The 72,089-nt window shown below is 40.5% G+C and overlaps 1 protein-coding gene across 1 annotated transcript; it reads right to left on the bottom strand.

The window, feature by feature from the left end:
• Nucleotides 1–46,728: 46,728 nt before the first annotated feature.
• LOC147892585 (uncharacterized) lies at nt 46,729–47,535 on the bottom strand. Its single transcript, XM_087386752.1, has 2 exons — nt 47,312–47,535; nt 46,729–47,221 (listed from the first exon to the last, which is right to left on the bottom strand). Exons 1-2 carry the CDS (start codon nt 47,533–47,535, stop codon nt 46,729–46,731), a joined length of 717 nt encoding a protein of 238 aa, XP_087242878.1.
• Nucleotides 47,536–72,089: the final 24,554 nt, after the last annotated feature.

The following is a 72,089-nucleotide window of genomic DNA, read 5'->3' as shown; positions in this document are numbered from 1 at the left end:
GGGGAGAGTACCTCTCAAATGAGTTTGCAAGGTTCCTGCAAGAGCATGGCATAAAGTAGCAATATTCATGCAGTCATACCCCACAGCAAAATGGACTTGTAGAAAGGAAAAGCAGGCATATTGGAGAGGTATCTCGGTCCATGCTAAATGAAAAAGTCCTACCAGATTATTATTGGGCTGAAGCAGTTGCTACAACAATTTACATAATGAATAGGACTCCCACTGCAGCAATACATGGCATGATGCCAGAGGAGATGTATATTGGTAGGAAACCAGATATTTCTCATTTGAAAATTTTTTGTTGCATTGCCTATGTTTATGTGCCAGATGAGTTGAGGTCCAAGTTGGATCCAGAAGCTGAAAAGTGCATCTTTATTGGTTATTCTCTGCAACAGAAAGGGTATAGATGCTATAACCCTTCTACTAGTAAGTTTACATTGAGCAGAGATGTTTTTTATGAGATGAGCAGCTGGTATAAACCAGTAAATGTGATTGATGATGTAGATGCACAAAATGGTAATGCTGCACAAAATTCACAACAACAATCACAAAATATTAGTGGACCTGCAGTGTCCTCTAGTAGTGGTTCACATACTTCACCATGGACAGGCAGATTGAGATCAGGAGAATCTCCTCAAAGCAATGTAGATAGTGGTATGCAGGTATCATGAAAAGGAAAAGAGAAGGTAGATCAGCCCATGTTTGATGTGAATGCAGGTCATTCTTATGTGGATGGTGAATCTAGTGGCTCAGAACATAGCATTGATGATGAGTTGGGTTTTCCTTTTGTTCTTACCTTAGAGTAAGGAAGACCAGGGATGTTTTGAGAGCACCTAGAAGTAAGCCTATTTTGCGCAAGTCTACAGAGCTAGGTATCCTATGGATAGGCTGAAATATGATGGATTTACAGCCATTCACTATGCCTATATGGTCAAAGTGATACAGGAACTAGAACCCACTTCTTTTGAGCAAGCCATGGGAAAAGAAAAATGGGAGAAAGCCATGGATGAAGAAATGGATGCCTTGGAAGCAAATGCTACATGGGAATTGGTGCCTTTGCCTAAAGACAAGAATGCAATTAGCTGTAAGTGGGTTTATAAGGTGAAGCACAATGCAAATGGTTCTATGAATAGATGCAAGGCAAGATTAATTGTCAAGGGGTATGCACAAAAATATGGCATTGATTATGAAGAAACATTCAGTCCAGTTATCCTAGCAACTGTAAGAGCAGGCATACACTTATACTCACATCAATTTTCGATATTGTATTAGATGGACCCTTAGCATATATGTGTGCATAGAAGACCATTTCCTACATTGATCCCTGATTTCATAGTTAAATTATTCCCTTTCTCACATTCTAACATGTGAAGATTTAATGTACATGCATTATGGGCACATTATATTGCAGTTTATGACTAACTTTTTTTATGAATGCATGATACTTGTATATGGTCAAAGAAGGTATATTATCATTTTTGAATGACAACATTACTCTATGCTCCATTTTATCCTATATTAGAAACTATGATCACTAGATATTACATATATGTATTGCTCCATTATATCCTATACTAAAAACTATTTTGACCCAAATACATAATGCCAATTGAGGTTAGTACTTATGACAAGTGATGAAAACAATCTAATGGTATGAATGAGATCTTGTAAATTTTGGATATATAATATGGGTACTATGTTGATTGAGCTATTTTTCGAAGGGAATATTTTCAACTTAATTACTAAATACATACTTTTAATGGTGACCTGATTCCCATCTACATGTATAATCAAGTTTTACTTTGTGTTTAAAAAAAATCTTTTGCATAAGGTTAAAATTCAAATAGTATTTATATTTGTTTAAGACTACCCATTGAGCTGGCTCCTATTCTTATATTGAACATGATAATGTTCATAAAGATTTTATGAATACAAATAGATAGCATTGGCTCTCTTTTTAGTGGTTGGGAATGAACCCTAAAAGTACCCTAAAACGACTATGTATTCCCTTATTTGTAGCATGGAAGTGATCATGGTAGAGTGGCATAATCCCTATTTTGCTTTTCTCATAGGTTCTTTTGCTACTCATGGTTGGCGGATACACCACGGCATAGATCCGAATAGATATTTGGTTTTTTGCTTCAACTTGCTTGATTAGAATTTCCTTGATGAATTTTTGATTGTGCATGATGAGTAGTCATTGTCTTAATTGATGCATTAAGTGCAATGTTTTCCTTAAATTTTTTCATACTACATGATATGAGTTTGTTGCTTATAAGGGTGGAAATAGAAGCTTGTTAACGCCTAGTGCATATTTTCCGTTAGATGCAACAGGATACTAGTTACAGAGTGTCTTTGCCAATTATTTCACTTGAATCATGCTCCTCTTACGCTTGAATTTGTGGTCACGTATTGAGTTTAACATAATAGTCTACAGGATCCTGGATGAGCACTCAACATAGTGGTTAGATGCATTCATTTCTAGTTCCGATAGAACTATCATTCAAACATTGGTCATAATAGAGGTATGGAGGGCTAAAATCCTTTTTTGGCTCCCTAAGTTTTTTAAAGCATGGTATTGTCCATATTACATAGGTATTTTCACTAAGCAAAATTAATCCTTATGATGAAAATGTGTTTTTTTTCTTTTGACATAGTTAGTTCTGTTTCCATGTTTTTGGATCGAATGTATGGATGATCTTCTGCAAGCATGAAAGACATGATATGTATATGTAGCACATGATCATTTACATATTTTTAGTCATATATTCTACCTTGTGATCTATCATTATCTTGTTGTGTGGATGTTCAATCTGAGTAGTGTTTGCCTTTTTTATCGCAAATTTTATGTATTGTTGTGTCTCTACCTCTCCACAACGACTCAAATGTGATAGTATCGGGATGAAAGAGAAGTTAATTGTGAGTTTTAGGCATGCCTTCATTGTTGGAATATGTTTAATTTGCTTATGATCACATCAAATGAGGTTCTCGCTCGCTTGAAACCTATTTAATCTTGCTCACTTATTTGGGGCTGCTCGCTTTTCTCTGCTCGCTTTTTGGTAATCCTCATGAAATAGGTGTTCAAGAAGATTTGATGGCAAAGTCTGCAACCTCAGCAATGAGATCCCCTCTGAAATTCACAGCTGTCTACTGCTCCTTAAGAGGAGATAAGCTTGTTGACTACAGACCACAAATTTTATGGTGCAAAAGCATTACAGCAAGAACGACTGGATTATGCACATGGCATCCCAACTCTGAAATCAAAATAGGCCATAACCCGAGGACGGGTAATAAAATGGATCCGAGAGTATGTTGACTCTGTGCCAACATGAACTTATGTAGAAAGAGAATGTGTTACAACTTTGTGTTACAGCTTCTACATACGACTTCTACATGTAGAAAGAGAATGTGTTACAAATTTGTGTTATAACTTTGTGATACAACTTTGTGTTACAACTTCTACATACGACTTCTACATGTAGAAAGAGAATGTGTTACAACTTTGTGTTACAACTTCTACATACGACTTCTACATGTAGAAAGAGAATGTGTTACAACTTTGTGTTACAACTTCTACATGTAGAAAGAGAATGTGTTACAACTTTGTGTTACAACTTTGTGATACAACTTTGTGTTACAACTTTGTGTTATAACTTTGTGATACAACTGTGTTACAACTTTGTGATACAACTTTGTGTTACAAATTTATGTTACAATTCCTATATGCAGAGAGAGAAGCTCTCCAACTTGTATAAATACCCCATAATGGAATGAAGCCCACACTCTTTGGGGCATTGTGTTGAGTCTACTTTGGTATTCCAAGAATTTGTCTCAAGTGTCCATGCTTCCTTGCACTGCACGTCCAAAAGCATGTCCTAACCTTGCAACTCCTCCTCCCCTCTCCTCCAACCTTGCAACCCATCCTCTCCCTCTCCTCCTCCCTCCTCCTCCTCCCTCCTCCTCCTCCTCCTCCTCCTCCCTCCTCTCTCTTCTTTCCCCCATGCTCTTACACGTTCTTCCTCTCCCACTCATATGCTCCCCCTAAACCCTTTGTTCCTCATCCCTTAAACTCCATGATCTACGAGGGAGATGAGTTCTCCACCATGTATTCTACCCTAAACCTTGGATCCTCCTTCTAATCCTGGACTCCTTCTGAACCTTGGATCCTCCTTCTAACCTTGGACTCCTTCTAAACCCTGGAACCTCCTTCTAAACCTTGGAACTCCTTCTAAACCTTGGAATCTCCTTCCAACCCTGGAACCTCCTTTTGAACCCCAGAACCTCCTTCTAACCGTGGAACCTCCTTCTAACCCTTAAACTCCTCCTAAACCCTACAACCCCCAATGAAGGTAACATCCTTCATTACCTCAATCATGATGATACACGTTCCTTTTACACATGCATGCACTTTGTTTTCTTACCACACTTAAGCCTACATCTCTCACCAGAACACAACTCGAGGTCCTAAGCTACACGTATACTACAACCGACAACTCTAATATATCTATAGGTGACAAAAAGCCTTGGAACCCTGCAAATTGAGAAAAACCTGCTCTTCCTATGAAAGCAATAGGAAAGAGCCAACAGCTTCCAAGCTGCACAATCTGTGGGAATCCTCAAAGTGTCATCAGTGGACCGATGAGATGCATGCCATGTCATCAACTCTACTATGGATTTGCATCGGAGCATGTGATGTATTCTTACAATGATGGGAAAGTGTCTCAAGACCTTTACTGGTATCTGCTCACCCTACAAGTCATCTCTATATCATTGTTCCTCACACTTCGGACAACTAGCCAAATCTCCATGCTCACGACGAAAGAGAATACAGTCATTACAACAAGCATGGATGGTATCATAATCCATACCCACCATTGTTAGCATCTTCTTCGCTTCATCTCTTGATGCAGGCATGGTATTTGGTGTAGGCAACATCTTTTGGAGCAACCTATCGCAATTCAAACATACATAGGCTTTGAATAATGATGATTTGGTACACTAATCCTATAGCTTAGAATACCTGTAAGACATTGAACAAGCTTAGAATCCTACAACCTGACATTGAGCAAACATTTACAGACTCCTGCATTCTTTGAATTAGAGTGACAAAAGTCTGTATCTATTTGCTCAATAGTAGGCTATTGAAGCTTCACATGGGAGAAAAGAGAGGAGGAAAAAGAGGAAAAGAGAATAGGAAAGAGAGGAGAAAAGAGAGGAAAAGAGAGGAGGAAAGAGAGAAGAAAAGAGGAGAAAAAGGAGAAAAGAGAGGAGATAAGAGAGAAAAAGAGAGGAGATAAGAGAGAAAAAGAGAGAAAGTGAAAAGAGAAAAAGTGGGGATAAAAGAGAGAAAAAGTGGGGATACAAAGGCTTTGAATAATGATGATTCTCAAACATACATGATGATTCTCAAAACAAACAATATCCAAATAATGAGTCAAATTAATACAGGAGCTAACCTCATTAAGCCTAAGACACTTGTATTCGACCACCCATACTTTGCTTGCAGATTCAAGATTGAGAGACAAGCCCGTAGTTCAGACATCCTAGCACCCTCGTACAACAGTGTTGATTGCAACTCTCACATTTTGACCTCAAACTCTGACATCACGTGTACATGTGATATAGTGTCCCTAAAAATAGAATCCATCATGTCCACCATACCCTCGTCATCATCTCCTAGACTATAGTCTTGCTCAAAGTATGAAGGTAAATGTGCACCCTCATCACCCTCCTATTCAAGATTTCGTGTAAATATAAGATCTTGTCTCAAGGTTTTGTGTCATAATGGTATCCAATATTAACCACGAGCTCAAATAGCATTGACTTACCGATGATCCATCACCATGTGCAACACTAATGGTGGGTACTAGTTCGGGCTCCTCCCCATACATCCACAAGTGGCACATAATAATATGACGTTGATGTCATACTTCTCGCTTGCAATGAGTGTAATGACAATACAACCTTTCCCTAATCAACTCTGTGCTCCCGGGCATTGGCGCATCGTCTGATGAGCTTCCGCTCGTCCCTTCCATCTGGACACTTCTAAAATCACAACATGAGCTACAAGGAAATCTATTAAGGTCCAAAAAATAGCCACCCATGAGCTCCTTTTCTCTCTTCTCACAATAAGTGCCCTGAACCATCACTGTATAGTGACGTTTTGCTTTGTTCTGTCACTATATAGCGACGCTTTGCTCTGTTCTATCACTATATAGCGATGCTTTTTGGATATAAGCGTCACTATATAGCGATTGACCAGCATCGCTATATAGCGATGCTGGGGGCTTAAACCCGAAACCCGGCGCGATGCTTTCTTTAGCATCTCTATTGCGAGAAAAGCAAAAATCTATCCTTCCACCTTATATTCGACGACCTTGCTTTCCTCCTCTCTATTCTCTACTCCTCACCCCTACCTAGCCCCTCTCCTAACACTTGTGCTCCCTCTCCATCCTTCTCCCTCTTTGCTTGTGTGAAAAGAAGTTTTTCAAGAAGGCAAGTCTCTTCAAGCAATGTAGATTCATTTTTTGTGAGATTTTGTTTTGTAAGTGTTGAAGCATGTTTCTCCTTGTATTGCTAAGGCTATGTGCTAGTTTTCATGCTTGATTTTCAGAGGTTAAGGACAAAAAACGAGATTTTGTGAAAGAAAGAAGACTCACCTCTTCTCTTTTTGGTATTTCTCTTTCTTCTCTTTCTCCTTGTTTGTAGGCTTATGCTTTCTCCTTGTTTGTAGGCTTATGCTTGTATCCTCAATCCAATCCCTTTGAGAAGTTACTTCTCTAAACTCCTCCTTCCTTTAACTAGTTATTTGAAAAATGGTATGCTTCCTCTCTTTTGTAGGGCCAATCCACAAAACACCGAGTGGGACTATTCTAGGTAAGAAAGTGCTTCCTCTTTTTTCCTTTTGTTATTTTTGTTATTTGCATTGGCCTACAGCTAGCACCTTAAGCGCTAGCTACAGTGATAGGCATAGGAACCTTTAAGGTGCTAGCTAGAATGATGGGCGTAGGAACCTTCTCTTCCCCTCTCTTCCCCTAATCGCTCTTTTTTCCCTCTCTTCCCCTCTTCTTTCTCTTTTTTTCTCCCCTCTTTCAATCTCTTTTCCCCTCTTCTTTTTCCCCTCTTTCAATCTCTTTTCCCCTCTTCTTTTTTCCCCTCTTTCAATCTCTTTTTCTCTCCTTTTCTTCTCTTCTTTTTCCCCTCTTTCAATCTCTTTTCCCCTCTTCCTTCTCTTATGTTTATGCTCTTTTCCCCTCTCCTTTTCCCCTCTTTCATCCCCTCTTTCAATATTTTTTCCCCTCTTTCAATCTCTTTTCCCCTCTTTTCCCCACTTTGCCTATGCTTATTCTCCTTTCCTTCTCTTCTTTTTTCCCTCTTTCAGTCTCCTTTTCCCTGAGCTTCCTTCTCTTATGTTTATGCTCTTTTCCCCTCTTCTTTTTTCCCTCTTTCGTCCCCTCTTTCAATCTCTTTTTCCCTCTTCCAATCTCTTTTCCCCTCTTTGCCTATGCTTATGCTTATGCATGAGCATATACTCATATGCTCATGCATAAGCACAAGCTTATGCTTTCTCTTTTTCTTTTATGCTTACATGATCATGCATAAGCATAAGCATATGCTTTCTTTCCTTTTCTCTTATGCTTATGCTCTTTTTCCCTCTTCCTTCTCTTATGCTTATGCTTATGCATGAGCATATGTCTCCTTCTCCTTCTCCTTCTCCTCTTTTCCTCTTTTCCTCTCTTTCCCCCCCTCTTTCCCCTCTTTGAATCTATTTTCATAAGCATATGTATTTGCCTATGCTTAAGCTTTCTCTCTTTTTCTTTTATGCTCATATGCTCATGCATAAGCATAAGCATATGCTTTCTTTCCTTATTTCTTATGCTTATGCTCTGTTTCCCTCTTCCTTCTCTTATGCTTATGCTTATGCATGAGCATATGTCTCCTTCTCCTTCTCCCTCTCCTTCTCTTTCTCTTATGCTTATGCTTATGCTTATGCATGTCCTTCTCCTTCTCCTTCTCCTTCTCCTTTCCTTCTCTTCTTTTTCCCTCTCTTTTTCTCTTCTTTTCATAAGGATATGCCTATGCCTATGCCTATGCTTATGCTTATGCTTATGCATGAGCATATGCTCATATGCTTATGCATAAGCATAAGTATAAGCTTTCTCAATGTATTCTCTTATGCTTTGTCAATGTATTCTCATATGCTTTCTCAATGTATTCTCTTGTTTTTGTTTTTTGTTTTTGTGTTTGTGTCTATGTTAGACATGGGATCACGTCGCACATCCGACGAGTAGGAAAACCCTCATAGAAGGAGACATCATGATCTCTATTCTCCAAAGGACTTTGATTCCCCTCAAGTTACAACTCAGGGGCCTACCCCTGTGTAGTACTACCCTTGGCTTGACTCCTCTCGGATGTAGCATAGTGACTACCCCTCAGAGAACTCCTTTGCTAGCAGCCCATGGCTTTGTCGAGAGTCCCAATGAGTTTGTGGCACAGATGACCGATGAGGAGGCAACGAGATTCTTCTCTTTGCTATCCCAGAGGACCTCAACAATTCCCTCTCCTACACAGATGGCTAGACATACTACCCAGCCATCCCCTCTAGCCCCTTCAATTGAGGGTTCATCACCTGGGCGTGCCCATCATAAGGGAAGAAAGAGTAGGAGGGGTTGCTTATGTTGTGCTAACTCAAGAGATGTAGACAAGTCAGCACACTCACATCCCTACAGGTCTCCACTTGGACCCGAGACCCAACACCAGCTAGGTCCCTTGCCCTCTCCTACTCCCACTGCTACTCCTTGCTCTAGAAGTGCTCACACAAACACCACTTGCTCTGACTCTACCACTACCATGAGTCCTCACCTGGTCAAGCACCCATCCTATCAAATCATGACTGCTGGAGAGATAATAGAAGATAAAAAGAGCATAGAAGTGATGGCCACCATGAGGCGGTTGATGAGACACCACTTCAGGAGCGGCATAGCTACTAATTAGCAGTATCAAGATGACCAAAAGAAGCAGGCGGTCATCGACGAATTGAAAGGAAAATACCCTAACCCCCCAAATTGGGAGTTCAATGAAATTACATGAGAGAGTGCATGGGTTTGGTCTTGAAGCATCGTAGATCAACCTTGCGTACTTCCATCACAAAGGAGAGGGCTAAACTCAGCTAGGCAGATAAAGCTGATTGGAAGTTTTTCAAGAAGCAGCATCCCGAAATATTCGAGGGTCAGAGGAGGGCTGCGAGGAGACGGTTGGACGTCGTAGGTACTTCGCACATTGGTACAGGTAGACAGTTGGCATTCGAGGCAACTGTGGTAAGTCTACTTCTTCTCATTTAATGTATTGTTCTATTTGTTTTACTACATATTGCATGCACTTTATCTAACTTTCATAAATTGGGTCCACAACAAGCTAGGATGGGTCGCCTTCCTACAGACGAAAAGATGAGATGCACGTTTTGCATAGGAACAAAGCTGTGGTTTATTGAGCAGGAGGCAATGGGAGTGACGATCGATTGGGCTGAGGTGGCTTCTTGCATGGTATAAGTCTACTCCTACTTGTAATCTCACTTTTTAAACTGTTTTATTCTTTAAGTTCCAATCTAACTTCCAATTAATATGGTTTCACTCTTAGAATCAAAGCTCGAGCATCCCATCAGTGGAGGTGAGCAGTGACGAGGGCCAAGGATCAGGGGGAGCTCACAAGGGCCAAGGATCAAGTGCAGCTCACGAGGGCCAAGGATCAGGCCAGTAGGACGAGGACGAGGACGACGACAACGATTCGAATGAGTAGTAGTAGTAGTAGTAGTAGTAGTAGTAAAACAAATAGAAAAATACATGTAATGAGAAGATCTAGACTTACCATGGTTTCCTCAAACGCCAACTGTCTGCCTACACCAAAGTGCAAAGTACCTACAGAGTCTAGCCATCTCCTCATTACCCTCCTCTGACCCTCAAACAGTTCGGGATGGTCCCTATACTGCTTCTTGAAAAACTTCCAATCAGCTTGTCTGCCTAGCTAGGTTTAGCCTTCCCCTTTGCAATGGAAGTACACAAGGTTGACCTATGATGCTTCAAGATGACCCCAATGTGCTCTTTCATGGAATCCAAATTGAACTCCCGATTTGGGGGGTTAGGATATTGTCTTTTCAATTCATAAATGACTACCTGCTTCTTTTGGTCATCTTGGTACTGCCAGTCAGTAGCTATGCCACTCCTAAAGTGGTGGCTCATCAACCGCCTCATGGTGGCCATCACTGTTGAGCCCTTTTTATTTTCTATTATCTCTCCAACAACCGTGATTTCATAGGATAAGTCCTTGACCGGGTAAGGAGGACTCATGGTAATTGTAGAGTCAGAGCGAGTGGTGTTACTGCAAGTGCTTACGGAGTGAGGAGTAGTAGTGGGAGTAGGAGAGGGCAAGGGACCTGACTAGTACTTGGTCTCGAGACCAAGTGGAGACCTGTAGGGATGTGAGTGTGATTACTCATCTATATCTCCTGAGTCAGCACAATATAAGCAACCTTTCCTACTCTTCCTTCCCTTATGATGGGCACGCCCAGGTGATGACCCCTCAATCAAAGGCGCTAGAGGGGATGGCTCGACAGTAGGTCTAGCCATTGGTGTAGGAGAGGAAATTGCTGAGGTCCTCTGGGATAGTAGAGAAAAGAATCTCACTGCCTCTGCATTGGTCATTTGTGCGACAAACTCGTCGAGACTCCTGACAAAGCCATGGGCTACTAGCAAAGGAGTTCCCCGAGGGGTAGTCATAGTGCTATGTATAAGAGGAGTCAAAAGTCGCAAGGGTATGGCCTCGAGGTGTTGCCCGAGTGTAATCAAAGTCATCTGGAGAGTAGAGATCATGATTTCTCCTCCTACAAGGGTTTCTGTACTCGTCGGACGTGCGACATGATCCCATGTCTAATTTGGGGGGATTGGACAAACGTACACAAAAACACAAAGAAAAAAAACAAAAAACAAAAAATAAGAGTGGGTAAGAAGTGGATAGACAATTAATTACTTAAGACAATTATGAAATTCAAATATGAAAAGGTAATTAATCACTTGTGAAAATTATGAAATGACGTCAATGCATAAAGGATAAATATGAAAGGACAATTATTTACTTAAGACAATTATGAAAAGCCAGTTTTGAAATGACAAATATTTATGAAAGACAAGTGAAATCCAATAAGATTTTCATATATATGTATATAATAGAGACCAAAAGTATGTCTCCAAGATTATGTATATAAAAAATATATTTCTTCAAAAGTATGATTAAGCAAAATTTGTCTCCAAAAGAGACATTCTCCAAAAATGCCAAAATGATGGAGGAGGTCTACTACTCTACATTACTGTTTGAGGTACTTTCCTCCTCTGCATCGCTAGGTGGGTCACAGGGAACCTCCTCCTCCACCTCTTCTAATATGCGGTCATGCTCTTTAGCGATTATGTACTCACAATCCATTAATGCCTCCACACAATCCATTATGCCCTTTACACAATCATATTTGAGGCTCCACCAGTTGTGGCGATCTCTCCACAACCTACGGAGATCCCGTAGGTTGTGTCGTGCATTCCTCAATCGCCCTTGCTCCACTACCCTTCGGCATGGACCCCACCCAGAAGCATGGACCCCCACATTGTACTTCACCTAGTCACTCTCTTGTGCAATCTTCTCTTTTACATGAGCTAGCAGAGAAGCTATGTCTATAATCCCTATGACGTGGGGAATCAGGTTGGGGTTTAGGGAGGACACCCATGGGTGAGGGCATGGTTGTTCCATTTAGAATCTGTTTGAAAAAAAAAAGAACCAAATACGGCTAAGGAGCATGTGAAAAAAGAACCGAATACGACTAAGAAGAGGGGAAAAGAAGAGAAGCATAAGCATAAGAGAAGGAAAAACATATGCATAAGAGAAAAAGAGAGAAAGCATATGCTTATGCTTATGCATGAGCATATGAGCATATGCTCATGCATAAGCATAAGCATAAGCATATGCTCATGCATAAGCATAAGCATAAGCATAGGCATAGGCATACGCTTATGAAAAGAGCATAAGCATGCATAAGATAAGGAAGAGGGGAAAAGAGATTGAAACAGGGGAAAAAGAAGAGGGAAACAAAAGAGAAGGAAGAGGGGAAAAGAGATCGAAACAGGGGACAAAGAAGAGAGGAAAAGAGCATATGCATAAGCATTAGGGGAGAATTGGGGTCTCAAAAGGGCCTCATAAGGAATGGATTAGGGAATACTTAGTGGGCTAATGCAAGGGGCTTGGAGGGTCCCAAAGAGGCCTAACCAGCCCCACTTAGGTGGGTTAAGCCCACATTTGAGCCCACCTCTCCCCCCATCAATGAGGGGAGGGGGCCACTTTTTGAAATTTGAATTTCAAATTTTGAATCTCCCTCCCTACCTCTCTCTCTCTCCCTCCCTCCCTCTCTCTCCCTCCCCCTCCTCCCTCCCTCCCTCCCTCCCTCCCTCCCTCCTCCTCCCTCTCCCTCTCCCTCTCCCTCCCTCCCTCTCCCTCCTCCTCTCCCCTCCTCCGTCTTGCTCCTCCTCCTCCCTCCTCTCTCTCCCCTCCTCCTCCTCCTTCTCGCTCCTCCTCCTTCCTTCCTCTCCCCTCCTTCTCTAGTTACCCAGGCTCCCTCTCCTCTGCTCCTCCCTCCTGCAGAATCTCTTCCCTCCTCCTCCCTCCTATAGCATCTCTCCCCTCCTCCTCCCTTCTGCAGCAACTCCTTCCCTCCCTTCTACACCTGTCACCCTATTTTCCTCCTCCTCTTGCTCTTACCCTCATCTACTTCTCCTCCTCCCACTTCCTTGCTACTCTCTCCCTCTCACTGCTCCATCTTTGCCAGCTCTCTCCTACATTTTAGCCATTGGTCCACTCCATTTGACCCATGGATGCTGGATAATAGATGCTAGAAGTGTGATGATTAATACCCATGCAATCCATGAGTAACTCCACTGCTTCATTTAAGAATGGACTCCCATGGTCAGAGACTATTTCCATGGGTGTCTGAAACCTTGTGCAGATACGTTCAAATATGAAATTTGAAACTGCCTTACCATTTGCAGTGGGGAGGGCAATAGCTTCAGCCCACTTAGTGACATACTGAGTGGCTACCAAAAGATACTTCTTTTTGTGGGCAATCATGGGCAATTATAGCATCTATACCCTTTCTGCTACAGAGAATAACCAATAAAGATGCATTTCTCAGCTTTTGGATCCAACTTGGACCTCAACTCATCTAGCACATGAACATAGGCAATGCAACCAAAGATTTTCAAATGAGAAATATCCGGTTTCCTACCAGTATACATCTCCTCTAGAGTCATGCCATTTATTGCTGCAGTGGGAGTCCTGTTCATTATGTAAACTACTATAGCAACTGCTTCAGCCCAATAATAATCTGGTAGGTCTTTTTCATTTAGCATGGCCTAAGATACCTCTCCAATATGCCTGTTTTTCCTTTCTGCAAGTCCATTTTGCTGTGGGGTATGACTGCATGAATATTGTTTCTTTATGCCATGCTCTTGGAGGAACCTTGCAAACTCATTTGAGCGGTACTCTCCCCCTCCATCTGACCTTAGGCATTTTATTTGCAAGCCTATTTATTTTTCAACCATAGCTTTAAAAGCTTTGAAATACCCAAGCACTTCACTTTTCTTTTTCATAAAATACACCCAAACTTTTCTGCTGTAGTCATCAATAAAAGTGACAAAGTAATGACAGCCTCCAATAGATGCAACTTTAGTAGTCCACACATCAGAGTGGATTAATTCCAATGGCTTTTTACTCTCTTGAACATTCCTAGGAAAAGGTTTCCTTGCCTGTTTCCCAAATTGACAGGCTTCACAAACCTTGTGCATTTCTGCAACCTTGAATTTTGGCAATCCTGCAACAATATTTTGGGCTTGCATTGATTTAAGTCACTGTATATTAACATGACCAATGCGTTTGTGCCAGATATCAATATCTGCAATTACACCGGTCCCATGTGCAAACATTGCTGCACTCAATTCAGGCATGTCCGCATCCAACGTAAACATCCTGCCCTTCTTCTTTCCTTTTGCTATCAAGCGACCGTTATTTTTCATATCCTCAACAAAGCATCCATGAGGATTAAATCTAACCTGCAAGCCCTGCTCAACCATTTGACCAACAGAATCCAGGTTCTTGGTGATGTTCGGGACATGAAATACATCAGACACAGGAATTTTACCAATCTGCACAATAGGATGTGCAATATCATCACCAGTCTCCACAAATCATGGTCTTTTCATTTTTCTTGCATCCTACATCCATTATGCATGACATGTCATGTGGTTTGACACACCTGAGTCAACATACCACACATCATTGCTTTCTTCTGCACTTGTCACAGAATTGGTCATGTTTTGCACCATAAACAGATGCTCATTTCTGTCATCACCCTGTTTACTAGAAGATGCATAATTCCTTTGCTTACTTTTCACAATCCTTGACCATACTTAGTTTAAGGCCTTTACAAAGTATCATAGCTATCAAGGATGTTTTTATCGAAGCTATGCTTAGATATTAATAGAAAATCTTGGTGAAGTTTTTCAAGCTCATTTTTTAAGTTTCACAATATTAGTAGAATATTGTACTTTTAATATATTTTCTTTTGAATTTTGGAGGGGAAAATGTAAATCTTGGTGAAATTTTAAATTATTTTAGCATAAAGGTTTCAAACCTTGGTGAATGTTTTAAACATTCATTTTTATTAGGGCATACAAACTTTCAACACCAATATAAAAGTTTAGCTTCTTAACGAAACTAACTTGAAAAAACCATCCATGATAGCTATACAGCATCATTTTCCCCATTTGTGAACCCCAGCCCTTTGTGCATTATTAGCACCGATACACACCCTAAAGAAGGCATCACAGTAATCCAAATGTCATAACACCTTGCTAGGATATTTGCACCATCAAAGTCTTGTCAATTTTGGTCCCATTACGACTTTGGTGCCCATAAATAATGTTTTAGATTCAGTGAAGGTGCGATTAAAAAATAGGACAACCATATTCCAAGGCCCCCTAGGTTCCAAAATTACATTAAAGAGATAAATTTTAAAAAAATCATAATGTGTTTTTCTACGCTTTTATCGACGCTGTCGAGACCCAAAAAACACCTACTTCCCTATTCCCCTTGCTTTTTGCACTCTTCCATCCAACATCCCTCACTCTCTCTCCCTTTAGACTTTGCAACCACCTCCCCCCGACTTCTTACATCAAAGGCACTGTGGGTAGCAAGGAGAAAGCCAAGACACTCTTCTAAGAAGCTGCATTTCAGTTCTAGGTATGGATCTTCATGTTTTCCCTCCTCCTTTCAAATCTTGTCATGTGGGTTTTTTTCATGTTTTCTACATGCAATAGGGACGAGGGGGAAGGGTAGAGGCATAGGGAAGAGACGAGCTTGGGATATAAAATGAAATTCCCTCCCTCTCCCCTTCTAAGCTCTTTTCTCTCCCTCACTCCCTTTTTCTCTCTCCCCTGTCCCCCTATTTTCCCTTCCTCTCTCCCCTTTCCTCCCTCTTTCCCCTTTCTCTCTGCCCCTTTCTTCTCTCTCCCCTTTCCTTCCTTTCCTCTCTTTCTCTATGTCTCCCCTTCTATCCCCTTTCCTCCCTTCCCTCCTATGTTGAATGATGTGTTTAGGCTTGCTTTTGTTACAAGAGAGAACCACTCAATAGCTGGCACCTTACATTTTGAGGTAAGTCCCTCTATCTCTCATCTCTCTTGCATGATTTTGATCTTTCAAATTGGCCACTTGCATATGCATAAAGCTTACGCTCAGGTGTAAGCTTTATGCACAAGCATAAGCTTTATGCCCTTCCTCTCTTCTCCATTGTTTTCATTACATATTTTATGTGGGGTGAGGTTTTCTAGGAAACACAATGTTGAAGTGGATGGGGCCTTCACCATTGTGCTCCCTGGAATCCTCACCCTGCCAAAAAACATGCCTTTTGAAATCTTCATGCATTATAAAATTTAAATAAAATCTCTTCTCTTTTCTCGTTTTCCTTCTCCTCTCTCTCTCTCTCTCTCTCTCTCTCTCTCTCTCTCTCTCTCTCTCTCTCTCTCTCTCTCTCTCTCTCTCTCTCCCTCTCTCTCTCTCTCTCTCTCATTATAAATAAACTCTCTTCTACCTCCGTGAAGGATGGCAAGTGGAGGGGGTAGAAAGACACCCTTTGATGATACTACCACTACTAGTAGTACGGAGAAGGCATGTAAACTACTAGCACGTCTTAATCCAGAGGAGAGGAATATAATCCTTCATGAGTTTAAAGAGGAGAGGCAGCGAGTGTCAGGTCCACTGGCCTCTTTTGAGATCTCCCAAGGCAACACTCAGAAAGGACCTTGGGAGATAAAGAGAGCAATAGGCATCGATGTAGTCGCTCATGCTCTGGATAGCGAGTGTTGTAGAGGGTTCTCAAGCAGACTCCCAAACATCCACCAACCTCCCCTATTCAGTTAATAGGGAGTATGAAATAATTATGGATAATAGAGGTCAGCGGGTAATTAACCGCATGCATGGCCTTTACCATTCCGAATTCAAGAGGGTGGTCATGGATTTTTTACAGTAGCCCCCCCAAAAAAAAAGATTATATTTTGAAGTCACTAAGGAGGGAGTTCTGAGTGCCTAATGAGAACCTGAAGTTTGACTCCACGTGGATGTTGAACAAGATGGCCACCGTACTGAAAGCATTATTAGATCTTCTCTCTCTCTCTCTCTCTCTCTCTCTCTCTCTCTCTCTCTCTCTCTCTCTCTCTCTCTCACACACACACACACACACATGCATGCACATGTGTGCACACACACACACACCCCATGGCATCCTCATCACACAGCAGTCAATGCAAGCTGCATTCGAGTCACACAACCAAAATTTGAGGGTGCAGCTAGCCATTAGACATATAATGGATGTGGTAAATGCTACCCTCCTACCAACAAGGAAAGATGAGGCTCACACAATTGCTAACGTGAGCCTCTATCATGATCTGAATGGGTGGAAGTATGACCTCATCAACACCATGGTCACCAACGATGACGTAGCAATAGTTTGGGACTGCGAACGATGGCTCACATGGATGATGGGCCATCAAAAGTTGTTACCACAAGCTATGAGGGAGAATGCATATTATGTTCATTGCATGATGAAATCAGAGAAGCCTCACAACGAGGTTGTACCGCTATACTTTAGACTTCACCTCTTCGTCATGCATGTGATGGCCATCATAGCTGGGGATAGCCACTGCAACCGCTATCCTTGTGGTAGCATCACCACCCTCCAACATGGGAAGCCAAGCTTTAGGTGAGTAAAGTGATATCTCTTGAAGTGCATGCCAGTCTATTCCATTTGTTCGAATATATGTTATATCGATGATCATGTACTTATTAGCCATGTTTTGCATCGTGCAGTTTCTATGACAAGCAGTGAAATCTTTATGAATGTGTGTGAGGTTGTAGTTGGAGATGAAGGTGCTAAGAGGGGTGACAATGTAGAGGATGTGCATAGTTTCCCAGCAAAAACCTACGAGCAGAAAAGTTCGAGCGATAATTTTTGACACCAACCATGCTTGTATATTTCTCAAAGGAATATACAATTCTTTCTTAATTTCTCATTTATTACCATATACTCACTTATTTTTTATTATAACCCTCATTTTAGAGAACATCATCTATATATGAACAAATAGTGAACACTTTAGAAACTCCTATAAGTACCTTCCTACCATAGTCTCTTTTGAGGATTTTGGTAATTCAATCAATTTAAAAGAGTTTCCCTAATCTTTAGCAATCCCATATTTGAAGCTCTCATGTAATAATGTATACCATATTTCTTGGATGAGTAGGAAAAAGATATTGGAAACCTCATACATGAAGCCATTATAATCAATCATAAATTAATCTCTAATGCATTATCAAATATGGGAAGGCACGGTAGGGATTTTAAAAATATTCCCAATTCTCTAAACCTAAGTACTTTTAAGGAAATGTGGTCTCTATTGAACTCCTTCCTACCATAATATGAATTAGGGAGAAGTTGTAACTCTCATATACATCTTGAAATTTTTAATTTTTCTCTTTTATATCTATAAAAAGTATAGTTTCAAGCCTACCATGGAATAGATCATGAAATTTTGAACATTTTTCCTTTTTACAGCTCCTCAATCATAGCTAAGGAGCAAAAGTTATGACCCCTTCTGCATAGGCTCTCCAAGGGTATTTCACTGGCGGAATAGGTTTGGGACAAGCTCTTCAAACCATATTCCTCTAGCAAAATACACTTAGAGGGTCTATTGAAAAGGTACTATTTATTTTTTGTAGGTCATCCTCAGGAACTATAAAGAGGATATTTGCTCAAAATTTTATGATCCAAGCAATGGTGAAAGCAAAAGAAAGGATTTTTGAAAGTCATAAAATAAGACTTCACCACTTGGACATTATATATGTATATCATATAAAGCTATATTTATATCTATATCTATTTATTGATGTTTCATATTTACTTTAACGCTATAGTAGGAAATTTGGGAATTTGCTGATACTTTGGGAATCACCAAAAGGTAAAGATTTGGCCACATGGTCAAATCTCAAGCCCTTGATTAAAAATTTAATCCACCCTAGATACTATATTCAAGAATCCGTACAAGTCCCACTTTCAAATAATGGGTCAAGATTTTAGCCGCATGGTCAAATCTTCAACCCTATTTAAAAGTGGGACTTGGGAAGTTCCCAAATTCTCTAATATATGTTCTTACATATTCATTGAAATGATTTGGAATATTTTGCTCCCCAAAAATTACTTGAGCCTATATATTTTGACCCCTCCCACCTTTTGTCTGCTCGTCGCTTGGGGGTTTTTGCTCAGAAAATGGAAACCCCCCAATGTAGAGGGCCCGCAACCAGCACAGGAAAATGCAGTAAGGGAAGATCTCATGTTTCCTAGCATGATAGCTCATGATGCAATGTTTGAATATCAATGGGTAATAAGTGAGAATGAGTGGCTCCTTGCTAAAATGAATCGTCTGAATTCATTGATCCAACGAGCTAGTAGACTTTGGACATAAAAAATGCCTAGAGGAGCAATACTACATCTCCGTTGCATATTGTCAACCAGCACAAGATGCATAGGCCACACTCTAACATATTAAAGAAGGAGGTCGTTTATAACTTCAATCGTAATTTTGTGGGCTTGGATATCAAAAAGCCCTCTACCATTCCACGGCACGTGTTACTTATGTGGATGATCTTACACCTTTATGTCCTATATGCCAAGACCATTTTGATATGATGATTGGCTAGTACTATGCACTCTCATGTCACCATCAGTTTTATCTAGCATGCTTGGTAAATTAATTAAAGGTTATGAGTGCAATTCCAACCTATAATGCCCTCACCCCATCAATCAATGTATGAATTTCTTAGCATTAGAGCAACATTTTCAGTGGATCCTCGGTTGCGGGGGATTGTAACTCCTGTATAAGTTGAATGACATATATTCTAATGACATATATCAATTTTGTTTATGTATTTTGGATATGATGCGAGAAATTATAATATGTTCCCATGCTGTGTTGTGTATTTGCAAATTTCTATCTTTTTTAACGTTATTTTTTGAATGTTGCATTTTAAATGTTATGATATTCTTAACTGTTAAGCGATTTTAATCATTGAGTTTTCACAAATACATATTCTTCAAATGCCATGCAGCCGCAAGCATGTTGGTGATCTTGCCCTTCATCCTAGCCACCATTGTATTGATCATGTTGCTATGCGGCTTGTTCACTATTTTGTTGAGCAATTGCCATTAGTGCAACTGTTCTTGTGGACCACCCAACTTTTTTTGTTCTTTAAATTCATATGGGATTTCTTTTTCATACTTGGCCACATTCGAGGCAAGTGTAATTTTTGCAAAATGGGCATCCCTTGTATTTTTTACAAAATGAGCGCTCCTTGTGGCAGACAATGTACTTTACCCAAATTCTATGTGACTAACCATGTATACTTTGAACTTATATAATATGGCGACAAGCTCTTGCCATGTCTAGTCAAATGTTGGTTCCTATAAATTGACATGGTTACTTAAACTACCCTTTAAAAATACACTCTAATGTTGTTTTACAAATTATTTCAGATGATTCAAGTTTGCCCTTACAAATTAGCCTTTCATAAAGTTATAAATCTTTCTTGCAAATTTTCATGAGGTAGAAGTCCCCTGAGTAAATTATGCTAGGAAAGATATATAATTTCATCAATGGCTAGAACAAAATGCCCCGCCCCCTGCTATTTGCAATGTCATGAGGTGCAAGTTAAGGAATTTTAAATGAATTCCATCTTATATGAACTGCATTTATAAACAGTGATGTAAAATATTGCATTTTAGAAGAATTGAAACATTTCATTTGTATTCTAAAAGATTTGCTCCATTAAATGGCGATGTAAAAGAATGTTGAATTGCAATATCTGATTAGCCATGCTTTAAAGTAATTTCATCGAGCGACAATGATAAAAAAGAAGTATGACTTGCAATATCTCAATTGCATTTTTCCCTAAATTGCAACATTAATCAATGACATTAATGTACATCAAGACACCGCCTCATCACTAGAATTTGGCTCAAGATGTGTAAGTACAAAAGCATCATGCAAGGGACCTAGAAGATCAATGTGTATCCACTTTGGCATATCACCATCACTGCACACCCCTTTTACATCATCCAACACTCTATCATCACATAAAGATATACCAGCTTCACTGATCTCTCTGATGTTAAGTGCTTTCTTGTGATGGAATGTACAAACTTGTAGTTACTCCAGTTCAGTTCAATGGAGGAGTTGCTACAAGGTTGTGACAATACCTTCATGGCCAAGGATTGCAAATGAGGTGTAGATGCTCCACACTCTTCCTACCATCTCCATGTTGGCATACTATGTGGCTAATTCTTTGATTCTTGGATAGGCAAACAATCTTTCTCTATTGTTAATCTCTTCCAAAATAAAGGATTATTAAAAAGCATCTATCTTTAGCTCAATGAATTGGGAACGAGCAGTACTCCAGCATGGCCTTGCTATCCACTCTACAGCCTCTACGCTGAACAGTTTTGGTTACGAGCCCATGCTACAACTATTCCATCATTATATAGTTTGTGCCAAAATGAGTTCCACCTAGCTTCAAAAGCTCTAGCAAAAGATTCGTAGGCTAGTGATTCCTAAATATACCATGTAATCACTCATGGATGAGAAAGTATAACACTACTTGTCAAGCCTCATTCACGACGATGACTTTGAAGGACTGGGGACTTAGGCATTTTGTAGACAAGGTCAAGGCAATGGTACAAGCATGGCATTGATATCTAGGATTTATTAATTTTCATCCTGTCAAAATTTATTAGCATTATCAGTAATTAGTTGAATAACATTGCTAGGGCCAATAAATTCAATACATTTGCTTCAGCAATAAATTCTCCCATCTTGGCCTCACCACTCATATCAATCGATTCATAATAGGCCTCACCTCTGAACGTCACAACCATGACATTGATCAAGGGCCTCTTGCTAAATTTCTTCCATCCATCAGTTACAATGGTGCAAGCCGTTTTTTCAATGCCATCATAAACCACTTGTTGCATCTCCTAGTCTTTCATCCTATTGTAGTATGCATCAAGCATGCTATTACAAATGGCATCATAACTAGGCATTGTGAAACCCGTGCCAGCTTTAGTGACAGAGGCCATGGATTTTTTCCAATGCGGGCTTTGAACCATGATCAACGAATAGCCATGCGATAGATAGCTTCAAACACATCTTGTTGTGCCTTCTTGATGTGTTGTGCTTTGAAGCAAGCTTCCAAGGATTGTTGCTGCACACATGCATGTGCATTTGAATGAAGCACATTACTGCATTTCCTCTTTCCATATGCACATTTGAGCAACTCATCGAAGGGACCATGTGCCACTACTATGTGCAGTTGCACTTTGTGAGAAACTTTCCATAGTTGTTGACTGCTCACCCGGGGATCTAAGACCCAGGGTTCTTTCTTCAATTAGAAGTTGAGACTGGTGGTGTGTGAATATGCCATTCACAATTATGTCTGCACTTGCAGATGTTTCACCACCCAAAATGGCTACCACTCTTTCCACTCCAAGCCCTCTAGACTTTTTGATTTGTCTTTTAGGATTGCCTAGGAAGTGTTTGCTCATTCAAGTACCTAAATCCATGTACTCTTTACATGGCAAATGTTAATCTCTACTTGGTGGCACTTAGGAGCATAACATAATCATGTGCTTTTGCAAGGTTTCGCCCTCGTTTCTCTAGAGCCATGTTCTTGTCTATGTACACATACCAATGGTTTAGTAATGTACAAAGCTTTCATGTCCATTATGTCAAACAATAAGTTCCTTATCTTTCATTGAAATTTATTTCTCAATAATTCTTGCATTGAAATTTGTTAATATGTTTCCAGGCTGTTCAAATTTCTTTAACAGTATGTCTTTCATCAAAACAATAATTTCACTCAGCATTATTCTGCCAACATTTAGTAAGTGCACTAGACCTCGAGATATACCAACCATCCAATTGTCTTGGCCCCTCCCAACATAATTGGATGGTTATAGACTTGGTAATCTACCAATGGACATAAGCTTGGAATGGAAATTTTCCTTTTCCCACATTGTGCTCTCTCTTGAGTAAGCATCGACATCATGCTCTATATGCGAACATCAATATTTCGCACATGCTAGTGCAATAGTAAGTAGAGATGCCTACATCTATGTGACAATTCTCTCATTCACAATGACTACTTTCCAACCATATGACACAACTATTTTAAAGATTTGAAAGTATTTGGTCACATTATAAACAATCTTAAATATCCAGACTCAACTCACGTATCATCAAACAAGGTATGTACAAAACTAGAAATTGATTTGCAATTTGAGATCATAGTCCAAATCATTGTCATTCACTCATTTACATCTTCAAGCTCTACATGGGGTATTCTACTTTATGCATGGGTAATGCCTCGTAGGATGGCAGTAACAAATTTGACATATCGTCCCTCACATCTCTTTATTTGATTTGTTTCATTGCTCATTGATTTTTTTCTTATCCCCAAGGAAGATCCTGTGAAACTTGTTTGAAAAAGTTGCACATCCACTCTTGACAACCTAACATTGTAACAAAATCCTATGGTTTTGCAAGATTTTTCCCTTGTCCACCATGAGCCTCGTTTTGTGGTTGATGTTGTCCTACCCTATCTTCTCTCTCTATCACGATTGTTGTCCATGTAAAAGAGATAAACACTCTCATATCATTTTCAGCAACTCAAGACCATGTCATTAATATGTCATCAAAAGACAATGTAAGTGTGCTAGACCTTGAGATAGAGCAACCATCAAATTGTTTGGCCCCTCCCAACATGATTGGATGGTTATAAACATGGTAATCTGCATATGGAATAGGTGTGGGATGGCAAGTTTCTTTTTCCCATGTCTCGCTCTCTCCTGAGTAAGTGTCTATCTACACTATGATCATTCGCAACATCATGCTCTGTACATGAATGTCAGTATTTCACACACTAGTCTAGTAAGTATAGTAGCTAGCGACACTTGCATATGCCCCTACCAAGGTTCCTTGTTCAGACCTATAGAGTAAAGAACACCTAGCTAAGGTAGACATACCTAAGATAATTTTAGACATACCTAACATAAGTTTAGTTAATTATTATGAAAGTAAAGTATTAGAAAAATGTAGTTTGCATGTTGATACAAGCTAGCAATTCGAGCTACTAGCCGGCCATACTTTCAACGGGTTGTTATCAACTGGCGAAAGGGAGCACCAACCGAAGCCAAGTATTTCTCCTTTCCTAATAAGTAACTATAAACTACACTATATTATATAATATTTTACATCCATGTGTGAGTAGTTACAGGTCGGCATATGCAGACCCCCCTTTGGCACATGTGACATAGATATTTTGTATCCATATGCGAGTAGTTATGAGTTGGCATACACAGACTCCCCACTTGCATGCAGATACTTTCTTTCAAAGACATCAAACTTTTTTACTATTTTTAAAATGTATATAGCTTATGACTATGATTTTTTTACATATAGCTAATGACTACAAAAAAACATGTTTTTTTTTTTGGAAAAAATCCTTTCAAATCTCAAATGATAAATTGTAAACTAAGAGCTTTTCATTCATCCATTTTGCATCCTAGTGTGGGTGGATATGAGCTAGCCTAAGTGCACCCACCACCAACATTGGACACTTTTCCAAAGGATAGAAAAACTTAAAAAATTTCTGGAAGCTTTGTCTAACCTTTTTGCTTGTCCTTATTTGGGTTTTTTGAGACTCCAAGTAGATCTGGGAATCTTGGGATGCAAACAGTACGAGGTGGGTGCCCAGTACATATAAAAATGGTACTGCATGGTATATTAACCATACCACTCGATAATTAGCTAAAACCCACACAATATATAAGACTTACCAGGCAGTATATATTGTACCGCATGATATGCTCTTATACCATGTAGTGTTGTCACCTAGTTTCTGCATGGTGTGTCCTTTCATTGCATGGTAACTTGCTGTAGTTGGTGCCAGTAAAAAGTCATGACTAGACCGGTTTAAATCACTCTGAGGAGTCGAAAAAAATGTTTGAAATGTATTCATTCAAGGATTTAAAATGGCCGTTTTAAATCCCTCCCCAATTCCTATCACTACCTACTTCCATTTACCGACCATATTCTAGATACTGTAGATAGGAAAGAGGCATGTATCTTTTTTTATGGATTTTTTTGATTGCAATTAGGTGTCTACTGCTCACAAGGACATCATGAAATAGCATTTGCAAGTGAATGGGGAATATTTTCACGAAGTGATGGCTTTTGGGATCACCAATTCTCTAGCCACATTCCAATGACTAATGAGCACAATGTTTATGGAATATATGAGGGAGTTCTTAGAGGGTTTCCTTGATGATGCCTACATTAATTCAAAGTAGTATGAGCATCTTTGATATCTAATATTGGTTTTGGAGAGTGTAAATTGTACCTAATACTTCTCAACCCTAACAAATGGAAAATTTGGGTGAAGCATGAAATGACTTTGGGACATGTGTCTAAGAACGGGATCTCCACTGACTATAATAAGATTGATAGCTCATTTTGGAGCTACCAACTCCTATGAATCCCAAGATTATACAATACTTTATTTACATGAGATTTATAATCTTTTATGTGGAAATTTCTCTCCCTTTATATAAGACCTTAGCAGTGTTCATCTAGATAGCAAAATGCCAAATCGCCTTTGACACACTTAAACTCACACTGGCATCTGCCACCAATATTAAAGGCATAAGATTGAGGCCTAATATTTCATGTTCACATTGATGCCCCACAATTTGTAATAGGGTGCTCCCAGATGAGCATATTTTGGACCATCCGACATACTTTGCAAGTCACCAGCTTAATGAAGAAAAGATGAACTATATGACCATGTAAAGAGAAGGTCTTGCGATGGTTTATGGTGTTAAGAAGCTCTGCCACTACTTGTTGGCGAACAAGTTTGTGTTTTTTGTAGACTAGATCAAGAAATTTTTTGCTTAGTGAACAAACCTTTCATGACTAGGCGAATAACACAATGGATGTTAATTTCATTGGAATTTGATTTTACCACATCAATTTGCAAGTGCCAAGGGTAAAACCCATGCCTTGACAAATCACATGCCCAGAATTTCCAATAGCAAGCCACCAATTGTGATGGCATTGATCACAATTTTGTGGATGCCCCTTCTCGTGGATTCGATACTAGGATGGGCGGAGAGGTCACTTATTAAGAAACAGCTTTTTGCAAGACAAAGCCCTTTGACAAGGAAAGGGCAAGAAACATAACCAAGGATGCAACACCATACTAACTAATTTCTAGGCAACTCTATTGAGTGAAAGAGGATTACATTATGCAAGTCTCAAGATTGTGTGTGCAAGGATGAATTTCTAGATATTCTAAAAGAAGAATACTCTAGAATAGCCTATGGTGACTTTGCTACTGCTGAAATCAATACCTGTAAGGTGTCACAAGTAAACATATGATGGCCTACTCTCTTTGGATATGCAAACAAGTTTGTTAAAGGTTTTGATCCCTATTAGAGAGCTTTCACAAAGTAGATATACCGTAGCAAAAGGATAGAATGCCCCTTATTGGTGTTCTCACTAATCAACCCTTTGAAAAGTGGGGTATTAGTTTTATCAGTCCTATTAGTCTAGTGGCTAAGAGCACAAAGGAGTGGTAAATAATTGTCACTGCTAATTATTATCAGTACGTGGCTAGAGGCTAAATAAAAAATAAAGATCGATGCTATGCCAATGAATAACTTCTTGTATGAAAGATTCACATCATGCTTTTGATGCCCTCTAAAACTTGTTAATGATTGAGGATCTCATTTCATCAATAAGACAATTGCTGTCCTAATGCGATAATTCTTGATCATCCATAGGAAGTTCACGCCCTATTATGCTTAAGCCAATGGCTAGGCTGATAGCCCAAACCAAACCTTGTCTAACACTCTGAACCCACACGGTGGAAGCTAGCCAAAATGATTGGAGTGTAAGTACACTACAACACTCCTAATAGTACTATGCGCATACATACTACATACAAGGTTACCAATAATTGCACAGCTTTCATCCTACCCATGGAGTACATGGTGCTGAGCCTGAGAGTTGTAGTAAGAAAAAGACTCATAGATGAAGCATTGTCTGGATGGTTAATTTAGCTTAAAAAACTTGATGATACTAGACTTAAGTCAGCCTATTACATTAAACTAGAGAAACCACAACATAACTGGTAGTTTGAAAACCATTTTAAAAACATAAATGGTGGTTTGACCATCATTTTAGAAACAAATATCTAAACAAAGGAGAGCTCACACTACTATATAATGTAGTGGTGTGATGCCCAAATTTGATATTTTTTATTGTTTTTCTCTATGTTTGATAAGAGTTTGAGTATCAAGTGATAGCCTAGCAACTCTTACTTATTTCTATTTTCTAACATATTGTATGGGATTGAGAGAATGAGTGGAATGGATCATTGTAAATACCATGTGTATGAATGATAAATACCTTGCTATGGGGTGAGATTTCTTTGTGTACGGGATATTATGGGGTTTTTAGAAAATAGGAAGAGTGAACTCGTCATATAAAGAGGTGGGCTCATGTCCATGTGTTCCAATAATATAAGAGAGGCCACATGCCAAGCATGTGGAAGGCATGTGGAGGAGTGTGGAGTCAAGAGGAATCCTTCTCGAATTCCTATGTGGAATAAGGAAGATATGGACATATGGAAAAGAGAGGGTCCCTATGGGCTCCATGTGGGGAGACTCTTGACTTTCTTAATATTTTAAGAGTCTTGAGCATATTTTAATGGGACACATGGAAAGAGTAGCCAAAAAGGACATGGATGGTGACATACGGGCTTATGTGATTGATGGGGAAAGGAATCTATAGGCAGCAATTGTAAATGGGTGAAGGAGGGTGACAAAATCTCTATAAAAGGAGCCCTCCTCTCCCTTGTTCAACATCTCTTCCACCATTAGGCCTCATGTTATTGTACTTCTAGTCTCCTCAAGCCTCTTCCATGAGCCTTCTCTCCCTCTTGTAGATATTCTCTTATGTAGACTCTTGAGTCCATCTCTCTCTAGTTCATTCTCTCTCTATGAGTAGTCTTGGAGCTTCCGCTCCCTCTTGTATGTATGAAACCTCTTCTTCTCCCTTGTGTTTTAGTATTTTGAGTTGCATTAGAGTGGAGTCTCACTCTTGGTAATGAAGGTCACTTCAGGTTCTCTCTCTTGAGTGTCTCTTCCCTTTTTCCATTACTTTCTCTTCCAAAGTGCTCAGAAGTGTTCTCTATTCAGCTGCTCATTGTGCATACATGGTTTATGTATTTCCCAAGTCATAAAGATTTTCTTGGAAGCTTCATCCTAAAAGAAGTAGAAAACATGCTCTCCAAGCATTGGAGAAAGTGTTGTCTGATATGGGTCTCCATGGAGGTGATGTTCATATAACAAAGGATTTGAAAAAATCTACAAATGGCAAAGAGGTACCAATCAAGCCATCTATCGGTGGTGTTAAGGAAAGGAGATTTTTATCCCAGACAACAAACAAAAAAAAGCAAGTGAAGAAATGCACAACACTTTCAAGGATAAACTATGGATTATGGAAGCAAGTCCATAATGTTGTTAAACATTATGAGGTTGATGGAAAAGCATGGACTATCAAAGCAAAGGTGTGGAAGTCATTGGACAAACACTTCATTTTTTGTGACAAAGACACATGGACAAAGAATGATTACCAAGTTTTTGAGGAAGAGGTAAAAACATTTGGAAAGTCTATGAGAAATTACTCATTATATGGTAACTATCAAAGTTTTCTTTCTTTCATTGTTCTTTTTTCATTTGTTTCTTTCACTAATACTTGCTCTTATGGCAATATATTATCTACAATCATCTTCCATATTTTATTAAAAAATATGGTTGCCCAGCAATTTGGTCCACACAAGGGATGAAGAAATCACATTACACCGCCTGAATGCCTTCTTTCGACACACACAACATTTTGGAGGAAGAGAGAAGGAAAACAACTTAAAAGAAATATTTCAATGGTTTTATCGAGGTGTACTACAAAGATTGAGCTGCAAGAGAAAAGTGAACACCTCACAAATTAAGTTAGCCTTTGCCTTGGCCCAAAAGCAAAGAAAGCATCAGATTTTGGACAACTCAAATGCCATAGAAAGACATGCTGAGTGGAGACATTCATAGATCTTTGTAAACCATAAGTGGACAGATAGACTCTAATTTTTAAACAAACTTGTAACAGAAAACCATTACAATGTATATATTGCTTGTGCAATGTACAATATCTTTCCGAATTTGTGAACTATTCTTCTATTGTATCAATGTCACACTTATCTTCCGCTTTTTTTGCATTGTCTTGCTTAATTGGTTCGGTTCCTTCCATTTGAGACCCTTCACTTATTAATGGATTATCATGCTTGATTGGTTCGGCTCCTCCAATTTGAAGTCCTTCACTTGCTAATGATGGTTCTCTATATCTAAGAAGATGGTGCTTTCCATGAACATCTAGGCCCAAAGTATTCTCGATTCCATGTGCACGAGCATATGTTGTGTATGTAAGATAGTATCCAACCCTACTGCAATCCCTGCTTGGATAGTAGCCAAAAATGTGATAAGAAAAAAACTTTTCAATCAAAATGACCTTCTCTATTTGTTGGAACATTTCATGCCCACCCAAAAACGTGGACAAAGCTTTGAAAAACCAAACTGCGGTCTCCCCATCATTGCTCAATTGTCGATGAAAAACCAAAATCTTTGTAGTAGAGAGCTGGCTGATATAGTGGGAGAGGTTGGTAAGTCGCCCTAAACTATCCGTTCCCCTTTCATGCCTTTGAAGGTAAGGATCATCTTGGACATTTAGCTGCAAAAACGAAAATAATACAATTACATTTTTCACCTAAGATTAAGGAAAAATGAGATGACAAAAGAGATAACTTACTTGTGGATTTCATCTTCAACTAAAACTTTATCGGTCCAAAGGCTGATGCTGCCTTCTGAGGAGATGTTGGTGCTTCTTTTTTGCTCCTCTTGCTTTCCCATTTTGTCAATCATAAGTTCTCTCTGAAGCTGCTCAAAAGTCACTTTATCAATGCCATATGAGTCCTCACATTTCTTCGCTTCTATAAAGCACGTCGAAAACAATTCTTCTGAATTGAAGTTGTCCTCTAATGATAGAAATTGATCCTCATCGGCAATAAAATCTCTTTCCAACGAGCAGGCTTGTGCAATTATTGCCACTGCATAGTCCTCTCTCAAATCAAATATTGCCTGAATGTTACTAAGATGAACATACTCAACATTGTCAATAAGGAAAGAAGGTAGCAAGGGTATTGCATGTTTGCAGCTCTCCATATCAAGTCCTTCAATGTTTACTGGTCCTTTCATTGTATCTACCGTGAGTGACACAAAGTCTATTGTTGCAGCTTTAGCCATCTCATTTTTTAGATCAATTTCCTTCTCTGCATCTTGCTCATGCTCAGAATCAACTTGAGAAAGCCTGTCAATTCCTCTTCTTCAGGTTGAGTTGTCTCTATGTTATAGAAATTAAGTACATGACAAAAGACATACTCTCTCCATACTCTCCTCTAGAAGCTTGCACTTTCTACTGTGCATAGTGCATTTTGCTTTCAAGTGATCTGGAAATAAGTCATATCTCTTGGCCATATAACTTCTAATGTTATTTGTAGTAGTAACATCTTTCAGGTGGATATAGGGCTTACTTTCTATAACAACTTTTCCATCCCTTATGAGAGTATCAAACCCTTCATAATACTCTACCAAAATGTCATAGAGTTGTGACATTATATCTGAGCAATTTAGACTCTTATTGAACATCTCATAAAAAATATGACACTCCTGATGTGCATTGGACTTGTGGAGAAAGTCAAACAACATCTCATCGGTAGACTTCTTCTCATCCCTTTGAGGACTACTTGATGGTTTCGCAAATGTCATTTGCAGAGATCTTCTTCCTACTGGTGTTGTCATAGAAGTTCTTTGCAAATTTACTGCACCATGCCATGTGTGTTGAAATGCAAATGTGATTACATAATTGAAAGTAAATTTTTGCACCATGTTTGAAATATCAATGTGAACAATAATTCAAAGAAAGATCTTAAAATCATAATTATTCAACATACCTGGGTTGTAAGTTCTCATGGAAAATTTTCTCACACTCCGCTTTCTGGTTGTTTTAATCTTGTCAACTTCACATGGTCAAGCCAAAAAACAAAGAATAGCATTAGCAAACAATTCCTAACATATTCCTAACATATTCTTCATGACAAAGAGAGCGCCACAAAAGAGTGTTGAATCTACTTCATATGTCCCCACTGATTTGAGTTCCTTTACAAAAAGTATCATGTATGACATGCCATGGGTCACAAAAGAATGATAAAGACAAGGAATATGAATCCGAAAAGATCAATACCAAAGACCAAGTGTATAGAAGTCAAGGGAGAAATGAAGATGACATGAATGCATGCCTCCCTTCTCCTCCACCCCCACCGCCTAGACCAAATGACCCTCCCTCAGCAATCACTATGACTATGCGAGTGTTTCTTTTTTCTAATCTACTTGTGAGAATTCAATCTTGAGTTTGATGTTCATAAAAGCAATTTTACTAAGCATAGCCATGTGCAAGCCATGCTCGAGTACAAAAACAAAATCAATTTTTACCATAAGATTGCAAGGTGTTCAAAAAAGTAATTTTTTGCGTGTGTATTCGAGCACAAAGACCAAATCAAAATTTATGAAATTCCTCGCTCGAATGCAGTCGCTCAAATTCTGGTAATCCTCCCTTTTCGCAATGGCAATTTTGTAATAAAAACTTTATTTTGTGATTACTATAAAAAAAACATTAGTGGGGCAAAACAGGGCTTGCTGTGGCCCTATTTAGTCCCACTAATGTTTTCTTTAAAGTTTTGTTAATCATCACTATATAGAGACATTTACCAGTATCACTATATAGCAACGTTTACTAGAGTCGCTATATAGTGATGCTTATATAGTGACCATTCTTTTTTGATGCTTATACTGATGTAAATAACGACCTTTGCGCCCGTTTAAAAAAAAAATTAGTGTAAAAAACATCGGTATTTTTGTCGAAAAAGGGCCTATGCCTTGTAGTGACTTTCCTCCCAAAGTTAATCTACTCTCAATGAATCATCTAATTCCTTATGATGTAATTCTAAATCTCTTTGTTGAGCATGTTTTGCATATGTCCTATAGTGGTTTGCAATCTTACAATCTCTCTTGATGCTTTGAGGATTGTGTTTGATGTTTTTTTAGTCAAGAAGATTGGATATGGCAAGGACCAAATCTATAGCAAGAAAACATGGAAAAGGACTTCACATCGCAATAGTTGCTGACAAAGTAGAAGCATCTCAAAGGGGCCATCACCAAAGAAAGGGGAATGCTTGTAGCTACCCATGCACATAGAGTCACACTCATGGTTAAAGATATTGAGACGGTGAAGAGGGTAAGATATAGATATGACAAGCTCCTTCATCCCACTGATTGGGTGGATTCAAAAAATGAGAGATATTTTATTGGTTCCACTAGCTTGATAGCCAAAGGATGAGGGCATTCAAATACAAGAAGTGACACATAACAGAGACACAAGGGCCAAGGTTGCCTATGAAGAGTACATTGCACTAGAAAGGGAGAAAAGCAACCAGCAATTTATTCACGATACAACTTTAAGAGATTCAATAAATTGTCAAAGGTTGGCTGAGTTGGGTTCTAGATTTTTGATTTCTTACATGACTATGTTTGAGGCAAGAGATATTACCATGACAACTGAATGCATAAATGCACTCAAATCAAAGAATGAGTGGGTCACTGATCAGATTATCATGGTTGTCCTTTGGTTAGTTTTTTTAGACGTTTGCATATTTGATATAGTCTTAATAATGTTGAAGTGCTTAACAATTGATTTTGAATATTGGGGGACAATACATAAACCTTGTTCAAGAACTCTTCCTCTTCATTGATGCAGATGATGTTTTCTTGAACAATATGTACAGGAATGAAATGCATCATGAAGCCCAGCATGAATTGATACTACCTTCTGACATGAGGATCAGCTTCCAAATTAGTGGTGCAATCACATAACTTTTTCCAATAGTTCCAATGTAGATTTAATCGATGTTTTCCATGATTGCACAAAAACCTTCATGTCTTAGAGCCTCCCATGGACACTTTATTTGGAAGATTTCTTGATTTTCTTGACAATTGTGCATCTTTGATTAGCTTTACATTCCTGCCATGTAGACCCATGCTCGAGAGCAAAGCTTCTGACCCTTGCTATACATGATGCTACTCTCTCCTCCAGTTTCATGTTCTATACATATACAATATGCAAGTAAAGCAATTTATCAATGAGCCGCATCTTCACATGTAACACACAAAAATGCACTCTTTGTAATGGAATGTTTAAAATTGGATCCCAATTTTTATCGTTCTGATCTTTGTTGGGTGTAGCATCCTGATTGCAGCTCATTACTCCATTGCTCCAATACATCCATTTGTTGGCATCATCATCTGTGATGTCATTCATTACATCTTTAGCATTCCCAAAGTCTTTTCCTCTTTTTATTTGCTCTTTCCCTCTATGTATTCCTATGTTACTACCTCGAAGTTGGTGTGAGTGCATACAATAAAGACATGAATATGTCGCATTTGCACTCAATTCCATTCCAAACATACACTTCAATGTCTTAAGATCTCTTGCCATGTGCCATTCAACTTTAAATGATCTGAACCCTTCAAATTGAAGCAACTCTCCTTTTGTTTACATATATATGACACTTGGAGTTCAAATGCGGTAAGCCACCAAATGTGCTTTTCTGATTGCACACTAAAATCTTCCCTAATTTCCTTATCTTTGGCATGTCCGAGGGCTTTATTCATCAAAGTAATACTAACCCTCTCCAAATTGTGGCCTTTTACAACCTCACACTCATCCAATTTGATAACAAAATACTAACTTTCCTTCACAATCTGAAAGATTAAAATATTTACATGATTAGAAAAGATTTCAATAAAAATTGTAGCTCTCTAAACAATATAATTTTAACCTACCCCATGCTTTCATGTTGTAAAACTCCACCATTGCAGCTTGGAACCTACGTACATCCAAAAAAACATTATTGTGCTCTGTGTACTCAAAGGTTCTTGGTCCTTGCTTTGCCCCTTTGGTAGTTGGTCCTCCTTTCTTTTTGCTATGTTGGACATTGTGGAGGTTAAAGGTCACTGTGCCTTAACCCCGGTTATGTACAATACTCAAACACATATATAAATGAATGAAAAAGAAGATTAGGGTGGTTCTGCACCCACCAAACTTGTGTGGCTCTCTGTTTCTCTCTCTCCTTCTTCCCTTCTTGCTTCCGTTGAGAGCACTCTCAACTGGTATCAGAGCCCGGGTGATCTAGCTGAGCGTGCGTGAATGCTTTGAAGCTCAGTAGCTCTGTGGGAGGAAGGAGAAGCTTTGTGGGAAGCTTTGTGGGTGACTTTACTTGCATCCGAGTGTGCAGAGACCTTGGAGGAACCTTTGGAAAAGTCACTTTGGCTTTGCGAAGTGGTTTTGAGAGCCTGTTAAGAGCTTTCAAAGAAAAAGTCGTTTTTTGAGCTTTTCCCTGTTCCGTTCGATGACAGAGACTCCATATTGACTTGTAGAGGAAACTATTGCTTGCTTTTGGTGTCCACTTCACTTCAGGAGCTTGGAAACACCTTCATTCTTGAATCTGGGATCATTTCATTGGATTTCTGACTCATTGTGTCAGTTCTTGCGTTTTTTGCCCGGGTGTTGGAACTCAAGTTTGGAGTAACCATTTGTAGATCTGTTAGTTCCGGTGGACTCAGGAGGTCCTAAAACTTCTATGTTGCTCATCATTCGCACTCCGGTGGAGTTTACAAATAGCTCTGTTTCCAAAAACGTTTTTCAGTCCGTGTGTTGGACCCAGTGATTGAGACCACGGTTTCCAAAACCGTCTGTCCCATTGCGTTCCAGACACCCAAAGACCCCTACCTGTTAGTTCTTGCGCGATTCGGTGGAGGATTTTCAGAGTTATATATCTCTGTGTATTCAATTTCGTCTCTCTGTTATGCATTTTTCATTCTAAGGTTTTGAAACCTTATATTTATGCCACATGGCAGTGGATAAGTGTTGACTCCCATTTCGCACTCATCGGTTGGGATTTTGTAGTTCTAGCAGAAGAGAGATATTTGCATATTTTCTTGCTGAGTCCGATTATGCAATGGCGCCCATGTTTTGAGGCATCTCAGGTTCTATTTTCAATAGCGCTCATTATCGTGGGACTATGATTTCTTGAGCATACCTTATGCAGATCACTCTGGTTGCAGTTTGAGCAGTGTGCGCTCATTCGTGGTATGCATTGGGTTGCAATGGATTATTTATAGGCCATTTGGATGCATTGCGATCCTTGTTGGATGCGCTGATAGGCCCAAATTGCCTTGTGGGATGCTATTTTTTATGGACGCTTTGCACATGGATGCTATTTTATGCTGAGGGACAGCTTTGACACATTGTTGGTGATGCACTGATAGTGCTATGCTCTCTTGGATGAGATATTATTGATGCATATGCCAGTGAACAATGTTTATGCTTGAGTCATTTGGCACTTATTGGCATTTTCTTTTGGGCCAGATTTGCTCATATGGATGCATAGTATATGCACATGAGTCAGATGCATCTTTTGATGCTTTGAGCTTTGAGTTTTTTTGTGATATTTCAGTCTATTGTGGCATACACATTTGGGTGCACCTGGTATTTGGTGTGATTCTCTCTTGCAGGCACTAGCATTTGGGATTTTGTTTCATTTGTATCATGGCATCCTCTTCCATGTCTGAAAAGGAGATTTTCAGCATTACAAAGTTTGATGGGACAAACTTTTCTTTGTGGAAAGAACAAATAAGGGATGTGCTTATTCAAAAGAACAGATTAAACCCTTGGCAAGTATTGAAGCTAAGCCTGCGGATATGTCTGAGGATGATTGGAATGAGTTGGATGCATTAGCAAAGTCTACTATTAGACTTCATCTTGCAGAGTCAGTTTATTTCACAGTAGTAAATGAGCAGACTACGGAAGATTTGTGGAAGAAACTGTGTGCCACTTATGAAAAGGAAACTGCCTCTAATAAAGTTTACCTCATGAAGAGGTTGTTTGAGCTGCAGATGAAGGAAGGGGTCTCCATTGCTTCTCATTTGAATGAATTCAATATTATTTTCAGCCAGCTTCAGGCTCAGAAAATGAATTTTGATGCGGAGACTAAGGCAATATTTCTCTTATGTTCATTGCCATCCTCATGGGATACCTTCCGTACAGCTGTTAGTAACTCTGCACCTGGTGGAGTACTGAAATTTGATGATGTTGTGGGTAGCTTGTTGGCCGAGGAGATTAGACGGAAGTCTATGGATGGCAACAAGCAGGATGCAGCCTTAAATGTGCAAAGGGGCAGATCACAGTTCAGGGGGAAGTCCCAAGAAAGAGGGAAGTCTCGTAGCAAATCCAGGGCACGGAACATTGAGTGTTACCATTGTGGCAAGAAGGGCCATATGAAAAAGGATTGCTACAAGCTGAAAAGAGAGCAAAAGGATAAGAAAAAGAATGCAAATTGGGGTGCAAATCAAAAGGAAGAGAGTCCAAGGGAGGACAAAGGAAAAGTGAAGATCGAGGAGATCAATGCAGTCACACATGATAGTGACAATGATGTTCTCTTCATGTCTACTTTATCTGCAGAGTTGCTTACCACTTCAGATGATGCATATTCCCAGGATTGGATTTTGGATTTTGGTGCTTCATTCCATGTTACTCCCCATAGGGAATGGTTCTCCACTTATGATAGTGGAAAGACAGGTTGTGTGCATCTTGGAAATGACTATGCATGTGACATAGTGGGAGCAGGTGACATAAAGTTTTCTTTTGCAAATGGGTCTGCATTTGTTTTGAAACATGTGAGACATGTGCCTAAGCTGACCAAGAGTCTTATTGTAGTGGGTCAGCTAGATGATGTTGGTTTTCACACCACTTTTGGCTTTCAGAGTTGGAAAATTCAGAAGGGCTCTATGCTTTTGGCCAGGGGTGCCAAGTGTGGGACTTTGTATCCCTTACATGTATCAGGGGTATTTGATCATGTTGTTGCAATAACCAAGCAGCCAAGCACTTCTTTGTGGCATTGCAGGTTGGGGCACATGAGCCAGAATGGAATGAAACTCTTATGCTGTTTGGGTTCTGTACCGCATTTGAGTTTCTTTGATTTTGAATTTTGTGAGCATTGTCTCTATGGAAAGCAGACTAAATCAGCCCATAAAAGAAGGGGAAAGAAAGAGTTTGAAAAGCTTGATTTGGTGCATTCAGACGTATGTGGTCCCATGCCTACACGGTCATTAGGTGGGGCTGAATACTATGTGACATTCATTGATGATGCAACTAGGAAAGTGTGGGCTTATGCTATAGCTCGGAAGAGTGATGTGTTCCAGGTATTTCAGAATTGGCTGGCCTTGGTTGAGAATCAGTTAGGTAGAACGCTTAAATGCCTACGGACTGACAATGGTGGAGAGTATCTCTCTCATGACTTTCAGCATTTCTGTGATACTCGTGGGATTAAGAGGGAGCTTACATCCCCTCGTACTCCAGAGCAAAATCCAGTTGCAAAAAAGATGAACCGTACCATTCAAGAAAGGTTGCAATGCATGCTTTCCAATGCAAGTCTTTCTGGTGGTTTTTGAGCTAAGGCAATGAAGACTGCAGTGCATGTGATCAATAGATCACCTAGTAAGAGTTTGGATGGTGGTATTCCTGAAGCGGCATGGAGTGGAAAGAAGCCCTCTTACTCTCATTTGCGTATATTTGGGTGTGAGGCATATGCACATGTGCCAAAAGAGCTTCGAAAGAAGCTAGATCCTAAGTCTAGGAAATGCATCTTTCTAGGTTATGGTGAAAGTGGAGAGATGGGCTATCATCTCTGGGATCCAGAAGCAAAGAAGATCATACGCAGCCATGACGTGGTCTTCAATGAGAAGAAGATGCATAAGGCACCCATGAGGGATGTGGAAATGAGGACAATCACTTTCCAGGATGTGAATCCACCTGCCTATGTTGATAGACAGCAAGCTGTCCATGCACCAAATGTGCAAGAAATGGTACCACCAAGTACTCCCACAGGTATACAATCAAGGGTAGATGATGGATCATCTATTGGTGGAAATGATAAGCCAAATGTGGCTGATATGCAAGTGGGACAGCAAGCTGAAATGCCCTTGAGAAGATCATCTAGAGTGTCTAGACCGCCTGATAGGTTTGTTCCAGGGGTAGACTATGTGATGCTTACTGATTGCGGGGAGCCTTCTTGCTATAGAGAGGCTATGATGCGTGAGGATCAACGCAAGTGGGAGTATGCTATGCAATCAGAGATGAGTTCACTTATGAAGAATAAGACTTGGGACTTGGTTTCTTTGCCACATGGAAAGAAAGCATTGCCATGTAAATGGGTCTACAAAATGAAGGTCACAGGTGATGATGTGCCTAGGTACAAGGCCCGTTTGGTTGCTAAAGGGTTCAAGCAAGAGAAGGGTGTAGACTTTGATGAGATATTCTCTCCGGTTGTGAAGATGACCACACTTAGATGCATGCTTGGACTAGTGGCATCAGAGGATATGGAGCTTATGCAGATGGATGTCAAGACAGCTTTCTTGCATGGGGATTTGCATGAGGAAATTTACATGGTGCAGCCGGAAGGCTTTGAAGAAAAGGGCAAAGAGCATTTAGTTTGCAAGCTAAAGAAGAGTCTCTATGGTCTTAAGCAAGCGCCTAGAGAATGGTATCAGAAGTTTGATGCTTTCATTCGGTTCCAGGGTTTTAGAAGGAGTGAAATTGATCACTGCCTCTACACTAAAAGGGCTAAGGATAATAGCCTGATAATCTTGGCACTATATGTGGATGATATGCTATTGGCTAGCAAGAATACTTATGAGCTAGATGCATTAAAGGCCAAGTTGCATGAGGCCTTTGATATGAAGGATTTGGGATTTGCAGGTCATATTCTTGGTATGCGCATCACGCGTGATCGAAGTAGGAAACTCCTTTGGCTTTCACAAAAAGAGTATGTTACAAAAGTATGACAGCGTTTCAATATGGAGGGGGGGGAAGGCAGTGAGTACTCCATTGCCTCCATATGTGAAACTGAGTCATACAGATAGTCCCAAATCAGATGAGGAAAGGGCCATGATGGCCAAGGTTCCTTAGTCTTATGTATGCTATGATAGCTACTAGACCAGACATTGCATTTGCAGTGGGAGTTGTTAGCCGGTATATGGCTAATCTAGGAAAGAGGCATTGGGAGGCAGTTAAGTGCATCATGAGGTACATGAAGGGTACCAAGGAGATGTGCATCTGCTTTGGTAAAGGAGACATGCATGTACTTGGGTACACAGATTCAGACTATGCAGGGCATGTGGATAGTAGGAGATCCACTTCTGGTTATGTGTTCACCTTTGCAGGTGGTGCAGTGTCGTGGATGTCTCGTGCACAGAAGTGCATGGCTTTGTCTACCACAGAGGCTGAGTATGTTGCAGCCACAGAGGGTTGCAAGGAGGCTATATGGCTTGATCGGCTAGTGGGAGATTTGGGGATTCATACAGGTGTACCGACATTACATAGTGATTCCATGAGTGCTATTCAGCTAGCACGGAATCCGGTCTTTCATGCAAAGACCAAACACATTGAGGTGAGGTACCATTTCATCAGGGAGGTACTTGAGGACAAGCGCATAGAGCTTGTCAAGGTTCATACAGATGATAACCCTGCAGATATGCTGACGAAGAGTCTACCTAGTCAGCGGTTTGAGTATTGTCGTGTATTGATGGGCATTGGATAGTATGCTCGCTGGTTGTTCTCCCTTAAAGGCACATTGTCCTTTAAGTGGGAGGTTGTGGGGGTTAAAGGTCACTGTGCCTTAACCCCGGTTATGTACAATACTCAAACACATATATAAATGAATGAAAAAGAAGATTAGGGTGGTTCTGCACCCACCAAACTTGTGTGGCTCTCTGTTTCTCTCTCTCCTTCTTCCCTTCTTGCTTCCGTTGAGAGCACTCTCAGACATTTGTCTTGTTTATGCCTTCCAAAGCCATGTTTTTTGAGATGTGTATAAGTCCACCCAACAAATCTTGAACAATAGAATTTGTTTCTTTCCTTGCATTTCTAACGTATACTGGTCTCAACAGTAGAGGATTCTCAATGCCTTGACCTTGAAGTGCATTTAAAAAGACATTATACACAGCTAAGTACCCTTGCCGACCAATGCGAGCAACATCACATGCATGGACAACTTCCAATGGATCTACAAGATTCTCTAAATCAGTTGCAACCTCTTGTAATATTACATGTCGGAATGCATGCCGACGGGGGGTCCCTAAGAATAGAAATGAATTCTTTCTTCTTAAATACGCTCTTTATGATAAAAAATTTTGTCAGAGGAATTTCTTCCAATAACCTCCTCCCCAAAATTTTTGCATAAATCATGATAAAATTAGAAAAATAAATGACTCATTTGTAAGTAATGCTTCATAATTACAAAAATAGTCCAAATATACATACCTTGTATAGCTTTCACCTTGTGCTTCCTTGCTCCACCACCATATGCGGGCTTGATCTTATGCTTATAACGTAGAGGGGTTCTTTTTATCATTTCTAATCTCTCTTAGTCAATGTAGCAACCTCTTTTTGGATACACCAAGTCTTTTTCAACAGTTTGTTCTTCTCATCTATTAATCTTGTAATTGTCTCTTGCGACCTCTCTTTTGCAATTTCTGAGTCAGCAAGTTTTTTTTGTTCTTGGGTTAGTTGTTCTTGGAGGTTATGCATGGTATCTCTAAGTGTCTTTATCTCTCCTTCCATTCTCAACAAGTGAACCTTCGCAAAGTGTGCTTCAGCATTGGAATGGCCGATGCGTTTACAATATCCTAGTAAGCCTTGATGACCATCTCCTACGTATTGAATCAAACTCGTCACATTTTTGAACAAAGGTGGAGCACCTGTCAAAGGATCCACTGGATAGAGTCCACCAACGACATGCTTTGTTCCTTGTTGTCATATTTGATCTAGTGTATCTTTGCCGGCAACCTTGTGGCCATAACATTGACGATTCATGCCATACTTTGGTGCAACTTCGATGTGCAAGGTGATAAAACATGTGTGCCTCAGGATCTATGGAGCACTCTAAGGTGGATGGAACCTATGTGGAAACATGATGAAGAGAGTGCTCATGACATGTACCTCAAGTCAATTAGGTTCCAAGATAGATTAGCTTGGACTCATAAAAAGAATCTTGAGATAGTGCATAGTGCTTGATTGATATTACTTCAAATGAACCTCCCTTTTATAGGTGAGGGTACTTACATCCATTTGCTTGCTCACATGTGGGATGTCCTCCATGCCATGTGGCAGCTTTCCCTTTGCTCATACCTTTGCTCTACATGTGCTCATGGCACCAAAACTTTCAACACCTCCCCTTGGTGCCATAACCCTTTGGCTACTGCAAGGTGGTCAGATGTGAGTTACAAATCCATCACCTCCCCTTAGTGCATGCATTGCTACTTAAGGTGGTCAAGTGTGGTTTTTACATGTCAATACCTCCCCTGGGTGCTTTCATAGCTACTCTCAGGTGGTCAGGTTTGATTACAAAACATAGGCAAGGTTGGCAAGGTTTTTGCTTCTTAATACATTCCATTTATGTCACCTTTTGGCTCATGGCTTGATGACGATGGTGTTTGCTTTTTTGCTTGATGTAGCTTCATGCATGATGCTTTGTTCTTCCATGTGCCTTGATGCTTTATGTGTGGATGCCATGCTTCATGCTATGGTCATCTCATACACTTGTGCTTTTGGCATGCTTATTAGATTCATGCGTTGCTTTTCCATTTGTTGCAAAGGTCTTACCAATTGATTTCTTTCAATATTGGCAGTGTCTAATTGCATACAATGCTTTTGACATGACAGGTGCGTAGAGCTCAAAAAGACGATCACTTTTCCTTTTTGGAGCGTGTGCAAATTCCTCTTAGATTGCAAGTTATCGCTTGTCAAAGATTCTGTGAAGAAGAGGGCCTTTGATGATGTGACACAGGGATTCACATGCTGAATTCCATACTGTGCTTAGCAAGAGGCTGTGTGCTTAGAAGGCACTGCTGACTGTGCATGCTGATGTGGCTTAATTAACCCTAATTTTAACTTAACCATGGTCTGTTAAGTTGACCATACCCTTATCTGCCACGTGGCAAAATTTCAACTAAAGCATTAATCTAACCTAGAATTAACAACGGTTTGCCACGTGGGTTTTCCTAAGGTCTGAGACCTTGGATGCTCAGAAACGACGATGGCGATGGGGCATCGGTGTTGTTCTGCTGGAGTCCCGATGGCGGTTGCACACGCTATGTTGGAGCGCCAATGCTAGCTGACAGTGAACGAAGCCTTTGAAGAAGGCTATGGGCGGCGCTTTGAATGACTAGGCAGAAAGCTAGTGCTGTGTAGAGTTGGAGGTCTCATGGGTGTCATGCTTTTGATAGATGCTATTGCACTGGAGCTCGCAAGGACATATGAGGCGGCTGAGGCATTTGTTGGCTGGTGCAGCTTGGTCACGAAGCTGGAAGCCTGGGCGATCGTATGAGCATGCTGCAGCTAAGGTCGTTGTCTGATGTTGCAGGTCGGAGACGTTCGGGGCTATTGCATTGCTCGATGTTGAGAGCTTGCGTAGATGTCGATGAAGCTTACTGCTCGTTGTGCATTCGGATAGGCTATTTGGGGTGTCAGAAGTAGCTTGGCCACTTTGTGCATGAGAGGCAGACGACATTCTATCTTCTCCGATTTGCAGCCCGTGTGGTCATTGCTGGTTGGCGTCTGGAGCAAAGGTGCCGTTGTGCCTGAAGTCCTACTAGCGCTGCTGCTGGCTGAGTCACGCATTGGCACGGTGAAGGCTTAGAGTCATTGCAATCGCACCGCGCTGAGAGCTTGTAGTGGAAGGCCTCGTTTGATCGGTGTGCAAGAGCTTGGAAGACTTTGTGGCAGCCCGCACTGTTTGGAGGCTGGCTGGTGAGCAGTCTAGCTGAGTCAAAAGAGCTTTGGGCTATGCTGTTGGAGAGCAATCGTGTTGGAGCAGAAGCTGAATCTATGGCCTAGAGAGCTGTGGCTTTTGGAGCCTTATGAAGTCTACCATGGAGCGTGGGTGAGGCTTCACTTCAGAGGTCATCGCTGCTCGTTGTTGAGGCTTTGTCTATGCAAGGCTAGCTTGAGTTGTAGAGTCCATATCTTTCTCTTAGGCTGAATACCTCTCTCTTAGAAGAGGATATGAGAGCAAAATCTCTCTCTCAATGAAAAGCACACAAAGAACTCTCTCTTTCTCTCTCACATAAGATTATGAAGGAATCGCTCTCTTTCGGAATGGGAAGACGGGCATTTCATAAGAACTCTCCTTCTAAAACTAAAACTAACCTAAGAGAAAAACATGAGCTCCTAAGACATGCCTACAACTAATCTAGGAGACTAGACCTAAGCTCTGATACCATGACAAAACATGTGTGCCTCAGGATCTATGGAGCACTCTAAGGTGGATGGAACCTATGTGGAAACATGATGAAGAGAGTGCTCATGACATCTACCTCAAGTCAATTAGGTTCCAAGATAGATTAGCTTGGACTCATAAAAAGAATCTTGAGATAGTGCATAGTGCTTGATTGATATTACTTCAAATGAACCTCCCTTTTATAGGTGAGGGTACTTACATCCATTTGCTTGCTCACATGTGGGATGTCCTCCATGCTATGTGGCAGCTTTCCCTTTGCTCATACCTTTGCTCTACATGTGCTCATGGCACCACAACTCTCAACACAAGGTTGCTCAAGAACTATCTTAATCTCTTGATCTCTCATAAGAAGGATGTGCCTCAGTTGAAGGCACAAGAAACTTCTCTTGGGGGCACATGAGAAGTTTGCTCTTTTCTTTTGGCAATGTCTTTCTGAGCTGGAGCTGGAGCTGAGTCTAGTGTCCCTCTGCTGACTTGTTCTCTCCTATGACTCCTTCCCTTTGTGAAGTTGTAAAGCCCATGCCCCCCACTCCTTTCCTTCCCAGCCATGTTTGGTTTTAGTTGGTTAGTTACAGTCCACAGTGGTAGCATGGCTAGTTTCAATGATCATGGTTAGGGTTTAGGGTTGCCCTTAACTTAAGGGCTTCAAAAAATATTTTTCATAGGGATTGATGTGTCTGGTTTCAATTGGCTAGTTATGGCTATTATCACCAAGCATGGTGGTTATGGTAGATGCACAGGTTGATGTGGCCATGGTGATGGTCCAACGTCATGTTGGTTGTTGGCATGGTTATATGCCCCACACCAAAAATTGTTTCCATGGCTTCAAAGGTGCATGAGCAATAATATTCCCTTTAATTCTTTTTAAAGTCCAAAATTTCTATCTTCAGCTATTAAAAAAATAGTGCTAGGGACACATTTTTAAATGTTCGAGATGAGTGTCCACTAACTTTGCATCGTGCCCACTAATTCCACCTCATCGACTAAATACTTCTCAAGAAGGCATTCTTAATTTGCATATACCCTCAATGGCATGAGTCCTCACTTGCTAGAAGTGATGATTTTGTTATCCCTTTTTTAATATCCAACCACTTACAATTAAACAAGACTGGGTTTAAGCTCAAAGCTTTGGGCAACAATATGCTTCTTAAAGGCCCATAGCTTGTTAATGGACTCCTTAACTGGGCCTTAACCTCTTCTATCAATAGCCAGTTAATACCCTACTTGATCTCCTTGACCTCTTCTATCAAGTATCCTTGTGAAGTTATTGCTACCATGTATGTTAGAGCACTCATCCATAAGGCAAAATGTAAAATCAAAAGGCCTCTCTATTGGGGGAAAATTTTATTGTGAGCTTTTTAATGCGAGCTTTTTTGGAAATTTATCAAAGTTTGTGAGCTTTTTTAGAGTCCCATAAAAAAAGACCTACTAATCAAAAAATAACAAAGTAATTACTTATCCTGTATCTATGGATTTATCCTAGGAAATACCAAAGCAATTAGCAATTCTATGGACTAAAAAAGACAAAGCTATTAATCCAATTAATTTATATTGCAAGTCAGTAATAAATGATATCATATATAAAAATGAGCCATCACAATACCAACAAATATGTATTATGCATTCAAGTCTATGGATTGTTGCTAAGGCAACAGAGGTTTAATGAAACTTCAAGTAAGCATATGCCAATTTTCATGTAGTTCTATTATTTGAAAAGGCCAAAGCAATTAGTAAAATGATCCACATTAAGAACATTGTGTTGACTCAACACAACAAATTTTGAGCAAAAAAAAGTGTCACATCAAAAAGTGGCCTATCATAACACCAACCAAGTTTATATTTTGCATTCAGGTCTATGGATTGATCCTAGGTCAACTAAGCACTGATGAAACATCCATAGTGGAAAGGGTTGGTTGATGAATAAGCATGTGTTGGTTTGGATCCAATCCCAATACACGGATGAAGATGTAATAGATATGTTTGCATGCCAGGTAAGGTTTTTGACCCAACTCTCTTTTTTGAAAATCTGGACATGTACACATGGGTTCAGTCTTGATGTGCACATCGTAAGATATCCGAGCCTTGTTGTTCTCAAATGGAAAATACTATGATGAAGAAGCTCCACTATCATTTCTCCCATGACAATAGCGTGCATAGATTGAGCACTAGCTATTCTTTTTGCAGCCTCCTTAGATATGCCATGCCTCCATTTTGTGGTTCTTACCAATGTGTGTTGAGCTAAATTCCTTGGTATGGATGCCGACCCTCCATGTGCATCACAAAAATTAGTTGGCATCGGTGCTGATCCTTGAGGTACATTTGGTGTCCTCCAATTTACATGGGGTTGATCCACTATTTGCAGTCTAAAACCACCCTTGATGAGATTGCCTATCTCCTCACTTGTGATGTTTGTTTCCACATCCACCTTCCACACAGATGGACGTTCAGGAACATGCATGATATTATGATCTAGGTGCCATGTATGAGTTATATCATCATTACAAAGCCACATCCATTGTGCTTTTGGTCCTCCTACCCCTGGATGCTGCCGTTCAGAGTAGAAACAGGGTGCCACCACTCCTTGTGAACTGCTTTGTATATATCGATTACACTTAACCTTTCCATCTATGAATCCAAGACACTTCACTTTAGAGTTTTTGGAGGTCCTTCGAATTGCCCAAAAGGTACGGTGGATAGGCACCTCAACAATAGAGAGGCCATTAGGAAGGCCTCCTTGTCTCATAGGTGGAGCCGTTGGGGCTTGTTCTCTTGCGGGCATGGTCTCATTCTGAGCTCCTTCAGCTTCCCCTACATTGCCATGTTTTTCCCATGATGTTTTTGTAGACTCCCCTTGAACTCCACCTTGCTCCATTGTGGAAGCCTCAACATCCACTGGTTGGGTATTACCTTGCGGTTTTATTGAATGCCAATCTCCACCTTCTGTCTCGAACCTAATTTTTCTCGGCCGCCCTCTTTGCTTACGATCTCTGGTCTCCATCACATACCCTGGCTTGTGTGAGGTGTTTTCTAAATGTATACTTGATGACTTGCTTCTCTTTCTTTGGACTGTTACCTTATCCCCATGTAATGGTCTTGGTTCTTCATACATTGGTGTCCCTGCAACTGTTTCATGCACCATTTGTGCAACTTGTGCTGGTGAAGGTGTACTCCTTGAGGCCACTCTTTGCATCAAGGCTTCCAAGTTAGGACCATCCCCAACATGCCTTCCAATCATATATGCATATTGTTTGGCACTTTGTAATAGGGCATTTGCCATGTCCGAGACGCAACAATCATATAATTGTATCTTTGTCTTAAACCCTTCTCCTACTAGCCAACTACCATGCATGCTTTCAGCTAGATTTGACCTTGGAGTGTGTGCCTCCTCCAAGGAACTCTTTGTTACCTGTGGTAAAAAGGGAGGTAATTAGATTGGCTTATTACATTTATTTAGCTTACTACATTTATCTACAAAATACATACCGCGCTCATGAGATTCCCCCAATGGGCAATCCGCACATCCCACCAACTAAACCATATGTCCATTGAAGGAATGTCGGCCACACAGACGTGTCCTGCATGCCACCACTTCCGAATGAGCTTTGCTTGGTTGGTAGCTTCTTGCTTTGTCTTACATAATCTCCAATTCTCACACATGGTGATATGCTCGTTCCTCATATCCTCTTTGATGAATTTCCTTGTGTGCTTATGCAAGCTTTGTTCCCAATGGAAGAGACATGAGTGCTCTCTCCCAACAATTATGTTGTTTGGACCCCCATTGAAAATAGTTCTCACAGCTATCCAATTTGCTCCAGCTTCATCAGACATGAAACCATGAAAATCTGCAGGGGGATACCCACATTCTTTCATTGTGGCATTCAACATCTCCCAAAATAGGATTTGGCTTGCAGCATCTTCATCTTTCATCTCACATGTGGCGATGGTCATTAATTCCTGCACACTGGTAGACAAAGCCAACATTATTAAATATTATACCACAACTCTCTTGATGATAGCAACATGGATACATAAGGATGGAGGGAAGTTATACCTAGGATCATAAACATGACATGCCATTGTGCTCCACCCAATCACTCGATGGGTGTGATCAAATTGTACCCATGAATTCCTCAAATCACCATTTCCTCCTCTTCTCATGCGATTAACAAGATCCACACTAGATGCTGGACCATTGGTTGACATTTTAAAAACAAAACATTTTTCATCTGGCAAGCCTTGCCTTGGAAAACGACTTCCATGGAAGAATGAATACATAGACCTTTTCTTTAGTAAAAGAAGGCTGTCATAACCTTCCCCAACAGGTAACCTTGCCTTCTTCTCTTGTGCAACAATCCGTTTGAACCTATAACATCAGAAGTCAACTATTTAGAAGGTCTTTATACCATTCTAAAGTTAAGTAAATTAAAAATCACTTAGCTACAAACAAACATACCGTTGATTCTCAACTAGTGGTACCAATTGCTCAAGAAAGTTGGTCAACTCTAGATCTCCCACACTTGCCCCTTCATTATTGTCTCCTCTCATCAATGATGAATTCAAGAGCTCCTTGGCAACACTCATTTGAGCTTTGCGTGGTCCAGCATTTTTATCCACCTTCAAAACATCTGCAACAAGCTTCTTTGTTTTCTCTATCATTGCCTTAGATGTTCCTGGCTATATGGCGTGCTGATGTTTACCAACATGGACCATCAATCTAGTCATTGTTTCATCAAATGGCATTACATAATATACTATGCAATTACAAGTATCAATGCAATAAGCAGGCTTACGACAATAGTGACAAACAATCTTGTTCCTCTCCTCTTCAGTCAAGAGTCCAAGAGCAATCTTCTTTTGTAGGTAGCCTCTAAAAAAGGATGTGTTAAACTTCTTATTGTTTGCAAAATAAGGGCAAGTAATTCTATGGCATTCTAATGAGCCAACACAGTAGCTAAGCCTTACTGTACATGAGATAGCCATGTTGGTGGTTGATGGTTTAGTCCATATGTGGCCATCAAATTTTTGCTCCATGCCATTCATGCCATTGATGTTTCCAAAAGTTGGAGGAAATTCCAATAGCATACTTCCATTATATACCCTTGGTAATTCAGTGACTTGCTTCCTTTGCTTTATATTTGCAATCCGCGTTTTGAGTATATTGGCTTGCTTGTTCTCCATGATCCAAGGTATGATGCTTTTGCTAATCTGACATTCATCTTTTGAATGGTCCTCATTTGAGCCTTCAAGGTCAATGTGTGAAGTCTGCATCATCTCAATGTCAACATCAGTCCTCGACTTATAAGAATTGTGGTACATACCAGGCTTCTCAATGGGATTTAACTCTTCAAGATCCACGTAAGGAGATGGTTGAGAGGTTTTCTTTCCTTCTTTGCCAAACTCTTCGGAGTAAACTCTACTAGCAACACAACGTGATGATGAACCAGGCTCTTCAAGATCACTAATAGTACTTGCTGCCATGATTGTATTGTGGATGAGAGCATACCTTTTTGTCAAGGAGGCATCCAGTACGTAATGCTCTTGACCATCAATATCCCACTCAGAAGAAAACTTTACCTTCATTGTTGCTTCACCTTCAATGACTGCCTTAAGGCAGATGAGCTTGTGCGTATGGGGAAGAAGGCTTTGAAGGAAATGTTTACTAACAATCCTTCTTCCATCCTTGAGCGGGATAGAGTGTGATAGATTCACTCCTTCAATAAGCCATTCAATAGAAGCCTCTTCTGTAGCCATTTTGGATGACACAACAAAAGGTACCAAAGACAGAGGGAGCTCAGAGAAAGTGGTTATTAGAGGAGGTCAGAGAATACAGACAATCTTGAGAGCAAAGGGATGGTAATCCAACATGGCATTGAGAGCAGAGGGATGATAACCCAACACGGATCATGAAAATAAGAAGGGATGAAAGAGAGAAATGCAGTGTGATGCAAAGCTAGAAGGCAACCAAAGAGACTTAGAAAGTAATGGTGGGAGAGAATGAAGAGGAGAAAATGACAAGAGAGTAGTATCAGGATGCGTGGTCACGAGGAAGCAGAGTGCAAATATTGAAAATGGATAGAGAATGGGTAGAGGATTGTGAAACAAGTGGTGTTTGAGCTAATTCCAATGTCGATGATGCCCTGACACCACAATGAGAAGTAGCCATGTGGCCGTCATTACAACCCATTGAGCTGGAATGATGGTGAGAAAGGTGGCGGCCGAGATTCTTTCACAAACTTGGATTATGCCAGGATTCCACAATCTTAAGCCTTAAAAGCCACATGCTATTATAGGGACGATTAATGATTGGAGAGAGATGAAGGAGAGACTCCTTCAAAACAACGTGGGCTATCTAGCAGGAAGACAGTGGGTACATCATCGATGCACGCTGGCCGATTGCACATGGCCGATTGCACACTGATGACGCTTTGGAGACATCCTTGCTTGCGATGATATCGAGGGATGAGCCACCGTTTTGTTTCATCATTGATAGCTTCAAGCCACATAGAGAACAAAGAAACTAATTGCATTGTCGAATGGGTCTCTCACCTAGGATGATAGTAATTTCGGTAGATCAACTCCGCCATTTGGTTCTTGCTTTGCACTGATCTTCCCCTCTAACTTAAATAAAATATCCTGTTGAATACGGCCCGATTAACCGAGTCTATGATGAGTAGAAAATGTAGGTGATTGCGAACCAAGGTACCCAAATCAATTTAACGATGAAGGGAAATTCAGTGATACGATGAGTATAATATGCAAGCACCACGGGATAAGGTCGACCTCTCTCCTCCCTCCTTCGTCCCCTCTCTCGGCTCTTTCCTCCCTCCTTCCACTCTCCTCCCTCCTTCCACTCTCGGCTCTCTCCTCCTTCCTTCCCATCCTATCGATATTAGCTCTCTCCTCCCTCTTTCCACTCTCCTCCTTCCTTCCCATCCTATCGATATTAGCTCTCCTCCCTCCTTCGTCCCCTATCTTGGCTCTCTCCTCCCTCCTTCCACCTTTCCACTCTCCTCCCTCCCTCTATCCTATCGATAAGGTCGACCTCTCTCCTCCCTCCTTCGTCCCCTATCTATGAAACCAAAAAAAAGGGGGGGGCTGCTGAGCCCCCCCCTTTTTTTTGATTTCAGCAGCCCCAAACTCTATGAGACCGGAAAAAAGGGGGGGGCTCAGCAGCCCCCCAGAGTCTGCGCTAGCGCAGACTCTAGGGGGCTGCTGAGCCCCCCCCTTTTTTTCGGTTTCATAGATAGGGGACGAAGGAGGGAGGAGGTTTCATAGATAGAGTTTGGGGCTGCTGAGCGGCTGCTGAAAGCAGACTCTAGGGGGCTGCTGAGCCCCCCCCTTTTTTTTCGGTTTCAGCAGCCCATGAAACCGAAAAAAAGGGGGGGGCTCAGCAGCCCCCCAGAGTCTGCGCTAGACTCTGGGGGGGCTGCTGAGCCCCCCCCTTTTTTTCGGTTTCATAGATAGGGGACGAAGGAGGGAGGAGGTTTTATAGATAGAGTTTAGGGCTGCTGAGCGGCTGCTGAAACCGAAAAAAAGGGGGGCCTGCTGAGCCCCCCCTTTTTTCGGGTCTCATAGAGTTTGGGGCTGCTGAAACTTGCTTTGTTATCTAACAACTATTTTGCTTTGTTATTTTGCAGTTTTCATACTTACGACTATGCTAGACATTTTGTGAGTGCTTGCACACGTACACTAGGCCTTGAGGGAACTCGCTCGGGAGTTGAGGATCATCCTCTAGGGAAGCTCACGCGAGTAGCAACGGTACTGTACTTCTACATTTTAATGATGTTATTTACTCATATTCTTTGGATATTGCTTTCTTTAAACTTTTGGGGTTGCTTAACTTTAGAGTTTCTATCTACTTAGAATTCAATGGAAAATTGAAATATGAGGGGTATGAGGTCTCTTGCACTAGATGGGCCATACTTTCTGCAGTAGTGGTGACGATGCATGGAATCTAAGTCTCAGGATGAGCTCCCATTTGATAGACATGCCTGCTCAACAGCTGCAAAAAAGGGGGATCTTTGGGAGGAGGTTTATGTGCAGAAGCCCCAAGATTTTGTTGTTTCTGGACAAGCACAAGGTTTCCAAGCTCTTTGTTGGCTGAAGCAAGCACCTTATGTAGGGTATTAGAAGATAAACCAGTTTTTCTTGTCCAAGGGCTTTGTGATAACTCCCATTGAACCTAATTTGTATATTATGAAAAGGGGAAAGATTTGATTGTGCTATTTTATTATGCTGATGATATCATCATACTCCCAAGCTATTTTGTGCGAGCATGCTAGCTCGCAATAAGTGCTAATCTAATTTACTTTTATAATCTTCTCGCATAAAAGTAAAATTCATAGCTCATTGCTCCCACGGGCACAAAAGGTTTTGGTTTCTCTGTCATGTAGTCATGCTAGTTTCATATACTCCTCAGGCTCTCGCAAGCAGTTTGGTGTGAGCTCCCCACTCATCTTCAAGACGGCTTCTAATCATGCACAGTACACTGGTCCTAGTAAGCCTCGTTCAACTAGTGCAAGTAGTGGACAAACCTGCACCGGAGTCCGGAGTCCGGACTCTCCAAATGCCGCTGACTCTAAACGCAACGCAAGTTCTTGATTTGCTGCTCACATCTCTACAGTCCAATTACCGCCACGATATTCATTACGCCTCCCAGGCTATCTTGAGCAAATCCATGGTCAACAATATAGAATGCGATGAGCACAACACTAATAGTTGATTTATCCTATGGTCGCCAAGAAAACGTGGTAGATCGGTGGGGACTCGCCCAAAAACTTTTCACAAAGCTTGTTCGACATCCCGCCCACCTCCTCATGTTCCAGCTCAATCGTTGCATCGCAAGTATTGACTTGGCACGATTGTGGACAAGGCGATGGACAGAATGGCAGCAGGCGTTGTGATAAGCTTTCAGGCGAGCCATTATGAATATCACTCCGTGCTTGAAAACCGGTCTATGCTATTCGGGCTCGTCGATGTAGGCGGAGGACCTCGAACGATAGACAAAGGTGATAAAATTTATAACAGCGACGTACTGAACGAGATGATGGAGAAAACATGTGATACGGAACGCATTGCTGTACGTCGCTGCGAATAATCTGCAAAATGCCATCAATGAAAACTTTAAAGGCTGGTCAGGCAATATTCCAACGCAGAGATTTCACAGATTACAACCAATACAGTGTATTCAGTGAAGGTAAGAGGATCTATAAAGGAGGGAAAGAGATAAGGCCCGGAAAGAGGATCTATAGCTGACAGCTTGTATGTGAGCTTGAAGAAATCCACCTCAAGCATTGCTAAATTTGGATTGACTCATTATGTCTCTACATCTGTGCATGCCTTTGTGTGGAGCGGGAGAGACAAGATAGTTGAGCAAGAGATCTTTGTATGAAGTATAACTTTCATGTTGAAGAGCACCTAGGAATGTTGGAGCTTCACTTTTAAGGTACTTTCTTAATTCAAAAGCCTTTTGAATTAAGATGTTCCATTATTCAATTTGAGACTATGTATAGACGATTAGCCGTGTTTCCTCCCCTTTCCTAGCATGTTGTGCCATGAGTGCATTTCAAGCCCAAACACTTAAAGGGATATAAGTATGTCTAATATTGCTACTTACTCTAAGAGAAAGTACAACGAGATCCTAGCATGATCTTTTTGTTGGCAAAGAGGTTAAAGCATCCCATTGAAGTGCATGTGGAGTGGAAGTGGCTAGCGATTAGATTTGACATGACATGGGAACAAGCAAAAGAAGGAGCTTTTACCTCATGTAATCATAATGTGCCCAATCACAAATTAAAAATGGTGCTGTAAGCACAAGGGGTCATCAATAATATCTCAAGGATGCAAAAAGGTTAGACATCATCCAATAAAGACAATAAAATAAACATGTGGTAATCAACAAGGACTAGCTTCATTTAGGTTATTCTCCAACTCAAAAGATTGAGTTACTTTCCACAAACAACAATATCTTCTAGATCTTTTGCCATGTGAAAATTACACTAGAAGAATCCATAGGCCAAATATCTTCAGTACTTTCTAGAGATCCCAAAATATGTAATTTTGTATGAATAAGGGTATATAAATGTCTAAAACTTAGTTTCATATTTTTCAAATCCTTTTCTTCATACAATTTGTTTAAGATTTGGGTGTTGAATAACAACATACAAGTTTCTTGTTGATTTGAAGTAACACTCTTTTTTTTTATTTCATTTTGAAGGAATTATTGTTCAATGCTCTCGAAACTACATAGCTATGCACTAACGCAACACTATGAATTATATTTCTTTTATCAACTTGTGAATTGTGAATGGAATTTCATATACTAGCCTTGATTCATTGGTTTCCAAGTGACTTTATCACTAAAAGCTTATAAGGCACATGTCGTGCTTCTTCTTCATCTACATAATTTCTTACATTCTTCTCAACTTTTTGTTGTAACATCGTTATATGTATTTAGATATTTTTTCACATTTTTATTAAAATCTATCAACTAAGTTGTACACTTATGTACTTACCTTTCTTTAGCTAGATGCTTTTTTAAAAGCGTTCCTTGATGATCACATTGCAATCTCCTTCCTTTATTGGAAAAAACAAGATACTTTTTATGAGGATTCAAATCCCAATGGAGATTTCAACATCATGTAAACATATGTATATCTGAAAAAAGAAAAGAAATGCTTACAGTAAGTCCTCTTCTTGTTCAAAACACAATGGATAGTTCAGAAGTGTACCTCCATCCTTATTCATTGTATTAAGACGTCATTTATGCCTTTTGACTAAGCATCAAACCTCTTTTTCTCCATCTTGTGAGTCATCTTACCCATGCATGGTACATGCATCATTAAGTCATCTCTTGTTCATAACACAATTGTGGATGGTTGTGAAGTGGACCCCCATCCTTTTTCATTATATTAAGACATTATTTTTGCCTTTTGACTAGGCATAAAATATCTTAATAGTGTAACATCTAATTCGAGATCTGTAACCTCAAAAAGAGAACTCTAAGGGAATCTTTGAAAGATTCCCTCTTTGTAATGAGAATTTTACGTTTTTTGAAAAAGATGGCCTTTTTGAGTGACGGTTTTTGAAAAAATACATAAAAACCATGTTTTTATGAAATTTTGCCGACAAAGTTTTTTGGAAAAACGGGCACAAACACCTACACTTGGAATACCAAAATTGCAAAAAATACATAAATTTTTTAAAACCAATATAATAAGGGCCTATGCATCCAATGCACATAAAAGGACCATGGCATAACACATTTTAAAATCCTAAAAAGGTACAAATCACATTGTTGCACAAACATACATGCCACCGATCCTACAAAGGACAATACTCATCCTCTGATCCTACACCTTCAAATGCACTAGAGCCTAAGCTTTGTGTGGTAGAAGTTGAAGATCCTTCCTCCTCTAGGCTGTCCACTAAAACATTCTCTGAGTCAACCTGGGCAAGTTTAGTTGCACCCTCTTTTTTGCATGGCGTATCTTGGCTTCTATTTGTTCACTGCATCCGATTAATGTCTTTGGAATTTTTTGGGATATTATGTATTGTGTCTCCTTTGGCAAATGCCCGGCATGTGTTAATTGAAATGCATATACTAAAATACCTACCTCATCCAATTGTAAAGTATCAATTCTTGGACAATTCTTTGTTGCCCTCTTCCCTTTTTGGCCACGCTTCCTTGTTACCACCATCTCTGGGTTATATCAACCCGTGAAAGCATCCATGGACTTGGTGAAAAACCAATGCACCTCTATTGACTTGGTGTTTGAACCTTCCTTTTCGACTTTCACAACTTTAGCAATCCAAAAAGGAAATCCACTAGGATCATCTGTTGCCAACACATCAACCATCATACCCACTGCCAAGTCCTCGATGCTACCAGTCCACATTTCTTGAACACTTTCCCTGGCTTTTTTGGACTTTCTTGCTCCAAGGTACATTTGTCTCTCCTCCCTAAGATAGTTCTTCTTTGAAGGTGCATGTAAATGCGCACGTGAAGAAGCATTCATACGCACATTTACAAAATCTTGTTCAATGCATTGTGGCCAACTAAAATCTGACACATCTTGGGGGTCATTTAGTAGGTGATTTATAAGTATTTGGGATGCAAAGAATGGATTCCACCATGTGATGTAGTGAAATTTTGCTTCGTTTTGACAGAAATTGTTTGCTTGCAACATCTAATCATTTTCTATATTTGTAGAAGAAGCAATCGCAGAGTTGCAAATGCATCGAGAAATGCAATCTCTAGAAAGGAAGAAGTTCGCAAAGCATTGCAAAGAAGAGCTACCAATAGCCTGATAAGTACATAACCATCATCATTGATGGGATGGATCAAAAGAAGACCAATCTTCCACACTTCAAACGAGTGCCTAAGGATTTGAAAGAGGAGAACTTCATCACATATCACATGGTTGGATGCATGATCTACCATGGTGAATTAATCCCCAAGGTTTATCTGATGACACCAAATGTAAGAAATGATCCTAATCTCACAGTTTCGGCCATTCTTAATGATGCGTTGAGGAATCTTACACAACCTCTTCCAAAAGTGTTGTATGTCCAACTTGATAACACATTGAGAGAGAACAAGAATCAAGTTGTGTTGGCATATCTTTGCATGCTTGTGGAGAAAGGCATATTTCTGAAAGTGAAATTAGGATTCCTTATGGTGGGTCACACACACAACCATATTGATCAAATGTTTAGTCAGTTCTCAGTAAAGCTGAGAAGGAAAGAAGAATGGGATGGGGATGCAATGATCCGCATTTTACAGGATGCATATGTGCCAAAACCGATAATTGCAAACATGGAAAAAACAACAAATTTCAGACGCTTTGTGTTTGGTGACAACGAGCGAATTGATCGATGTATTGAGAAGCTTAACGAGTTAAGCTTTCAACACCAATTTCAAATGAAGAAAGATCAAGAAGGCACGACATTGTTGTGGGGGAAGTTCTATTCCACATCACCGACATGGGTTCCAGTCAAAGGATTGAAGTTCTTAAAGTGTGTTCCAGAGCGTGAGTTGTATGTGGCACCCTTACAACCTTTACAATCAGTGAGGGAGTTGCAACAAGCCATACAGGAGGGGAGAGATGTAAACCCTATAAGTTCTATCAATGAGATTAGAGAAACAATCCAACATGTTGCAACATATTTTGAAGATGTACACATACCTCTCTCTTGTCCTTGACTTCTATTACACAAGGCCTTCAAGTCTACGCATGTGGCACACACACCAAAGAGACAAAGCTTTGGTATCTTCACATTGTTGAATTCATTCTTCCAAATCCTACAAAAATGCTGGTATGTCACGTACTCATCACCTGTAGTAACCATGGCATCCTTGTACATGGAATGGATCTCATGCTTGGAGAAATTATCCGGTAAGTGTAACTGGTCACTATTTGGAAGAGCCTCGGCATGTTTTTGCACAAAGTCTTGCAAACACGAGCATACCATATTGCCATGTGGTCCAGGCACTCTCATTTGTCCTGCTGTACAAATGCGGGGGTCTTTATAGAGGCGGGCCTGTAATCTTTTTAGCCTTTCGTTGCCAAGACAATGTGCAAGTCTATATGCTTTGTGACAAACAATCCTTGAACCGAATGAATGCTCAAACACAATTTTGTTCATATTGTTTTCCCTAGGTCTTACAGACCATGCTAAATAAAATTTTTGATCATATCTATTCATTTCAACATAATTTTGCCATAACACCCTTAATTTTGCAACCCCAAAAGTGACCAGGCACATTCTACTACAACAAAGAGTATTGCAAGTCTCTTTCATATGTGTAGTGTCTAGCCTTATACGAGCTCTCCCTCTTGTGTATCTGGACTTTTTGAGGTCCACATTCATTGGTCTTCCCTTTAAACTCTCGTCAGTAGATGAGATTGAATTTTGCTTCCCCTTTTATGATAGCTGAGATAGTTGTTGAGATCCATCTACATTAGATGTCCCTTGTAATAAATAATTTCTAGCTCCAAAAACAAAACAAAGAGAGCCATTGAATGAACTTAGACATGGACCACATACCTAATAACACTTGTTTACCTCTTATGCTTGCTTCGACATCTATTATTTGATTCTCTTCAATGGGAATATTAGGTCCATAGATTTGAGTAGGAATATTAGGTCCATAGATTTGAGTACCTGGGCTTCTATGTCCACCATCATGCTTAGGTGAAGGAGTAGGAGACACATCCAAGGTGGCAAAAGAGGTTCCACCACTAGTACAAGATACATCCAATGTAGCAAAGGAAGCACCCTTGGAACTATGAGAAGAAGAAATTGAGATAGATGTAGTATCGAACGAACCTCCCATGCAGAACTTTGGAAAGCTTCAAAGGGGACGCCCCAAAAGTGCCATGCAACAAGGAAAGGTGGAAATTATATGCCTTACCATGAAAGTTAAGGTTAGGTTTAGGGTTTTGAGCATAGAGAAATTTCTAAAAATAGAAACTTTTCTCTATAAACCTGAGATTCCCACATTTGTTTCTCATTATTTCCAAATACGCCCAAGAGTTCAAAGAATCACCAGGTATGTGCAATTTTCTTATGCTTAAGTGTTTTTTATTTTTAATTCGGTCGTGATTTACTGTATTTTAAAAATGGGGGTAGTGTGCTTGAATATGATTTAAAGTACTTTATGTTTGATTTTTTGAAAACACATTGCTTTGATTGCTAGTGTATCCTATTTGCTAAAAATAGAAAGAAATATTTCTAAAAATAAATTACTCTATATTCTACCCCAATCCCTTCTTGTTAGTTACTCTAACGTCTCCATCTCTCCCTCTACATGTCCACCCCTCTCAGCTCTCCAGCTTTGCCAGGTAAGCTTTCCATCTCCTCATGCAGTTGTTTAAATTTTTTTGGACTAAAGGGAGCTTCTTCTTCCCCACCATCTTCTTCTTCTTCGTCCCCGCCATCTTCTTCTTCCCCTAGCTCCCTCATTGATTCGCCCTTCTATTCTTTCCCACCATCTTCTTCTTCCCCTATCCTCCCCCTATCTCCTTCTTCTTCCTCGCCCTTCCATTCACCATCTTCTTCCTCGCCCGAGCTCCCCATGCCTTAAGCGCATGCTCGTTTGCCCGGTCAATGATATTATGGACGGGTGTTAGCCGAGGGAGAGGAGAGAGAGAGTTAGGGAGAGAGGGAGAGAAGGAGAGACAGTTAGGGAGAGAGGTAGAGAAGGAGAGAGAGAGAGAGTTAGGGAGAGGGGAGAGAGAGAGATAGGGAGAATGAGAAAGAGAGGGAGAGAGAGATCGAGAGATAGCGAGAGGGGAGAGAGAGAGAGAGAGGGTGTGAGGGAGCAAGAGAGATCGAGAAAGAAAGCTGAGGCTGCAGCAACAATGGTGATGTGAAGGACCTTCTGCAAATTTGAGGGTTGCTAGAGCTAAAGGTCATGTTGGAGTTCATCAGAAGCTGTTGACAGGTAGTAGCTTGGGTCGTTGAGGTCGTAATTGAGGTCACAGTGATGTGTGCAATGGGAGCCTAGCACTGTGTAGTCTCCATGTGTGTTGTTTGAGGTAGCCATCGAGAGGCGTAGTTCGAGGACCCTTGTAATATGGCAAGTGAAGCTAGGAGGTTGTAGGGGAGCTTAAGGTGATTATTGCTACAAGTTGCCCAGCTGCTCTAAAGCTTGAAGCTTGAAGGCACAATCGCTAGTGCTTGCCGTGTGCAGGTGCAGGCACTAACCTTTGCTAATATAGAGGTAATCACATTCGACCAAATGGATTCAGAGGAGCCAGCTGATGCTATGAAAGCACATGAGGATTTTGTACCTAAGATAATGTTATTTCAGTCTGGCTCAAATCATCCAATTCATTCTTCAAGTAGTTTAAAATATTTGTCCTGTATGGGGCAACGCCAAACTGATGTTGATGTCTTTGCATCCACTCACAAAGCTTCTCCAAACCGAATCGCTGCTCAGCATGGAAAGCGATCTTGTTCTAATGTTGCGCCTGAGTATACAAGTGAGAGATGGAATTGGCAGCATCACAGAAGGAACTGTGGAGAATACCTTTCACATCCTCAAGGCCACAGCTCTCTGTCCGTTTCTTCTTCATAGAAAATCCTCAAAGACTCATAGCATGCTTTACAAGCATAGGCATACCTTCCTTGATCCATACTCTGAACTGGGAGAGCTTTGATATTGCCGAATCTTAGCACCTCATGAGGCACTTTTCCTTTGTGAGCTCACAACCCTCTAGAGTGTGAGAGACTTCACTCTCCACAATGTGACTTTCGACACTATCTACTCAACCAAGTGAGCATTCACCAAAAACAAAGTGCTTCCAATGATTCAATGAACTCATGGGCTCTCTCCCTAACATCAAGATAAGAGTGTGCCACTCAATCTAAACTACCTAGGCTTGTGGGCAACCTATGCTCTGATACCATGAAAAAGATCCAATACATGATCGCCACTAAGCCTAGTGCACACAAGATCAATGGAAGAACTAAGGAGGCTCAAAGCACACTAAATAAGACATGAGAGGGAGATAGCAAATCTATATCTCTTGCAATGTGAGTGTGTGTTTAACAATACATGATAGGCCTCTTATATAGAGAGTGCCCTTTGAATAGTCAACGATGTGGGATCCTCTCATCCACATCTCTCCTTGTGGATATCCTCTATCCACATCTCCACATCATATAGTCCACATCATAGGGTGGCTACTTTAATACATTCCTATACCATACCTTAGCCTTTAATCTATGTGCTCATGGCACCATATCTTAACAACTCTCATTGCAAGACATGTAATTGTACACTTTATGCTAGTTTGAGTGATTTGGAGGCAAACTTACTGGCTTTTGATCACAAAAATGATAATGAGTATAGGAAGTCTATGTCTTGGATAGAACGGGTTCGTTTCTATCACAATGAGTTCATTACGAAACTCAATGAGGATCGTTCTTTGATCACTGCAGAATTTCACTTGTCTTTGTTTAATGAGACTAGGATTTTTGTAACAATTAAAGATCCGTCAAGGCCAAGTGGTAGCTTCAGATCATGGGATGGGATGTTTCAAATTGCATTTCATAGTGGAGAAGTTTGGGATTTGATAAATGCAATTTTTTCCAAGTGGGAGAATTTTGAAATCAAAGGGTAGAAAAAACTCATACCTAAAGGAGTCAAGAAAGAAACCCAGATGTTGAAGGCATTACCTGAAGAAATTTGAGCCACAACATGGAAGAGCATGCAGGGAATTAAAGATGAGATTCTAATTAAGTCTGCGCTTGGCAGAGTGGTCTCTGGGGATCTCTCCTTGGATGAAATGGGCAATGAATTTGATGAGTAAGTAAACTTCTCTCTTTTGCATCATGTCTCTCCTTAATTTTACATTAATCTCTTTACAAATAATGTTTCAATAGGCTTTGTTTCAACTGTAATAGTGAGAAGAATTTTACATGTGTTTTCAATGCAGGCATAAAATATACATGAGAATGCAGGAAGCAATGATCCAGCAATTGAACATGCCGCCGGATTGGAACGCTATTCGAGAGGAGTATCCAGAGAGTAGTAGGATGGAGAGCTTGGATCCATATTTCAATGTATTCAAAAGCATGGTATGTCAAATTTGGTATACATATTCTAATGGAATTTTTTCTTTCGAATTGTAGATTTGAATGTTTAAAATATTGAACTGTTATTTTGATAACAACATTCAAAAAAGAGGTAAGAAGGGATCTGAGAGTAGTATGATGCTTGCAAGCTTTAAGAAATTGATTGACTAGGCTACAAAAGAAAAAAGCATCAAACTCAACAACAATCTATCACTCTTAGTGATGAAATGTTAGAGTTTGACAAGGGGAAAACCATCCACCAAACTTTTATCATGTGCTCAATGGAGATTGCAAATGAATTGTCAAAGATAGCTCCAAAGAATGAGTACACGTTGCTCATTGCAGACATACCATATGGATTGAATATTCCCGGATCCACCTTTGATGAGGTCCCTTACAAGGCAAAGGAACTAATGAGTCTTCTTAACTAGTTCATGTCAATTATGTCGGCAACGCTGTTATTCCAGCTATTTTGACGAAGAAGCTCAGGCATGTGACCATGGCTAAGAATGGGGAGATAATAAATCCTTATTGAAAACCACAACTCCTAATTAATCAGCTCATAGATCTATTTTCAAATGAGCATGAGTAGGTACTCGGTCTATTTGCTAGTTCGGGCATAGTCACAACATGTGCCTTAAAAAAGGGTCGAAATGTAATTGCAGTTGAAAAAGATCCTATTCAATGTGATTACATAAAGAAGAGAGTGACTGCTATTCATCACTTGCCTGATGAGCATCAATAGCTTGGTTTGAAAGGTGGGAAGTTCGATGCCTCATCATAGGAACCCCAACCTCATGATATTGAAACCCGATTTGACGGAGGCAAGAGAGCTAGTTGATACATGGGAGAAGGTGGTTGTGAAAGAGAAAGTGATTGAGAAACCCATACAAGAGAGGCAAGGTGATGAAGATGAGGTAGATGACACATATGGGAGAATTGCGTAGACTCTAGTTATGGAATTGTATTGCCAGTTGTTTGTATTTGAATGGTTTCAATGGACAAGTGTCCTTAAGACATATTAGAATCCTTATGCTTTGAATCTTTTGAACATTTAGTTGTTCCCATTAATTTGTTGTTGGGGATGGTTATGAAGATGATATAGATGACACATATGGGAGAATTGAGTAGACTCCAATTATGGAATTATATTGACAATTTTGTGATTTTGAATTGTTTCAATATTAGACAAGTGTTCTTAAGACATTTGAGAATCCATATGCGTTGAATGTTTTGAAGGAGGCATTTACTTTTTCCCATTAATTTGATGATATTTTTTTAACTCTTTCAGTACTTTATGTGATACTACAAAGTTTAACTTAAGAATTTTGATAAGGTTATGTTACTACATGCAGGATTGAAAGTTGTATCGTGTAGTTTTTCTATTGAAAATAAAATGTCAAAGGAAGGAAATAAATTATAGACTTCTTGATTTTTCTGAATACATTGACATTGTCGTCTGTAGTCGAGGTCCTTCATAATTTACAGGCATTATGTACCAAAATTGATAGGATTTTAAGTGTTTTGAAAAATTCACTATGCAAAATATGACCTTTTTTTGAAAAAGTTATAATTGGGAATCTTAAAACGGGTACCAATGTTACATACCTGAATTAGATGTTACACTATTTCTTGTTCTCCATCTTGTGAGACATTTCAAACATTGCAAGGTTATCCTAAATTCAAGTCTAGATTAGTAATATTTGTATGTATCAATGGCTATCAAGAAGGATCCCCTCTCCACTAGCAAGTGTTCAATATGGCTCCTTAATTCTTCTAATTTCATCCTCCTAGGTGGCCCTTCCTGGGGAATCTCACTAATCAATAAGTAAGATAGCATGTGCATCAATAAAAGGGGCTTCATATACTTGGAAGTTTGCAAAATTTATACATGTTTATTTAAAATGTGAAAATATCCATACAAAAGCGGTACTTTCATAATCTCAAATTCTATATAATGGATTCTATATAATGGTGGGTGTATATAGATTATGAATGTCTAAAGGAAGTGGGTTTTTTGAACACCCCTTGAGTGCACATGTGTATGGGGTTTTTGAGTAGAGAGGTCTATAAGGGAACTTTGCACTAATTTTTGGCTAATAGGAAACTTGCATTCTCTTCAAGCTTACCTCCTTGACATGTACTCCAAGTGAAGGAATTCACCCCTTATTTTGGTTTGAAGGTATCATATCCCATGGATAATCTTTGCCAATTGGCAACAATTGAGAGAGAAAGGGTTAGAAGCAACACGGGCCCTATAGCACATTGTTGCACATTGGGCGCCCCTTGAAGCTCTCATGTTTATAAGTGCTAAGAGCACAATAGATACTCCTAAAAGATTAGGGACTTCTTTTATGTAGTCGTTGCGCACTTGGAGGAGCAAACTCGGAGCAAGAGAGAAGAGGGGATGCAAAGCTAGATAATTTAATGTCAACCCATGAGGATCTCTAGGCCAAGCACATGGCCTTGACCTATTAGTAGCAAGAGGTTATGGGGTCACCTCACACTACCCAACAAACCATTGCCTCTCAATGATGGCTAATGGTGCATCAAGAAGAGAGATTTAGATCTCTTTGTACTATTAATGCCAACTAACCACAAAAAAATTCCACAATCTGCCAGTAGGTTGCAACATTGAAGCAAACCTAGGTGTTGATCTGTGAGCTTGATTGGCCTTTAGAGAGCCCAAGCATGCCCCCAACGTAGAAGCATCCCAAGGATGATGAAAATGCTAATGTCCAAGATCAGGGATTCAGCTCACAAAATTTCATGTGCATTGAAAAGGAGGGACCCAATCAACCCCTTCAAACTATGAAAGGTATCTATGAAGGAGGTGCAATGTTTCCTCAGAACCTACCCATCCAACCCAATCAGCCCCTTCAAACTCCTCGATATATATCAATTCATGTCATGCTGAGCCGCAAGATCTCCTTTCAACAACGTATCGCTCTTCTCTTTGGCGCAGACCAGCTTGCTGAGATTATGGCCTCGCCGATCCTTTCCTTGTCCCTATGCTCGAAGTATGTCATCACTTGGGATGTTACCATCTTCATTCTCATATAAGGAAGGTTAGTATGGTGTGGTCTCTTGGTATAAAATCTTCCTTTTAGTATCGCTTTTCCAGTGATGAATATCTCTATCACTCAGTTCGAAAGTCGCAGGAAGTGAAGAGGTGCATGAAGTTCATTACCCCCAACTTCATGTCATATCTTTTGGTGGAGACGCCGGGTACATTTGGTATTGGATTCATCCCACCTTACTAAACGATCTCGGGTGTACTTGATTGCATGTTATGCCTAGTATAGGCATGTGTTTTCTGATGTGATAAAGAAGATGCTTGGAAGAACTCTGTTAGAAGAGATTGCAACCCTTTTAAGAGAACCAGAAGATTGTGAAGGTGATGCTTATGAGTCAAGTGCTCGAGCCTTACTTGGGAAAGTTCATAAAGGTGTTTTTGGATGATGTCTAAATCCTAGCAAGTGTCATTTGGCTCAAACAAAAGTAGTCTTATTGGGGCATATTGTGTCTAAAGAAGGCCTACAAATGGATCCCGACAAGGATCAAGCAATCATGGCATTGCCAAGTCCTGAGAGTGTCACTGGTGTTTGTAGAATTCTAGGAAAGAGCAAGTATTAACAACGCTTTTGTGATGATTTCACAAAGATAGTGCATCCCATGAACTTGTTGACAAGAAAAGGAGTTTCTTTCCAATGGGGTGTGGAGCAACAAGAGTCGTTTTAGTAACTTAAGGAGGCCATGAGTAAGGGCCCAATATTGAAGCCCCATGATTGGTCTCAAGAGATCTCAAGACTTTTATGTAAATCCAAGTGTATCTTTGCATTCAGTTGGTGTTGTATTGCTGCAAAAAGGAGAGGCAGGTAGAATGCAACCCATCTATTGTGCCAACCAATAGCTTACAGAGGTGGAAACAAGGTATGAAGAAATGGAGCAGCAAGCCCTCTCTTTGGTGTTTTCAGTCAGAAAGTTTCACTCCTATTTATTACCTTGGCCATTTTTCTTCCTTACCTCTTAGTATTTATTAGCATATCTAGTTTGCAAGCCTAATCCTGGGGGGGGATTTGCAAAATGGTTGTCAGAGCTTCAAGAGTTCTCTTTCTCTTTGGTCTTCGATTTCTGTTGCAATTTGTCTGTCTAATTCTCTTGCATATTCTTCCTTGACCAAGCAAGTGAATAGTTGTGACATTTGGATCATTTGGCTAGCTTGATGTTGGAGAATGACAGACGTTGATGAGGTCTAGCCATACTGCTGATACAAGTGGTGCCCATGTAGCTATCCCGATGATTCTGTAGTACTTGGGGGAGGTTCTTCCAATGGTATTTCAGTCCCTTGTGTACAATAGTCATACTATTGATTTGGTGCTAGCTCCCATTGTGGCTCATTGACTGGCATGGCATTGATGGGCGGTTCTAGTGATGATGTAGCCTCGGGCTCTGGTGCCGATCTTTCCTCATGTTCTAGTGCCGATCTTGCCTCGGGCTCTAGTTGGTGCTGTTGTTGGAGATATATTGGTTGCAGTTGTGTACCAAGCTGCAGCATCTTGTGGGGCAATTCCTCAATCCCGATCTCCAGAATAGGTATTTCTTCTAAGGCATCTGCACTTATCAATGTGATAGTAGGAGAAGTTGTTGACGACTCCCATACTGGTGAGAAGGGTATGTCCAACTCCTCAATTGGTTTTGGTGACTGGGGCATAGTCATTTCTCTTTCTTGTAGCTCTTTTTTTATGATTATAGCCAATAAGTGTGGAATTATACATTTTTGGCCTGATGAACCATCTAGTTTCTTTGTAAACAAGATGACTAAGTGCTAGACCCAGTCTTGTTTTAGCTTCCTACTCAGCAAAACAAGTGTGCGGAGTGGAAGGGATCGATTCTTGCTGCACTTAACCCCCAGGATTGTGGATAGGAATTGTGCTGCTTCCTTGAGGCAATGGTTAAGGATTGTGTGAAGCAATATGCCATCCCTATGGAAAAGTGTGCCCTTGGTGAGGAGAGACTATACTTTAAGAAACTTTACATCGGCAGGCCATGTAGGGTATTTGGCACCATGTGTTGGTAGTGAGAGCCCTTTGAATGACTGTACTGTCGAGGATAATGTTTAGTGGGCTCTGATGTATAGTGATTGTACCGTACTTGCCAACCTTTGCATTGCTGGAGTGGTAAGAATGGAGAAAGTCCCTGATGTATGTGTTCATTGTAGGACTGTCCTCCAAGGCTTTTAGGCTCTCATGCAAACTGCCTAGACCCCTTTGCTCTAAGTAACATGTTGCTTCTTGAGAAAGAGCATAAGTCAATGTGGGTGGCCAAACAAGTTCCAGTGACTGGGCCTCGTCAATGCTTGTGTAGGTGGGTGGTGACTGGGGTGGCCTTTTTTCTTCTTGGTCATGCACTGAATCCTCTTCTGAGCTATCGCTCTAGACCACGAATGCCTATGGTTGTCGTGGTTGAGAGGATGTAGATGGCTGCAACTCTGGAGGGGGTCTTGTGGTTGAGGCGATGGGCTCTTTCTACACATCCTCTTTAGCAACGACATCTTTTTTGAACCTGCATCCATGTGCATGTGGTGTACCATTGATCATTAGATTGGTTGGCATGCCAGTATGACCTTTCTGTGTGTGTGTGTGTGAGATCTTATTTTTATACATGCTTTGAGAGTGTGGAATGAAAGTGTGTGGTACAATTAGTTATGCAATCATCTATGTATCTAAGCGAAAGCATGTGAGTGCACATGACCTAGTAGAGCTAGGTAGGGACTAACTATATGCTTTTCTTTTTTTGGGGGGGATTTTCATAGGACAACTAGAACTCAGGCATCACTTATGTGCCCTAGATTAAAATCGATTACTGCTACCTATATGTGCAAAGACGTACATATGCAGTGAGTGCTCGTGATACAATCTAATCCTAACTAAGGAAGACTTGGTTTCCCAAAGCTTCATTTTTGTCAGGGATGGCTTGCGTGTTGATGTAGTAGCGCTTCAATCGGCTCCCATTTATTGTTGTGTTGAATTGGCCTCCATCCAATGTTTTTAGCAGTACAGCTCCAATGGGATTCATCTTTCGTACTCGGTATGGTCCTTGACCTAGATACTTCAGTTCCCCCTTGTGTACTTTAGCATTGTATAATAGTACAAAGTCGCCTTCCTTGATGTCTTTAGCTTTAAGATTTTTGTCAAACCATGCCTTTCTTTTGTGTTTTTCTGTTGTCATGGCATGGTAGGCGACTAGTCTTGTCTTTGTATGCTTCTCCAACTGATAGAGCCTTTCTTTCAAGGATTCATGGTCTCCCATGTTTCCTATACTACTATGCATAGGCTTGGTATTACAAATTCTAGTGGGACCACAACTTCAAGGCCGTACACCAATTGAAAAGGTGTGTTCCCTGTACTGACCTTGAGTGTGGTTCTGTATGCCCATAAGGTTGCATTCAATTTCTCTGCCCAATCAGAGCACTGTGGTTCTACTACCTTGGTGAGGATAATGCATATTATTTTGTTGGTGGATTCGTCCTGTCCATTCCCTTGGAGGTAGTAGGGTGTGCTTTTTCTATGGATTACCATGAAGCCAGACAAGAGTTCGTGGATTACCTCATTGACAAAATGTGTGCCTCTATCTGACACAATTTCAATGGGGCTTCTAAATTGGGTGATCACATTTTCATATAAGAATCTTGCTGTGCTTCTGGCATCTGTCTTCCTGACTACTTTAGCTTCAGCCCATTTTGTAAAGTAATCAGTGGCCACAATGATGTAGCGTGCCTGTGTTCCTTTCTCTGCTAGATGTATGGGACCCACATAGTCAATCTCCCATTTTTCAAATGGTTTTTGTGCAACAACTGTTGTTAGGGGATTGAAGTCTTTGTGTTGTGGTTTAGTAGTTTGTTGGCATACATCACTACCTTTTACATATTCACAGGAATCTGCCCACAGTGTTGGCCACCAGTAGCTTGCGAGGAGAACTTTTCTTGCTATGGCTTTCCCTTGGAAGTGTCCTCTTGCAATGCCTTCATGGACTTTGATCAAAATTGGCATGATCTCATTAGGCATTAAACATCTTCTTAATATCTGGTCCTTGCCCATCTTGTATAGTTGTCCTGCAATGAGTTGATAGGGTGCAGCCTTTAGAATCAATTTTCTGGCATCTACTGCTTTCATTTCAGGGGGTGTTCTTCCTACCATTAAGTACCCAATGATATCTCCACACCATTTTGGAATAGCATCTATTTGAAATAGTGTGGCATCTAAGTCATCTTCTACTCCAAAGGCTTCTTCTCCCGACTTGACATGAGACATGTGATCGACAATGTAGTGCTGGGCACCTTTGTGGACCACTATTTTGAAGTTGAATTCTTGAAGCAAGAGGAGCCATCTGGTTACTCTTCCTGTTGTACACGGACGGTTCACAAGATAAAGCAATGCTTGATGGTCGGTGTAGAAGACAAAATCATTTGCCAGTAGATAGTGCTGAAATTTCTTTACACTATACACCATTGCTAGGGCTTCTCTTTCTGTGGTGGTATAGTTGATCTCTGCATCATTGAGTTGTCGACTGGCGAAGTAAAATGGGTAGTCTTTCTTATGTTCATCAGGTTGACAAAGCACACTCCCAATTTCATACTTGAATCCATCAGTATGAACATGAAAATCAATATCCCAATTGGGAGATATAAGGATGGGTGCTATGATAAGGTGCCACTTTAAAGCTCAAAGGGTTGGTCGCACTCTGCGGTCCATCAGAATTCCACTAATAATTTGTAAAGTGGTCTAGCTATCATGGCATACCGCAATATAAATTTTCTATAATAGCCGGCATGTCTCATAAAGACCTGTACACCTTTGGAATTTGTAGGAGGAGGAAATTCCATGATGATTTTGATTTTTTCCATGTCAGTTTTACAATTCCATGTTGAGAGATGATGTGTCCCAAAACAACTCCGTGGGTGACCATGAACTGGCATTTTGTTGGATTTAGGGAGATGCCATACTCCTGGCTTTGATTAGTACTGCTTCAAGACATTTGAAGTGGTCTTTTTTGTTTGAATGGATGCACAAATCATCCAAGAACACTTGTAAAAATGTATTTAGAAATAACTTGAAAGCTATGAACATGACTCACTGGAATGTGGCCAGGGCATGACTCTATATGCAAAAATACCCCATTCTGTAGCAAATGCTATTTTTGATTGGTTTTTAGGAGCAATTTGCACTTGGTTATAGCCACTGAAGCCATCCAAGAAGCTATATATTTCATAGCCTACCACTTTTTCCAACACTATTTCTATTAAGGGTAGGGGATAGTGATCCCTAATTATGGTGGCATTCACATTTTTTAAGTTTACGCCGCATATTCTGAGCTTCTTATTGCATTTAGGCACAATGATGATGGGTGAAACCCAATCAATGTGCTCTATCTCGTAGATGAATCCGACATCTAGGAGTTTTTCCAGCTCGTCAATAAACCATGGTGCCATATTTAGGATTCGTGCGATAAGGTCCACATACCTTAGGGTGAGCACCTTCCCTTATAGGTATCGTGTGTACTGCCACATCTGGTGAAATTCCTTTCATCTCTTTGTATGACCATGCTAGGCAGTCATCGTATTCCATTAGGAGTGCTTTGAGTTTGGTTTCATCTTCTTGTCAAAGCTATTTTCCAATGAAAACTAGTTTTTCTTCCTCCCCTTCAAGGGCGAGGTTTACTGTGTGTGTTTTTGCCCGTCCCTCATAGATTGGAGTTTCTCTAATGTTATCAGTTTCTTGAACTTTAGATTCTCTTAGTGGTCTTGGCATTGCTATTGGCACACTGCCACTTGTGTAATTCTTGAAGTATTCCGGCACTTCTCGAAGATCAACCTCTGATGGTGTTGAACTAGCCTGACATGTGCTATGTGCATTGGGTGGCATAGTTGCATTTACCAATTTGTTAAGCTCTTCTTTGCTTTCTTTTTCTAACGTCTCTTGATCAAGCTTCATCCGCACATGTGGCTTATATTTCGGAAACTTCTTACATTGGGAACTGTGGGGTAACTTTTCCATTGGTAAGGTGTTTCCAAGTAAGGGTTCATTTGCTACGCATACTCCTTCCAGTCCCTTAAGGACCATTCAAGAGGTGGTGGTTCTGATTTTGAGGGAGCTGGCTTTGCAAGGTACAATTCGACGATCCTTGTTTGGACTCATTTGAATTCATTGAAGTGTTCGGCCTTGACTTTTCTGTGATTTCCTCCTTCAGCTTTCTTGCGGGATCTTCTTCTGTTATTCAACTTTGGAGGTTCAACTTTTGGGAGCTCGACTGCCATTAGGGCATGCAGAATGGCTGTCATTATCAAAGATTTGATCTTCAATTTCAGCATTCTCAGCCTCAATTTCAAGGTCCCAAGGAAAATCTGAGTCATCATTGGTATGGGTATCTTCTTCGAGTTCATTATCCCACTCGAGGTCAGCCATAAAGAATGGCATCTCTAGATCGACTGGTTCTTCATGTGTGAGTGAAGGATCTACCTGTAGCGCCTTAGCATCTATCTATGAGAAGATGGGGTCTAATGAATGGCAATTGTCGATGGTTGCCAATGTTTGTATCCAGTTATTGACATTGCTTTGCAAGTCACCCGCTATGGCATGCTATTGCAAGGGAGATTATTTGCTTGAGATTGTCGTGGAAGATGTGTCATCCAATGCTCTAGGCATAATTGGTTTTGTAGCTCCTGTTCCCACATTCACCCTGACTGTTGTCTTATGATTCGGGATTGTCAGTCTATCAATTCCCCAGTCATGGAGGACTGATGCTTCCCGTAACCAAGGACGTCCTAGTAAGATTTGATAGGATTTTTTGGGGAGATCCAAGATTGTGAATTGAAGGGAAAAGTGGACTCGTGCGATCTTTGTGGATACGCCATTTACTATTCCCAAGGGTTTAGCTCGTGAATCATCGGTAAGGCGTATGTTAAAATTAGCCTTTTGCATTGGTGGGAGACCCCATTCTTCGTAAAGCTCCTTTGATAGGACATTTACACCTACTCCACCATCTACTATGGCTTGTACTTCATTATATGCCTTGTGGATCAAAGGCACAGTAATGTTGCGTATGTCATCTCTCTCACCCATCTGCACAAGGATATCTTCGATGTCGTTCATAGGTGGAGGGTGATTTGTGAGTTCAATCCATCCTTTGAAACTCTCCCAAAGATATGGGACAATTTTGTAGGAGGATTCCGATGGGAATTGACACAATGCAACTCAGGATGCTAGAGAGTGTGGCTCCTTCAAGTTGACATGGCGATACATTATGTTGTGGAGTTTGTTGTTGGAACGGAGGCTCGAGGATAGAATCAATACTTTGTGGGGCCAAGTCATGGATTGGGTCTTGAGCTTGTTTCTCAACCTCAAATTGAGCTTGCTCCTTTTATACCCATTGTTGAAGTGCCTAAAAACGAGCCTTCTCCACCTCTACATTTGGGTATGGAGCTTCTTTTATTTGAGGCTCTGGAGTTGACGTTGATGAGCTGCTCATTGCTTGGCGGAGGTGGAGGCACTTGTGCTTTCTTTTTAAGAAGTCGCTTTGGTTGGATTGGAATGTTAGGGTCCTTGGTGGCCTCTTTCTGTTGGCATGTAATTACATTTATAGGTTGTGATATTACACTTGCTGGACCCAGACTTTGATGGTCTACCCCAATGATGCCGATTGGGACATCAGGCTTAACCTCTATTTGTTGTGGGGCTTTATTTTTCATGGGACAATCCATACAGGCATGTCCTATGCCACAATCTCTGCAGAGTGGTTGGAAAGTAGCTGGGCTACCTCGATGAGTGCACTTTGCGATCCAAGGATTTTCTCAACAACCGTAGCACTTGATTAGTGCTTGATATGTGTTGGGACGTACTTGATTTGCATAAACTAGTATTAGACCCTCTACACCTTCTACATAGTACATTGGGTACTCTGTTTCATACTCAAATTATGAGTCTACTTCCTTGGCTTGTAATTGATGTATTGGAACTGCCTGAGGAGTTGGATTTGGTGCTCTTGGATATGGTCGTGGATTCGGATTCCTAAGTAGTTGTGGGACTTGTGTCCAAACGCGGGAACAGGATTTAGCCTCGGAGCTCGAGGCACTCATGCAAGTGTTGGTTGCCTATACACTGGCATGGGTGCTGCTTGGTATTGTTGAGGTCGAGGCGGGTTGTTGCGCATGTTGAAGATGCAACCCTTTTCATCATGGCTGTCGA

The sequence above is a fragment of the Dipteris shenzhenensis genome, chromosome 16, assembly GCF_047967505.1.
Source record: "Dipteris shenzhenensis isolate YYH24624 ecotype China chromosome 16, Dip_SZ_1.0, whole genome shotgun sequence".
In the NCBI taxonomy this organism is placed as follows: domain Eukaryota; kingdom Viridiplantae; phylum Streptophyta; class Polypodiopsida; order Gleicheniales; family Dipteridaceae; genus Dipteris; species Dipteris shenzhenensis.
Note: the sequence above shows the minus strand (reverse complement) of the source record. Positions and strands in the feature narration are given on the sequence as shown.

What these genes read in the sequence shown, in the direction of transcription:
- LOC147892585 (XM_087386752.1), bottom strand. Translation starts at nt 47,535, where the DNA reads ATGTATTCATTCTTCCATGGAAGTCGTTTTCCAAGGCAAGGCTTGCCA. An exon ending in TGTCATGTTTATGATCCTAG is followed by an intron (nt 47,222 to 47,311) that starts GTATAACTTCCC and finishes TTTGTCTACCAG; the next exon opens with TGTGCAGGAATTAATGACCA.